The 72,089-nt window shown below is 40.0% G+C and overlaps 4 protein-coding genes across 13 annotated transcripts in view; 3 read left to right on the forward strand and 1 right to left on the reverse strand.

Moving 5' to 3' along the window:
• Positions 1-277: 277 nt before the first annotated feature.
• Hsf (Heat shock factor) lies at positions 278-22,380 on the reverse strand. Of its 9 annotated transcripts, none has more exons than XM_045769749.2 (12): positions 22,148-22,380; positions 20,072-20,180; positions 19,588-19,712; positions 13,598-13,795; positions 12,464-12,622; positions 11,734-11,888; positions 9,620-9,762; positions 8,655-8,832; positions 7,138-7,305; positions 4,915-5,023; positions 4,341-4,398; positions 278-2,937 (listed from the first exon to the last, which is right to left on the reverse strand). In XM_045769749.2, exons 1-12 carry the CDS (start codon positions 22,247-22,249, stop codon positions 2,660-2,662), a joined length of 1,782 nt encoding a protein of 593 aa, XP_045625705.1. In that variant the 5' UTR covers positions 22,250-22,380; the 3' UTR covers positions 278-2,659. The 9 variants fall into 9 exon arrangements, with proteins under 9 accessions (XP_045625705.1, XP_045625703.1, XP_069175063.1 ...); XM_045769747.2 differs by having other exon boundaries at positions 4,341-4,410; XM_069318962.1 differs by having other exon boundaries at positions 4,915-5,020; positions 7,138-7,302; positions 13,598-13,837.
• A 4,112-nt stretch (positions 22,381-26,492) lies between these two features.
• Positions 26,493-31,922, forward strand: LOC123775013 (heat shock cognate 71 kDa protein-like). 2 transcript variants are annotated; one of them, XM_069318964.1, is made up of 2 exons: positions 26,493-26,510; positions 29,311-31,922. In XM_069318964.1, exon 2 carries the CDS (start codon positions 29,320-29,322, stop codon positions 31,138-31,140), a length of 1,821 nt encoding a protein of 606 aa, XP_069175065.1. In that variant the 5' UTR covers positions 26,493-26,510; positions 29,311-29,319; the 3' UTR covers positions 31,141-31,922. The 2 variants fall into 2 exon arrangements, with proteins under 2 accessions (XP_069175065.1, XP_069175064.1); XM_069318963.1 differs by lacking the exon at positions 26,493-26,510 and adding an exon at positions 27,133-27,379.
• Positions 31,923-37,110: 5,188 nt separating this feature from the next.
• On the forward strand, positions 37,111-39,997 carry LOC123775012 (heat shock cognate 71 kDa protein-like). The gene has a single exon (XM_045769740.2). It carries the CDS (start codon positions 37,872-37,874, stop codon positions 39,960-39,962), a length of 2,091 nt encoding a protein of 696 aa, XP_045625696.2. The 5' UTR covers positions 37,111-37,871; the 3' UTR covers positions 39,963-39,997.
• Positions 39,998-65,110: 25,113 nt separating this feature from the next.
• The window catches only part of LOC123775010 (heat shock cognate 70 kDa protein), an 8,087-nt gene continuing 1,108 nt past the window's right edge, over positions 65,111-72,089 (forward strand). The window contains exons 1-2 of the mRNA XM_045769739.2: positions 65,111-65,407; positions 71,067-72,089. The exon at positions 71,067-72,089 is cut by the window's right edge and continues 1,108 nt beyond it. Coding sequence (XP_045625695.1) covers positions 71,077-72,089 — 1,013 coding nt within the window. The 5' untranslated portion in view covers positions 65,111-65,407; positions 71,067-71,076. The remainder of the gene's footprint in view (positions 65,408-71,066) is intronic.

Below are 72,089 nucleotides of genomic sequence, written 5' to 3' on the forward strand. Positions count from 1 at the left end.
ACTTAACTGTCAGATTACTGAATGACCTGAGGTAGCCAATGTTTACATATACAGTACAGCACATAAATGCATTAAAACAATGATATATAAATATTAAATATTGCCACAAATATTTATAGACTGTCAGAAACACTAAACTTATATTTACCTGCTATAATAACTGGATCCATCCCAACCCTGTGAGTTAGCCAAGTGTTTCTGCTCTCTCAAGTGATACAGCAAGGGGACTCACCTCTTTGAAAGATTTTCTTTATAGTAGACTTTATTACAAATTTAGTTTTTTTTTTAGAATAAATTATATAGGAACAGCAGCAATTAACCTTTAGGTGCTAATGACCCAGCTTATGGTATGCCATCTGATGATGTGATTTGTCCGGTACTCACCTAGTTGTGGTCCTTGTCAGTGGTCCAGTGTGTTAATGGCAATTAAGGGAAAGGCGAGAATGGCGAGGAGGAAGAGGAAGCTACACCACAAATTGCAAAATAAAATTCCCTTATGGCAAGTGTCGATCATTTGACTTTGTTTCCAACTGTGAAAATCTAGATTTCGATGTTTATGTCCGGTCACTCATTTTATGCTGGCCTGGTTACCCCATCCTATGCTGCTTGCTTGGCCACCCATCCTATGCTGCTTGCCTGGTCAACCATACTATGCTGCTTGCCTGGTCAACCATACTATGCTGCTTGCCTGGTCAACCATACTATGTTGCTTGCCTGGTCAACCATACTATGCTGCTTGCCTGGCCACCCATCCTATGCTGCTTGCCTGGTCAACCATACTATGTTGCTTGCCTGGTCAACCATACTATGCTGCTTGCCTGGTCAACCATACTATGCTGCTTGCCTGGTCAACCATACTATGTTGCTTGCCTGGTTACCTGTCCTATGCTGGTTTACATGGTTACTCACCCTTTCCTGGTTGCTTGGTTACCCACAATTTCCTGGTTGCTTGGTTACTTACACTTTCCTGGTTGCTTGGTCATCCACCCTATGCTACTTATCTGGTCACTCATCCATCCCTGCTTATATAGTCATCCGTCCTACCCTGCTCATATGGCCATCCGTCCTACCCTGCTCGTCTGGCTATCCGTCCTACCTTGCTCATCTGGCCATCCGTCCTACCCTGCTCATCTGGCTATCCGTTCTACCCTGCTCATCTGGCCATCCGTCCTGACCTGCTCATCTGGCCATCCGTCCTACCCTGCTCATCTGGCCAGCTGTCCTGACCTGCTCATCTGGCCATCCGTCCTGACCTGCTCATCCGTCCTACCCTGCTCGTCTGGCTATCCGTCCTACATTGCTCATCTGGCCATCCGTCCTACCCTGCTCATCTGACCATCCGTCCTACCCTGCCCATCTGGCCATCCATCCTACCCTGCTCATCTGGCCATCCGTCCTACCCTGCTCATCTGGCTATCCATCCTACCCTGCTCATCTGGCAATCCGTCTTACACGACTTATCTCGTCATCTGTGCTATGTTACTTATCCAGCCCGACTTGATCACTAATTCTATATTGCTCTGATCACCTATTCCCTCTATCAAAGACCCTGACACCTTAATCCTTCACATGAGTTTGCAGAAGTTTCTCCCATAATATGTTAATTGAAGTAAGCATATAACACCATATTTGCTAACAATTCAATTGCATAATTTTTACTTATATAGTACACAATTTAAGCTCAACTAAATACATAATTGCTTTGTAGCCTAAGCTGCTATTTGCATCACTTGCAATGCATAGCTACTGTATTCCAACTCCTGAATGCTTTGCAAGAATCATTATTAGCCCAATCACGCAATATGTATAGGCAACAAGTCAACTTACTTCAAACATTATCATGCAGTGCAATAGCTTCCATAACATTTATCACTCCTTGTAAATATCTGAGAAACAGACTTAAGGTAACAAAACTGGTATGCTGGTAAGAACTCTTTACAACATTACTGCAGCAACAGGCTTCACCCTCTTCAGTACAAAAAAAACAGAGGAAAGAAAATCACTACCATAACTACTGCATACTTTTCTGAATGCTACAGTCTAAATGTGCAGCAAGTTACCCTAAAATGCAATCTTCCTGCTGTAACATTGATTTCCAGAGTACAGGTTGAACAAGTGTTTCCTAGTAGTGTTTGAAGCACAACCCTGTGTCTGCACACTTGCTTTTGTGCAAAATTACAACCAATAGAAATTCAGCAGTTACTACCAGTGTTAATTAAGAAACACAATTAAGTTCTTGCTAAATACTTTCATCTTCAATCATATACCATTTTGTTTTTAATTTACAGTCATATAATGTATGTACAAATGACTTGACAAATGCTTATCTGTTTCTCTCTTATAGTTAGTAATACACTAACCAAACCTTTCTACAACTTTTCATGAAAAATTCTTCATAAAAAATACTAGTGGGACTAACAAATTGTCTTTTTGTGCACTTGCAACTTCATTCATGCATAAGTTTTTCAATTAATATGCAGTAACTTAACTTACATAAATAAGGAAACTATGTCAAGGCTTCTAGCATATAGAAAGATGCAGTTTAATATCACCGTCACAAGAAAGGCTTATCACCACCTCGTATCCACATTGCCCTTGGTTGCTTATGTTTCCAAGTGATGAACATAAATATGCTTCACATACCAAGTATGTCAATTCCCTAATTAGTACGCCTCTTACCCCGATACACGGGGGAATTAACAGGCGATAAAATCTTAGGCGTTTCCAATGGATCATCATTAATACACTCTCTTTTTATGTTCAGTCTAAGCTGTTTGGGTGGAGTGGGCCCCGCAGAGCTGTTTGAAGGGGACGATGTAGATGTAGGGGCTGCGGTGGATGTAGGAGAAGCACTGTTGAGGAAGGCCATTGGATCGTCTTCTTCAATGTCTCCAGCTAGGTCCAGCAGGCTCGGATTATACACTGATAATTCATTCCCTATAAAAAATAAATGAATATGGTATAAATAAAACTGGATTACATTTGTTCTTTATTTTAGGAAATATGTTCCTCTACTCAGATACTACAAAGCAAAAAATATACCTGTACAAACAAATCCATTCTTCTTCTAAACATCTAAAAACTCAAAATACTCTAAGTAAAAGCAAATAAAAAAATGGAAACTAGAAGAATTCTGATAATCTGAAAAAAATAATTTATAAAATGTTTCTAGAACATTCTCATAGTAAAAGGATCTACTGTACCTTTATATGAAAATGTGATGTGAATATATTTGCTGCAAAAAATATGATATAATAAAAAAATAAGGTAAAGTATTCAAATCCTCCTCCCATGGGGGACTGTGGCTGAGTGGACAGCGCTTGAGGCTTTCAATCCTAGGGTCCGGGTTCGATCCCGGAGCCAGCGGAAACAGGTGGGCAGAGTTTCTTTCACCCTGATGTTCCTGTTACCTAGCAGTAAATAGGTACCTGGTAGTTAGACAGCTGTTACAGGCTGCTTCCTGGGGGACGGGGGTAGTAGTAGTTAGTAACAGTTGATTAACAGTTGAGACGCAGGCCAAAAGAGCAGACCTTAACCCCCACAAGCACAACTAGGTGAATACAAGCTTAAATGCAGAACCTGAATATGATTTCAGGAGGGAGACAGGCACCAAGCTGCCCCACCTCACAGAGGTGGGGCAGCCTCAGGGAGCCGGTCGGCCGAGCAGACAGCACGCTGGACTTGTGATCCTGTGGTCCTGGGTTTGATCCCAGGCGCCGGCGAGAAACAATGGGCAGAGTTTCTTTCACCCTATGCCCCTGTCACCTAGCAGTAAAATAGGTACCTGGGTGTTAGTCAGCTGTCAGGGGCTGTTTCCTGGGGGTGGAGGCCTGGTCGAGGACCGGGCCGCGGGGAAACTAAAAAAAGCCCCGAAATCATCTCAAGATAACCTCATCATCATCTCAAGAGGCAGAGGAAGCAGAAAATTCTAGATCACTCTCACTGGAGAAACACTACAAAAGCGAGGCGAAGTAGAAAAGACAACGTCAAGGTTCATAGAAAGTAAACAAGGCAGCAAACGGCTATACAAACGATTCACCCAGTAGTTGCCTCCCCCGCCCCACCCCCTCCACCTACTGCTGGCCGATGCCAAGTGGCATCTTCACAAAATAGGAATAGTGAAAGAAGGATAGAGATATTGAAAAAACAAAAATATAACGTGCTCATTTATTACATCATTCATACTAAGTTTCAGAGCATCACAGAAAACACAAGCCAAATCATACTTCAGCAGTTATCCAATGTAGCACCCCACAACATTCAACTAAAATACTGTAACTTATAAACAATGGATACAAGTACTGTACGTACACACATACAAAAACAATGATTTAACTTACCACTGGTAACAGAGCTCATAGAGTCCAGTTCTGGCATGTAGTCCTCAGAGCCAAACATCTGCAGAGGTAACTAAACAAGTGTAACAAAATACAGTTCCAATACGGCACCTACCAAATATATTTTATTATTATTTAAGAACTGAAGGAAAATAAACATACCCTCAACTGAGCTGTAAGACCTTTAGCCAAACCCATTGGAAAAAAATTAATAATTAATAAATAATATACAGATATATATTATTTATCAATTGAATAATAAATATTAATTATTTATAATATAAAATAATAAAAATCAATAATAATATATATTAATTATTAGTTTTTTCCAATGGGTTTGGCTAAAGGTCTAATAACCCAGTCAAGGGTATGTCTGGTTTCCTTTTATCTAAAAATATCTAATAATATAATTTATCTAATAAGACAAAGTTTTCATAGCAAAACAAAAAGGTTTAATTACAGTATATTCAAAATAGAATTCCTTAGCAAATAAAGATGACGTTTGGTTATCTAGAAACAACAAAGGTTAAGCCCAAATTACTGTTGAGCTTAAAAGTTATATTACTGTAAGTCTTACTGTGAGAAACATGGAAGGATCGACACTGAAGTTTCCTGTGCTGAGAAGATCTTGCAGGGAATCAATAGTGGTCTGCATATCATCCATGTGGGCCTGGAGTTCCTGTCTGCTTTGAAATAAAATGGGTAAAAAAAAGCCTCGTAAGTAATTGGGAGGAACTCATGTATACAAAAATGTGTGTGAGGAAGGAGGAAGTGATTACAGCAAGTCACCTAACACACTTTAATAAAGGCCTTGAACCAGGACAGCCAATTATTACCTTGTGAACTACTGCTACCAAGTTAAATGACACATGACCGCCATCGGGTGGCAGCACTACCTATACACTCTTCCAAATTTAAGTAACCAATTGGCCTAGAAGAAAAACAGCATTTCAAATTACTCCTACGTCTGTGATAATAGCAATTGTCATTCAGTTGCTTTGTGAACCAACTCCTGACTGAGCAAGTTACAGCACATGCAAAAAACAAACCCAAGCAAAGCTCCATGAATAGAAAAACCCCAGGCCATGCGATCCAAGGACTACCTCAAAACAAGAAAACAAAATTCTAATCCCTCTGAGGCTGAAAAAAAAATTATAACCCCTCTGAGGCTTAGATAGATGAGGAAGACAGTGGTTCCCCAAAGTCCAGTTCAATCTCCAGAACCTGCGGCCTGTCTCCGACCAGGAGTTACTGGACCTGAGAAGAATTTGGCAAATGCAGTGAACTTCCTTAGTTCATGAGCTCAAAAAGGCTGACTCACTGCAGCAAACAATCAAACAAGCCCAATGCAACAGTCCATATGTGAGAGGAGTGCCTGGTGTGTACTCACTCGACCCCCCACACATTATGACAAGCAAGAGCAAAGATAGTCACAGTCTAAACAAAGTCAAAGCAAGGGGACAGGGAACTATCAGGAGAAAGTGTGAAGTCATTACAACTATATAGCACTTGGAAGGAATCATATTAAAGATTTGGGATGTAAAAGTCAAGGCAAACAACACACTTGAGAAGCATCCAGGGGAAATGGGCTGTCACGGAATCCATCATGAACAGGAAAGCAGTGTGTGTGTGTACCTTGTGTGTTAAGAGCAATGTTCCAAAGCTTAGATCAGTCGCCCAAAAATGGTGTCAGCACGGCAGAGGCATTCTCAAGAGCAGTCAGGCCACATTAAAACACATCAGTGACCACAGAGAAGAAAACTGTAGGGGAGCCTTTAGTCTTTATATAGTCAGCACCTAGGAAGACAACCCTCAAACTAAGCTGACTCAGGAGAAGAATAGCCAGCAAAAGGCTGATAATTATGTGACATAAATAAAGCAATAGTCACATTATGCAGAAAGTAAGTCTCAAAGAAATGTTAGACATCTTATTTGAATTAGTCTCTACAAAGCCGAGTCCTACAAAGATGGACTGCCAGGCAGAAAGTGAGGCCAGCTGACTCCTCCAGTATAATTGTGTAGCTAGTACTGGTAGTGACCTCTGGTAGATGCCATCTGGTAGTCCGCAAAGTGATAACTGGCTGTCCTGGTACCCCCTCTTCATCATTCTGAGAGGTTTGGTTCTGATTTTCTCTTTTGTAATATAGCAGGCAGTTGATCTCATGGAAGATTAAGAGTGCACTCTTATGTTTCCCTTTCTCAATGATGTGGCAGGATGGTTTGAAAAGGTATTTTAACAGTGAAGTGGAGGTTAGAGGGTGTAACATCTATACAGCATGTTAGATGGGCTTTGGCTGTTGGCTCACGAAGCAACTGAGGGGCTAATTCCAAAAGCATTGCCTTCAGTATATCATGGGTAGAGCCATGAGCATGCCTCTTTCATACCTCTGGTCAACATGCCTCTTTCACCAATGATCAGTGTGATTTTGCCAAAACAGAATACACTACTATGAAGTAGTATATTCTACTATTCTAGTGTATTCTACTGTATCTGAAGTTCAACAGTTATGAAACTTCCAGAATGTCCTTTCAATGACTCCAATTCTTGTTTTAATTTTGTATTTTTACCTTTTCCTAGTTCCTGACTATACAATCCAACTTGAGTATATCTCCTGATGCAATATCAACTTCACACACTTTAGTTGACTTATCTACTTAGCTTGTAAATAAACTTTCTGTACTCTCCTAAAGTGGAGAGACTCGAGTGTTTTGGAAACTTTCACATGTCAACACTTCCTCAGGCTGGGTACCAAAATAAATGCATTATAAATCAAGAAGAGTATAATGGAAAATGCCTTACTTGTGTAAACCCTTATCAGGGACTGCAACACTCAAGGTAGAGCTTGAAGTAGTGCCCTTCTCAGCCTTGATGGCCTTCATCTTGCCCTTCTGGCTAACTGTTTGGACTTTGGCCGAGCTCACAGATGTTGAAGGACTAGGGTCTTTGCAAGCTCTCACACTGCTACTGCTTAAATATAACATTTAAAGCACATTAATGTTACAATGCATACTTATGTACTCCGTAAAATATTCTGCACTGGAAACTCTATTTCAACAAAAATATGAGTGGCATTATAAATAAGTATTTTGTCTCATTTGCTAGAAAATATTTTTATATCTTATTTACAGCTTAGCAATTCTAGTTATGCCCTCACTAAGCTAACATTTTTATTTTCTGAAGTTCAGCTTTGGGCACCATGCTATTGAATATTATGTATGCATAGGAATGTGTATAGAAAAATATGACGAAGTTAATCATAGGAATTAGAAACCTCCAAAATTAGATTAAGAAAGCTTAATTCTAGCAAGACAGAGAAAGTGTGGAAATAATTGATGTATAGAAATGAAAGGGTATATTGTAAGGGAATATTAATAGGGTGCTTAATGTATCAACAAACAATAGACCATGAAACAATGGATACAAAAATTGAATATGTTTAGATTCAAGGAAGACCTGGGTAAATACTGGTTTGTGAATATGGTTGTAGATTTATAGAATAAATTATTGAGCAACTGTATAGAACCAGCAATGAACTGTATTCTTTTACCACAGGAAATGGTGTCGAGTCTGCTCTGGGTATATAAATGATGGCTATCTGCATTACCTACACAAGGTGATTCAGATAACCTTTGCCATGTATGTACACCAAACAATGAAGAGTGCTTATTTCATTCGTTGTTGTTGTTGTTGTTATAGATTCAGCTACTCGGAACAAGTTCCAAGTAGCACGGGCTATGGTGAGCCCATAACTTACCTGGCACAGGAGCGGGGCAAGTAGCACGGGCTATGGTGAGCCCGTCGTGGACTTACCTGGCACAGGAGCGGTGCCTCTCTCCGTTATTTCATTCACTTTTGCTCAAACATCTGGAACATAATAATAATATAATTGTCTGTGGATATTATTTAATATTTTGATAAAATATGGGTACAGGAGCAATGACTTCTGATTCTTGTTAGCTGGCTTAGCATTCTTCTTCCTATTGCTCATCTACATCTTATCCTATTAGTCTTCCCCTGGAACAAAATCTGCCACATTGTTTACAATTATATCCCCAATTACAGCTGAATGAACAAAGGTGAACAGTTAAAGATGGGAACCCAAACATTCTTCCCTGCCCAGAGGCCGAGCTTGGAGCAATATAACCTGTGAGGTGTGCAGAGGGAGTATGCCACTATTGTACAACAGGGACTACAGTATTGCTAACTGGTCTATCACAATTTGCATGTTGAAAATGTAAAATCAACTCCAATATCATACATAATAATAGATTATGAATCATGAAATATCTACAGTATGGTTTATCTAATATTCTCACCTGGAGCTCACAACAGGCGTGTCACTAACGGCATACTTAAACGACTGTGTTACGGCACTTGGATCGACAGTGTCTAAAAGCTCTGGACTAAGAGGTGCTTCGTCCAGTAACGAATTAGAGGTTTTTTCATTAAAATTCTGAGTCATGTCGGTGCCTTCAGGACTTACAACAGTCATCGCTGAAAATAAAAAACAAATCATAGGTTCAGCAATATATAAACTTGAAAAAAATATATTTAGAACATATGCTAACTTAGGTATGTTTAGCTTTCATGTCTTGTTTGTTTTGGAAATGCTCCCTCTCCCCCCCACCTTTGCAGCAGTGGCCACAAGTATAATTTTCTCCTGATTTTTATACTTTTTTCAAATCTTTAAGCATGTGTTAACACTTTACAAGCTGGTTTACTATAAACAGAAAAGTGAACCAGTTGCAGTTTACATTGGGAAGCAAGAATGATTGAAGGGAAATGAAACATAAAGTAAAACAAAACATCAAAAAGGTATAATTAAAGAAAAAAAAATTATTTTTTAAAATGTGACTATTGTGACTGAACAAGATACATGGAGGTAAAGATAATGAAGTAGAATGGCAATGTGAGTATAGTAAAAGAACTAAGTACATCCATGGGAGAACAAGTTAACTGGTTTACTGTATACTATTACACAAATGTGATCTTAATACCAACAAATGGAAACAGCATCACATATTTTATGGGCTAAAATTAGAGAAAATGAAAACAAAAAGCTACTTTACTTTTTGAAGGGGGGGGGGGGGAATAAAGACGGAGCCAGAATGGGTATCAAACATTCCCCAGTCACTCTACCTACAGTACTACACTAATCTGAAGAGGCTACTGAAACACAGCTCTCTCTCTCATGCCACATGTTCCGTACAAGAACAATGACCAACATTATTCATTTTCTGACAAGAAAATATAGGCATCAATTACATACAGTAGTACTTACTAGAAACAGGGTCTGTAATTGTTGTTGTGGTAAGAGGCTGATCATGGTTTATGTCGATAAAATGAAAAGGCTCGCCATTAACTGTGAGCACTGTTTCCGTTTCCAACTTATCTTTAATGAATTCCGACACTCGCATGCCAGAACTGGGGAGAGAGATTCTGCGTGTTATTAACAGAAGTATTTAACAAAAAATAAACATGTTTAATAATTAGCCTATAGAGAAAATGAGCAGCAGGGTGCAAGAACACAGTTTAAAACAACCCACTAAGCCAAATTTAGGATGTGCACTGTAATCATAAATAATTACATTTAATGGAATCCAAACCCAAAGATCCTATTAATATGGGTCAACCAACTTTCCTGTTGTACATAGTACTGTACTTTTCCACAAAGTAGTTTAAAATACAAAATGGAGAAATAGAACAGCAGATAGAAAGATCTTTCTACCTCAGGGTAGAAAGGAATAGAAACGAATACATTACAGGTTACACACACACATGCTGAAGCAGTTTCAGCTCCCAATTTACTAAATATGACATCATAATTCAAGTTATGGAAAGTTAAACTTGTAAGATAGCTACTATAAAGTGAACTGCCTCCTGAAAGTTGAAAAGAATTTTCAAAACACTCGACCTCTCTCTGAGCAATGTTTGCCTTAAACAATTTAACTAGATCCTTATTCACAACCCTGATTCACCATTATATGGAAGCCTGAGCAACTCAAGGTGCCAGTGAGACAAGTACCACAATCTGGGTCCTAAGCCCACCTACTGACATGGCAAGGTGGGAAGTGAAGCTACTTAGCTGCCACCCAGAAAGGGGCATCTCATTACACTTGATGCTCTATTTCTGGACAGTTCTCAGCTTATTCACCACAGCAGCTTGAAGAGAAAATACAACTTTTTAAACTAAAGCATAGCAGGACACAAATCAAAGAAATATATGAACTATAAACCAAGGGACATTTGAGCCATAAAAGACAGGGAAAAGGAGGGGTGTTGAATTGTTGGGGCAAGAATGGCAGCCAAGAGCAATGCAATAAAGACAAGGCCTTGAGCTGTCTAGGAGTTACTGAGGTACCTACACACTACCTGAATCAGGAACTCTCAAGTTCTGATAAGAGGTTGTAGACAAAGAAATGTTGCTAAAGCAGAATTCTAACAGATATCATAATCAAAAGGAGATACAGTACATGACAGTGGCTGAGATGATCATGTCAGAAAATAATAACGACAGCACACAAATGCAGCACAGCAGCAACAGGTTACCATCAAAATGACTATAAAGTAATATTTTTAATGTTTCAATGATGTTAAAACAAGTCATCTATACTTTGGCAGTAAAAGTTCCAATGACATTTAAATGCATTATCCATCTCAAAATTCTAGAAAATAACTTTTTGATAATTTTTTGCTTTTGTTTTTCTTATTTGATGTACAGTGTGGGCATAACTTATCAAGGAATCAACCAAAGTATCAAGAGACCATCAAGAGATCACCTCGGCCAACTACTTATCACTTAAGACAATTACTCTGAGTATTCTCACAATGCTTTGTATATCGTCTCCCGGAAAAATATGATTCTAATGTTCGTTTACCTTTTTGCAACCATATAAACTGATCAGGTGTGCACATTTCCATATTTGTTATAATTACGTTAAAAAATAAATGAGGAATGTTGAAATATATAGAAGGAATATTTAATGTTCATAAACATTCACATTCAGCACAATCATGCATAATCTATTAAAAAAAAATTATTTTACACCTGTGTTGTAGCAAATTCATTTGCAAACATTTTGACACCAAATTTATGGTAATAATCCAAAATATAAACAAGAAAAAATTAACATAAAATAAAACATTTCTATCACCTTGAAATGGCCAGAATATTTATGGTCTGGGTGTAACGGGGCACACCCCTACGGGGTAGGAACATTAAAAGTGTTAAAATGTTTTATGATTTACAATACAGTAACTAACAAAGAGTCAAGAAATATCTAGAGTGCCGATATATTACTAGTATAATATCACAAATACGATAAGCTAAAACTAATTCAAAGCTCTAGAGCATCTGCCAAATTTAAACCAGGTCATATTTCCTGGAATACTCACTCACTCTCTACTTCGGGTAACAGTGTGTTATCTTCCGAGCTATCATCGTCGGACAAGAACACATTTGTGATGCTCTCTGGATCATTAGGATCGACCAGGTCAGTTACTTCTTGAATCTGAGCACCTCCCACCGTCCCACCTTCACATTCTCCAATCTAAACATTTTGAAGAATTTGTAAAGAATTTAGTATAATAAACAAATATATCAACAACTAATCATTCTTAACCTGTGCACTGCAGCCAGAGCTCATACAACTAATCATCATACAACTAATCATTCTTATCTGTGCACTATAGTCATATCGCATGCAAAGAATAAAATCTTCAACTTCATAATGTAATAAAATCATCATCAAAGTGCACCTCACTATGTAACAATCAAACAGAATTGTGTTTGCTATATCTAACAAAATACAGCTGCTGTATTTTCTTACATTGCAGACAGGAAACTATTTCACTGCATACCTACAGAATCTTAAACAGCCAGACGGCAAAGCCAGATAAACCAGTTGTATAAAGGGATCAGAGGAGAATATAAAAATGACTACAGTGTAATACATTGTGATTGCAAAATATAGATAACTGCACAGGGCAAATTATGTACCTTAGTATATAATTGTACATTACGCATAATTAGTAAAAACTAACACTTCAATTTATCTCGGTTTTCCATATGATACTTTATGGTAAAATTTAACTATCACCGACAAATTTGCCAGAGAAAACTCACATCAATGGGATTTCCTTGAGAAAATTGAGGGAGAGTGTTAATCTTGGCAGACGGAGAAGAGGATTCCTCACTGCCTTCCAAAGCCAGATGGCTAAATTTTCTTTTTTGAATCAGAGGTTTGGAAGGGCTCTTGACCATGGCAAGGAGGAAGTGGATTAACTGAAAGAAAATTTCATAAATAGCCTTTTATCTTGATAATCCTTTTTTGTGTTTGTTGCAACACAATATCACAATATCAACTACAGTAAATACGCTTTAATCACATATGTACATTTAATAAATTTATCCCCAGGTTGGCACTACTGTATCTCAAATTATTAAGTGCAATGAGCAAAAAGGAGCAGATTACAGGAGGCTGTAATGGGTATAATGTTAGAGTATAGTATATAAAATTATTCCAGGGAGATTAATAAGTACAGGTTGGTGCAATGCAGATATAGTGGAGATAATGATGGTGGTAATACAGTAGTGGTTATGGAACTGGTGGAGGTGAATGTGGTCATGGTAACTGTGGTAATGAAAATGATGGTAACGATGATAATGGTGGTATTGATAATGATGCAGGTGATGAAAGGGGGGGGGTTGAAGTGTCGGGTATGGTAGGAAGATCTCGGGACGCAAAGTTTTGTTGTTAGATTAGAATTAATGGTACATGTAAGGCTACATGTACCTGTGTACCTCACATGTCACCTGTGTGTACATCTCACAGGATGTACCTCAATTCCATGCTTTGAGTGCACACAAACAGCAAAAATCTCCCTAGTTGAAAAAGCTAAAAAAAAGTTGCATGTGGGAGTTAAAAAAAAGCTCCCAAATGCAACTAGCTTGTGCATTTGTGATATACTGTTTATCTGTAAATTTACAAAAGCCTTTACATTTTCTTTCAGATGTTCAATTCCTAGCTATCCACAGGTAAAGTAACACCAGTCCCATGAGGACACTGACTCTCAGAACCAACACAAGGCAAGTTATTGACAGCTCTGGAAGTCATACTGGTACTTAGCAGAACTACTGCTGCTGCTGATTTTGACTGTCTGGCATGGGGAGTAAGTGGGGACATATTGGGTAATCCATTGGGGGGTCTGTAATTGTAAAATGGTTAAGAAATGCTGCTTTAGTTTAATGAACCATTACCTTTTCAATTATCTGTTGCTGTTTGGAGAACTTCTGCCTCATGTTGGCATATTCCCTCCAAAGTGCCTCATTCTCACGCTTCAGAGTTAGTAACTTGGTGCTCATGGAGTCCTGGTCACGCTTCATATCCCGTACATCGTTTAACAGCTTGCTGACGCTCTTGTTTTCCTCTATGATCACAGTACGGCTTGTAGGTATCTGGGAAAAATCGACCCCATCGCTTGCAAGTCTACGTTGTTGCTGCAAGAGATGCAATTGGGAAACCTACACACAAGGACAGGCCCGATACCAATATTTGTCAAGTACTATGGTGGAAAATAACTTTTTGAAATAAATTTTGTAAAATAAAAATAGCTATTTAAAAATATATGTTATTAATGCTTGCATATGTTACAAACATTTAAAAAATAAGAACAGCTGCCTGCCGTTATATCTGTAAGCAGATCAAAGGAATATATAATTCCAAGTGACACTAGTACTTCCAGAAATCAAACAACTATAGATCTGCAGATACATTTATCACTAATAAAACATTCATTATTTATCATTATCCCAGTTACCACTTCAATATAATGGGGAGAATTTAATCCAAATAAAAATGATGAATAATGGTGAAAGAAGGTTATAGATATTATAAAGACAAACATTCCTCATTCATTCATTAAATCATTCACATGATATATCATCATAACTAACCAATGACCACCACACTCCAGCAGTAGCTCACAGCAGTATTTTATGAAATGGTATATAGTGCCCCTACAAACTCTCATATATGGTACAAATACTTTCACTCTCTCATTACAAATAGTGTCTTCGCAGCCTTGTCCCTTACCATATCCCAGGCATTATTCACCATTAAACCTCTCTTCCTCTCACACTTACTCTTCATGTCTGGTGTGCTCATCTTATTTCCAAGTTTCTCTCCTACCGAGCCTCAATTTCACTTGAATACATTCTCATCAACAGTTTACCATACAGACTCATTCAACTTGCTCAAGCCACTTGAGTATGATTTTTTCAATCTTACAATTTCAAAACAAACCCATCATGTACCAAATGTTATTTTGACTTACAGTAGTTTCTGCAAACTTTAAACATATTTGTGAAATTTAGGGTTGGGTTCCGGAGACCTTCCAAAGTTCACTTTTTCCAACTATTTATTATATTAAACACCAATCTGAGCATTAATATTTAATGCTTCCTTCACTTTCCAGTCACAAAAACAGAATAAAATCCAGGATGCGTGGAACGTGCAGTTATGCAAGAATGCTTATGGTTCATAATCAGTGGATTAATGTAGATTATCCATGTCAGTCAAATTTAACTGAATGACCAGCTGACTGCAATCCCATCTCACAATGAAAGGATTAAAGCCAGGGTGCTCACCAAGAAATTAAAGCCACGAGGATGACTGACATGTGTACATACTGCCAAACCATATTAATACTTAAAAGTGAAGACAATTAGATATATATTAATGGAAATTAATTATTTAGTTAATTATTAAATTTAATATGCATTAATATGTATTAATATTAAATTAATTATTAGTTGAAATTAGCTAATGCATAGACTAGTGGATGTCCAGGTTTCCGAATAACAAAATTCAGGAAGATTGCGTGAGAAATAGCTTTAATGATGCACTAATATGTTATCATTAGGAGTGGGACAAGAGCAAGATGAATGTAAACACAGTGCTGCTTATGCAAATGGCTTCACACAGGCTAGGAAACTACAATGCTGGTGCTTTATAAATTAAGGTTTAAAATAATTAAATGCCACTATATAACACTATATGAATTAATCAACACCTATATTAACTTAAACCTATACTGTAAACCTAACAAAGATTTCTTAGACTCTTTCAATCTTTGGACCGGCAACAGATCAAACAACCATATTGCTCAAATGTAACAACAGCTGTATATGCTTAACCACTACACTGCACACACATTTAATATGACAACTTTGAGGTGCGCATAAAAAAATAAAAAATAAAAAATCTAATATTGTTAAAGTGCATTCACTGATCATGGGATAATAAAAAAATAAATGTAGCTTCCTGTGGCTGCGGTGGAGAGGAAAATCAAAATGTCATCACTGATTCACAAGTGCAGATGGACGTGACGTCTTGTTAAGGTTACTCGGGCCAGGCGGGAGGGATGGGTCTTGTCTTGAATATATTTATACTGATTTATTTCAATGTCAGACTTGTTTTTTTACTGCTTTTTTTGTAGTTATATTATATAACTGTGTATCAGCATTGTTTCCTGATATCTGAACCTTGTGCACAGTCTTTATCAGTCAGAATCATCTATGATACTATCATCGCCAAATAATCATGCTTATTTTATTCATCATCATTAAGTGGTGGTGTGACCTCAAGCTGCACTGTGATTCTGTTCCTGCTGCATGCGTTACCCTAAGTTCCTCACTCAGTACTGAGGCCCGCACATCCAGGAGGGATGCAGACAATCTCCTTTCAGGATGGCATCTGTTTACTGGAGGCCCAAGGAAGCAGAGATAAGCCCCGTGTACCTACAGAAGTTTTGAATCGTTCGCTATATCTACAAATTGGTTTTCTTGGCGAGCGCACCACCTATCAAACAAGATTTCTCGGTGAGTGCAGTACAGGGTTAACCTTTGAGAGAGAAAAGTCAAATATTGTCAATAGAAAACAACACCCTTTCAGATAATCTTTACATAAACTGCTTAGGAAATTGGATACAAATATTAACATAATGCAAGCATTAATAACCAACAAGATCAACTTCAATCCACCATATCGTTAAAACACTGAATTCCCATATGCATCTCTAAACAGCCCTCATGTTAATAATGAAGAACAGGAAGCATTTTTCTCTATTCAAGACTTCGCTCAACAAAAATTAGAATTCAAAGGAAAACAAGAATCAAAATATTGCACAACACATTTATAGCACAAGATTATGTTGCCACATGAAGTGATGGACTGCAAGGAAATGATGGCAGTGATAGTCATATTCTCCTTGTCTTAGAAATACTTCTATGATTAGTACCACATCCATTACTTAGGATTACCATTAAAGTCTTTAATACTCAATATTAATCATCACGATTAAAATAACTAAAAATGTTAACATATACAGTACTGTATACTCTCACTTGAATAGACATTATGAATTCATTCCAGCCGTTTGTTACTGGCTTGTACACGACCATTTAAAAAATATTAATGCAGCATTACAGCGGAACCTCAATTCAGCAAATCTCCAGTGGGAACCCACACTTTCCATGCCGGGTTTACTCACCGGATTCAACAAACAGGAATTTAAATCATTCAACTCTGGTCCAAATTACAAAATATTTCATGTGTAAATGAAACCTCTCATTTACTGTACTAGAATTGGAAATTCTAACTTTTTGTAATAAATAGTAAGACCATAAAAGACAGTAATAATAAGATAATAAAGACAATAAAAGATAATACAATAAATAAATAAATAAAATAAAGACAAGATAATAAAGATAAAGACAAAAGATAATAAAAGACAATAAAAGTCTTTTATTATATAGACAATAATAATGATGATAATAGTAAGAACAAAAACAATTAAAAAAAAAATGTGGATTTGCTTAAGATGTTGAGACCAAGTTCAGAGTTGAAAGCAACATTACAAGAAATAGTTGGGGGCCTTGGAGAAGCCATTGAGCTTATTAAAAACCAAATTCTAGTGCAGGAGATGAGTCACAATAACGTGGCTGAAATATGTTGACCAGATCACACACTAGAAAGTGAAGGGACAACGACGTTTCGGTTCGTCCTGGACCATTCTCAAGTCGATTGTGTGGACCGAAACGTCGATTGACGGACCAAAACATTGTCATCCCTTCACTTTCTAGTGTGTGGTCTGGTCAACCAAATTCTAGGTTACATTTTAATTTTGAAATTCCCCAGTTTTTGTTCACAAGTATGGGTTCGTTTTCCTCATTAAAATAAACTTTCAAGGCTAGGGCATGGGAAATATGCTAGATGTAGTTAAATCTCTTTAAAGAGAAGTTCTCTGTGTACTGTAGTTGTCCTTCATATGACAGGTTGAAATTAAAATTTTGCCCAGTGAAATCAGCCCATAGAGAAATATTAGGGAATGAATGATAACTCTTGATATGGCTCCAATCACATTGCTGATGATTTTTGTAGATGGACTCAATATTACAAGAAACAGTTAGAGCCTTGGGAAAGTTATTGAAATTATTTAAAACCAATTTCTATGGTTTGTTTTTAATTTGAGTTGGGAAGGTTTTCATCATTCACTCAGGTATGGTTCTGCTACCTTTTGAAAATTACTTTTAAGGCTGAGGACATGAGAAATAGCTAGATGTAGTTAAATTTGTTTGCAAACATGATTATTTTGTGGTTGTCCATTGTATTATAGGTTGAAACAAAAATTTTGTCAAGTGAAATTTGTCAACAGAGCATAGAAATATATCTTTGAGGCATCTCCTATTGCAACAAATCTCACTGCAATGAATTCATTAAGTTCAAATATGTTTTATATAGTTCCCATATAGTTCACTGAGTTGAGGTTGTACTATATTAACAAGTAGCATACACCCAAACCCACTCAGGGAAGAGAACACTGATTGAAGGCAGGAACAATGCCAGCAGCAGCCAAGGTGAACAAGTGATCAAGGCACATGCAACAGAATGCCATAAAAAAATATGCCTGTGAAGCTGCAAGGAAACAAATGCAGGCACAGGCCCCTGCACTGGACACAGTCCAAAGAATGGCCAACACTTAACCGAGTTTTCAGTACAAGCAGAGCAGCAAGGAACCTAGAGGGAACTGCAGTGGGTGCATAAATGACTGGATGGCTGCCAGAGACCCATGGGTTGCCAGGACTGCCATCTTGTTGCAAGGGAGTGGAGCTAATTAGCAAATGGACTTAAAGAGCAAGTGTGTACATAGTTTGACTCAGGATTACAAATATTATCCAAGTAGGTTTGGGGGAATCCAAGTGGATAGCTATGGGAGATACTGAGAAAGCACTCCCAGAAAAAAAAAAGGCTGAATAGCTTGAAAGGTAAACAAGCATGAGGAATGCTAAGTGGGAGAGAATTATTGGAAGTGCTTCAAAGTAAAAAATGCTCAAGAAATCTAAGCATAAGAAATTAAATGAGACTACTTATAAATGATTTATGTAGCAGCATAGCGTGCCAACTTTGTACTGTTATGTTTATCCAAATTCCTGCTTAAGAGATTAACATGGTACTTAATCTCTTTCCTTTCTCTCTTTCCTTAATCCCTAACCTTTCTCAAAGTTAAACAAATATTTTATTGCTTTTCGTAAAATTTTTATAGTTTCTTCTTCTATCTTTACCTTCATATATATTTAAAAAGCATTGTGCACATATGTATATATATTCTATCGTTTATGGACAAAAAAATTTCTACAGTAGTGAAAAATGGTAACACACTCGGTGGATTCAAGTTCAAGTATGTTTATTGAGATAAGAAAGAAATACATCTCAAAGGGATAGAGTAGCTTAGGCTATTTCTACCCCGCTGGTGGCTGTTACCACCGAGTGTATTACCCTTGGAAGAACAAGAGAGGTCCAAAAGATATCTGGAGTTTTCACCACAAAATTTCCAGTGCATCCAATGTAGCCCACATTTTCCAATGGTAGAAAAAGCTTCCTGTCCAACTATAACGTGAAGGAATAAGTTCTGTTCGAGTGGGAGTACACAGTACAGTACAGAATACTCAAAATGGGATTCGTTCATCATGTATCCCATGCTAGTTAACAATCTGAATTGATCATACAACCATTCACATTATACCTACTTATATGTCTACCATGAGATACTGGATAAATAAGGATTTTTTGGTGTCATATGAATTGGCAAAAATTCTATCAATAAAAAAAATTTACATTTAAATTTATATCACCAAAAGTAAAGTATGCAAATGAGTTGGGATTCACATCTTTTAAAGTCTGTCAATACCTTCCTCTTTATGTTCTCTATAAGGGATTCCTGGCCACGAAGGAAATGTTGGTGGGCAAATTCCATCTCATCTCTTTCTACCCGTAATCCTCCGGAATCTGCCGACACCACCTTGTGGAAGCCATCTAAAAGGGGGGACAATTATTTTAGGAGCAGTACTAGTATTGAAATACTGTACATATAATGGAACCTGTACAATATTTAATCAGCCTGTTAATGTACAATATTTATATGAAGATAAATCTAAATAATTTTTTTTCATTTTGTTTAACGCAAGGAATCTAATGTGAATACTGTACGTCTCATTGAAGGATAATATAGCTCCTCGATATAAGCCTCAACACAGTGAACTAATTATACATGCCTGTATACAATACACTCCTCTGTACTCACACTGTCCCCAGCTACATACTGCCTCACTCTCTCCTCTTACCTAACAAGATTATAATAAATATATAATAAACAAAACTAAGTTAATACTTACACATATTAAGTTGCCTAACAAAACTTGCCATGTTGTTATGTTTATAATATTGTGGCAACAGCTCTCGTGCAAATTTAGCTTGGTTCTGGATGATGAAGCTCCGGCCATTCTGAAAACATTTAACAGTACAGTACCTGTATATATATACAGTATATATATATATATATATATATATATATATATATATATATATATATATATATATATATATATATATATATATATATATATATATATATATATATATATATATATATTTATTTATACAGTAGAGTGCAATGCAGAATTTTGTTATGTACACTACAAGGTTCATGAAAAAAAGCAATAAAACAGTGTATAGACACCACAAAAGAATTGCTCAAAGTTAAATTATTCATTCAAACTTGAAACATCCCCTAGTGAGCATACACAGTCACCAGCCAGTGACTAGCTATTCCTAACCTAGCTATCCCTAACCTAGCTATCCCTAACCTAGCTATCCCTAACCTAGCTATCCCAAACCTAGCTATCCCAAACCTAACTATTCCTAACCTAGCTATCCCTAACCTAGCTATCCCTAACCTAGCTATCCCTAACCTAGCTATCCCTAACCTAGCTATCCCTAACCTAGCTATCCCTAACCTAACTATTCCTAACCTAACTATTCCTAACCTAACTATTCCTAACCTAACTATTCCTAACCTAGTTATCCCTAGCCTAACTATTCCAGCCTAGCTATCCCTAACCTAGCTATCCCTAACCTAGCTATCCCTAACCTAGCTATCCCTAACCTAGCTATTCCTAACCTAACTATTCCTAACCTAGCTATTCCTAGCCTAGCTATTCCTAGCCTAGCTATCCCTAACCTAACTACTCCTAGCCTAGCTATCCCTAACCTAACTATTCCTAGCCTAGCTATGCCTAGCCTAACTATCCCTAACCTAACTATCCCTAACCTAACTATCCCTAACCTAACTATTCCTAGCCTAGCTATCCCTAACCTAACTGTTCCTAGCCTAGCTATCCCTAACCTAACTATCCCTAACCTAGCTATCCCTAGCCTAGCTATCTCTAACCTAGCTATCCCTAACCTAACTATTCCTAACCTAGCTATTCCTAACCTAGCTATTCCTAACCTAGCTATTCCTAACCTAACCAAGCTAGTCCAAACCTAAGCAAACTAGTCCAAACCCGAACTTACAATGTGCATTTAATCAAACCAAGGCATCAATTATTATTGTCTACTAAGTGCACATATATATAAAATGCAGCCCCTTTCAAAGTTCATACAGTATATGATATTCTCATATATGATAACATTGCCAGCCAAATGAATCGTGGCCACTATAATAGCCTACTTACCACAGAAATTATTTAAAATGATTTTTGCTTCGCTTCACTTCACTTGAGATTTTTGTACTTGCTCCTAAAACTGAATCGAAACCAAAAATTGTGAAATTTTGCTTGATGATGAAATTAAACCTAAGCTAATATACATTAACTTTGCCTAATATAACTAGTATTAACCTAATAATATAAACAGAAAAATTAAACAAATACTGTATAGGAGGTGCCGAGCTGCCGCAAGTACCGAGTCACTCTCATCATGTTTCGTCTTTTTTTTTCTTTTTTTTCATTTTTTTTTTAGTAAACGTCGTTTCTAGGAAAGTTATCTAATGTTAACTTAGTTTATGTTAGGCTAGGCAAGAGTAAGTCAAGTTAGCTTACATGAGATCAAAGCAATGAGAGGAACCAAGTCTAGGTGACCAAATAATGTTGTTCTTCCCAAACTACCAATAAGTGATTCCTAAATTGACTCAAATTAAAATTTACATTAAAGTTTGTTAATATAAATTTTGTAACAAAGACAAAATACAATACAGAAAAAACACCTAGTTTATTTCATCAGTTTGCGATACAAACTTGACATTTAATAAGTTATCACAGCTGTCCATACAACGCCTCATTGACCTCAACAAAAGTATGTATCAAGAGCCTCAGACACTAATTTGTTTATTAAACAAATGAGAATAAGTTGTCAAAAGTTAGGAAGTATATGTGGAGTGAGCGAGACAGGTGTGGGAGGTGAGCACTCACCTGCGTCCAACTGATCAGGTCATTGGTCTTCACGTCGTCCACAAGCCTCCACAGCTTGGTCAGGAACGCTGGCACGTTCCCGGAGCCCTCAATGGCATGCATGGCAGTCAGTCGGGGCGGCGAGGGGCGCACACAGCAGACAAAATAGCAGTTGTGAGTGACACTTGTCCCTCCTGTGGTGGCTTTTGTTTACACACGTTGTGGCTGGTGGCGCGGCGCACGCGCACACTCACTCCCCACACTGTTACATCACTGGGGAGCGCCCCTCGCTCCTCGCCTTATAGGTCTATCTTCCCCTCTTATGTCCTCCCCTCTGTCTTCCTCTCTATGTCCTCCCCTCTCCTTGTTTGTCGCCTCTAAATGGTCACTAACCCACTCCTTGTTTGTCGTCCCTCACCCCTGTCCTTGCTTGTCGCCCTAAATGTCGTTCTCTTCCCCTCCTTATTTGACGCCCCTAACTATTGCCCCTCCTCACCCCATTCTCCTTATTTGTCCTCCTAAACGTCTTCCCTTGACCCTCTTCTTATTTGTTGTCCTAAATGTCGTCCTCTCCTTTTCCTTATTTTTTGCCCTAAATATTACCCCCCCCCCACTCTGTTGACCTAAATATCGTCCCCCTCTTCATATTTCTTGCCCTAAATGTCGTCTTTCCCTGTTTGTCGCCCTAAATGTCGTCCTTATTTGTCACCATAACTGTCGTCCCCGACTTCTTATTTGTCGCCCTAAATGTCGTCCACCTCTCCTTATTTGTCGCCATAATTGTCGATGCTTTTTCAGCTTCACATTTTTTTTTTTAATAAACCCATGGAACCGCCTACCCGCTGAAGCCATACATGCCAAAACGTTTGAACTTTAAAATCTAGGTGCAGCTGGAAGTGCATGCAGTTGTCCTGACAATGGGCGATGGATTATATTATACTAGAATGGTTACCTCGAGGTTACCTCGAGGTAACCATTCTAGTATAATATAATCCATCGCCCATTGTCAGGACAACTGCATGCACTTCCAGCTGCACCTAGATTTTATAGTTCAAACGTTTTGGCATGTATGGCTTCAGCGGGTAGGCGGTTCCATGGGTTTATTAAAAAAAAAAATTGTTTCTGGTTGAAACAGAAAATAAAGTCATGCTAAATGGGAACGTCTAATCTGAATGGAGAAATATGGTATGTGGGGTACCTCAGGGGTCCATTTTAGGGCCAACCCTTTTTGTCATATACAATAATAACAGATGAAAATATTACAAATTACATCATCAAATTTCCAGATGACACAAAGATTTATGGTAAGGTGGGAAATGATAATGATATTGTAGACTTAAAAAAAATCTACATGAATTCCACAAATGGTCAAAAGACTGGCAAATGCTTTTTAATATCGACAAATGTGGGGGCATAGCAACCCACGCCACAACTACCAAATTAATAGCATCACATTACAGCACATTGAAGAAAAGAACCTTGCAGTCAAAATCCACCACTTTATTTTATTTTTTACTTATTTATTTATGCATATACAAGAATGTACATAAGGAATGTGAGGATACAAATATGGTAATTACAGTCTTGTAAAGCCACTAGCACGCGCAGCGTTTCGGGCAGGTCCTTAATCTAAGAAAATTTTAAGGAGGTAAATACTTGCAAAATTATAGACAAAAAATGATAACAGATTACATGAAATGAAAAAAAGATGAGAGAAAATTGTAGGTACAGTATATTAAAGCACATAGGTAGCTAAGATTGATTGCAATGACAGCTTGAATGGTAGTTGACAAAAAAATTGGTAGGCACAAAACAGCAGAAACAATATAAGATTGGTTGCAATGACAGCTTGAATGGTAGTTGACAAAAATTGGTAGTCACAATACAGCATATGGCTAGCACATAAAAGAAGACAGCAATGAACACAATGATAAGGTTGTTTGATATTACATAAAAATTAGGAGATTGGGTAACACTAGGTACAGAGCAAATTTAAAGCTCAGTGTAGGAAACTAAGAAGATGAAGTTAGGTACTTTTTGGTTTTGCTTTTAAATAAGGCAAAAGTTTTACAGTTTTTCAATTCACTAGGGAGTGAGTTCCATAGACTAGGTCCTTTAATTTGCATAGAATGTTTACACAGATTAAGTTTGACCCTGGGGATATCAAAGAGATATTTATTTCTGGTGTGGTGATAATGGGTCCTATTACATCTGGCCAGGGAGAGTTTCAGAGCATGGTTTGCATTTAAGAACAGGGTTTTATAAATGTAGTTGACACAAGAGAATGTGTGGAGGGAGTTAATATTTAGCAAATTTAGGGATTAAATGTTAAAAAAACCACTCACTAACAGCTGCACAACCCTTGGAATAATCAAGCGTACCTTTGACTTTTTAATGAAAAGAAGGTAGTGATTCAACTGTATAAATCTCTGGTGCGCCCCCATTTGGATTTCTGTATCCAAGCATGGAGACCCCCTTCTCAGAAGGACAGCTGCTCTGGAGAAAGTGCAGCAGAAGTCATTCCGGGATCTCTCGTATCAGGAACAGTTGAGGGCCACAGGCCTAACAACACTGCAAACCCTGGCATGACAGGCCGGATCTCATTGAAACTTAAAATATTGAACAAGTTGGAGGATGCTGATCCCAACAATATCTTCAAAAGATCAAATGCAACACAAACAAGGAGCAATGGGTTCAAGCTCAACAAGCCACAATGTAGGATATAGAGCAAGAGATGCAAGATGATGCAAAGTCCATCACTGGCTAACTGCCAACAAACTCACCCTCAATATTGACAAAACTTTCTATATTTTGTTTGGCAATAAATCCTCAAATCAAATAAATCTCAGGATTAACAATACCCAAATTTGTAACAAAGTAGATGGCAAATTCCTTGGCGTTCTCATTGACCTCAAGCTGAATTTCCAGGGACACATTCTAAATGTATAAAAAAAAGTTTCAAAAACTGTTGGCATTCTTTCTAAGATCAGATATTATGTACCTCGCCCTGCCCTGGTGACACTCTATTATTCTCTCATCTATCCTTATCTCAACTATGGTATTTGTGCTTGGGGTTCTACTACCCAAAATCATTTACGTCCTCTAATTACTCAATACAAAGCTGCTATTAGGACAATATCTAATTCTGGCCCCAGATATTACTCGGTACCCTTACTCAAATCTCTGAATATGTTAGATATTAAGTCACTGCACATCCTCTCATGTGTATTTTATATATATAAAACGCTGAACTGTAATGTCAGTCCTGACCTTAAAAGCTTCCTAGAAGGTTGTAACAGATCCCATGAGCACCACACCAGAAACAAATACCTATTTGATATTCCAAGAGTACGACTTAGTCAAACTAGAAATGCTTTACAAATCAAGGGACCTCGAATGTGGAATGACCTTCCCAATTATGTTAAAGACTGTACCTCTCCCAACCAGTTTAAGATAAAAACTAAGTACCACCTAATTAACTCAATGTAACCTACCTTACCCCTAAATGTCAACCCATGTCTACGATTTTAAACAATGCTGTTTGTTGACCAAATTATATTTTGCTTTTTTTCTGCCATGTTCCCCCCCCCCTTTTTTTCATTTTTTCTTATTTTTTCTCAACACAATTTATACTTTAATCTCAATTAGTATTAAGTTTTAGTCTTAGTGTTTTTCCTGCCCGAAACACTTTGTGGCTTAATAGTGGCTTTAGGCATTGTATGTACTAGCTCTGTCTATAAATCCATCAACTTTTGTATTTCACCTTGTATGTATGTACTTTGCCTGTATAAATATTTGTATTTGTATTTGTTGTTTTTGTATTTTCACCCACAGGGTTATAAGCCCATGGAACCGCCTACCCGCCAAAACCGTAAATGCCAAAACTGTGTTAATGGTGGGGGACCTATGATAAGCCGATGGTTTCCTATCCTCGTCGAGGTCACTATGAATAGTGGCCCTCTTCTAAATCATGTAAATCAGGTATGGCCGCGGAGGAAGAGGCCTCAGGTATACGGGCAGGAATATTTATGCCCTTGGAGGCCTAGGTAGGCCCAGCCCAGCACAAAAGAGGACAGGCAAAATGCGCAGCCAATGTATTTCCAACGCTCCCCATAAATTGACCGCTGCCACACCTTCATTTAGTCTATTACTTCATTAAAACTCAGTGTTATTATTAATATTTTCACAAATTGAGCTGTAAGATTAGTAATATATACTTTTAGATTTTTTAGATGTATATATGGGAAAATTATAGATTTTTTAAAAGCTTTTCTTGGATGTAAAACTGAATACTGAGTTGGCAACAGTTACCACAACAATACAGGCCATGTGCTTCCTCAGTACGTACGAGTGGCTCCTCCAGTGAATACGAGTGGCTCCTCCAGTGAGTACGTGTGGCTCCTCTAGTGAGTACGTGTGGCTCCTCTAATGAGTACGTGTGGTTCCTCCAGTGAGTACGAGTGGCTCCTCTAATGAGTACGTGTGGCTCCTCTAATGAGTACATGTGGCTCCTCTAATGAGTACATGTGGCTCCTCTAATGAGTACATGTGGCTCCTCTAATGAGTACATGTGGCTCCTCTAATGAGTACATGTGGCTCCTCTAATGAGTACATGTGGCTCCTCTAATGAGTACATGTGGCTCCTCTAATGAGTACATGTGGCTCCTCTAATGAGTACATGTGGCTCCTCTAATGAGTACATGTGGCTCCTCTAATGAGTACATGTGGCTCCTCTAATGAGTACATGTGGCTCCTCTAGTGAATACTGTTACGACCCAGGTAATGCTTATGATTACACTCTCAGTGAACATACTTCATACACCCATCTCAGATGGTAGCATTTGTATGAGAGAATTGCATAGACATTGATAATATAAATGATGTATTTGGTAATGTAGTAGAATGTATGATAGTATTGTATGCTGGTGTATGTATACTGTATGGTGTAGACTGTATGGTGTATGAGGGTCGGGGCTTGTCATCAGTGGACAGGATATGTTCCTATCATACGTGTGAGTCTGTGCCAGTGAGGCAGCAAGAGACGTGTCCACTGGGTCAGCTTTTGGAACCATTATTACATAAATGTTTATTTAAGCTTTTAAGAATTTTTATACTTTTAGCTATATTATTAGAATGTACATTAGAATGTACGTGTGGCTCCTCCAGTGAATACAAGTGGCTCCTCCAGTGAGTACGTGTGGCTCCTCCAGTGAATACAAGTGGCTCCTCCAGTGAGTACGTGTGGCTCCTCCAGTGAGTACAAGTGGCTGCAGTGATAGCCAGGCCACCCACCTGGCTATCAGTGGTGATAACCAGGTGGGTGGTGTTATATATGGTGAAATAATGAAAGTAAAGTGTCATACATAAAGTGGAAGAAAGAAGTACATTATAGCTTATTCGTACCACATCACAGAGGGTCTGCCTTCCACTATTTTGGCTCTGGCTACTTTTGATAGTTGGGAGTATTTTCTTCTTGATTTGCTCTTTAATCTGTGAGACACTGATTGGTCCTCCTTCAGTGTCCTCCGCATTGTACTCACCTAATTGTGCTTCCGGGGGTTGAGCTTTATCTCTTTGGTCCCCGCCTCTCAACTGTCAATCAACTGGTGTACAGATTCCTGAGCCTACTGGGCTCTATCATATCTACATTTGAAACTGTGTATGGAGTCAGCGTCCACCACATCACTGCCTAATGCATTCCATCTGTTAACTACTCTGACACTGAAAAAATTCTTTCTAATGTCTCTGTGGCTCATCTGGGTACTAAGTTTCCACCTGTGTTCCCTTGTTCGTGTTCCACCCGTGCTGAAGAGTTTGTCTTTGTCCACCCTGTCAAGTCCCCTGAGAATTTTGTAGGTGGTTATCATGTCTCCCCTTACTCTTCTGTTTTCCAAAGACGTGAGGTTCAGCTCCTTTAGCCTTTCCTCGTAGCTCATACCTCTCAGTTCCGGGACGAGCCTAGTGGCATACCGCTGAATCTTCTCTAACTTTGTCTTGTGTTTAACTAGGTATGGACTCCAGGCTAGAGCTGCATATTCCAGGATTGGTCTGACATAAGTGGTATACAGGGTCCTGAACGATTCCTTACACAAGTTTCTAAAGGCAGTTCTTATGTTGGCCAGTCTAGCATATGCCGCTGATGATATCCTTTTGATGTGGGCCTCTGGGGACAGGTTCGGTGTGATATCAACCCCCAGATTTTTCTCTCTATTTGACTCTTGCAGGATTTCACCTCTCAGATGGTACCTTGTGTTCAGCCTCCTGCTCCCTTCGCCTAACTTCATTACCTTACATTTTCCTGAGTTGAACTTTAGCAGCCATTGGAGGAATCCAATGGCTGCTAAATTCAATTCCTCCAAACTGGAGGAATTGTCCAGGTCATCCTGTTGTTTCTGTCTATCTTCATCCGTCTTGATTCTTCTCATAATTTTTGCATCATCAGCAAACATTGAGAGGAACGAGTCTATACCCTCCGGAAGATCGTTTACATATATTAGAAACAGGATGGGTCCAAGAATGGGTTTAGGAGGCCTGGTCGACGACCAGGCCGCGGGGACGCTAAGCCCCGGAAGCACCTCAAGGTAAGTACTGAGCCCTGTGGGACTCCACTGGTGACATCTCGCCACTCTGATGTCTCCCCCCTCACCGTTACTCGCTGTTTCCTGTTGCTTAAGTACTTCCTTATCCACTGGAGTACCTTCCCTTTTACTCCTACCTGTTGTTCCAACTTTTTTAACAGCCTTTTATGGGGTACTGTGTCAAAGGCTTTCTGGCAGTCCAGGAAAATGCAGTCGGCCCACCCTTCTCTTTCCTGCCTAATTTTTGTTGCCTGGTCATAGAATTCTATTCAACCCGGCCTTCCAGGCCGCGGGTTTATCCAGACGTCTTGTCCGCCCGGTGAAGCCTAGGTGAAACTGCGGCCCCCCAGGCTACTGGTTTATCTGGATGTCTTGTCTGCCCGGTGTTGCCCGGAAGACACTGCGGCCTCACAGACCGCAGTCTGTTATGACACTGGTGATGGTTCCCCAGCCCCGTCCTTCCCCACCCTTAAGATGTGATCGAATATATTTCAGATCAAGACCTCTGATTTCCCTATGTGCTGCACCACATAAAAGTATTGGACGGCTACACAATAAATGTAAATGAAATACTTCAAAATGTTCATGCTGTATTTTTTGTTTCAGAATACGAAAATGGCCAAGAGAACTGCAGTTGGTATTGATCTGGGAACTACGTACTCATGCGTGAGTGTGTTCCAGCATGGAAAGATTGAAATCATCGCCAACGACCAGGGCAACAGAACCACGCCTTCCTATGTGGCATTCACCGACAAAGAACGCCTCATTGGTGATGCGGCAAAGATTCAAGTGGCTATGAATCCAGACAACACAGTTTTTGATGCAAAGAGACTAATTGGTAGGAAATTTGATGACCACAATGTCCAGGCTGACATGAAACATTGGCCTTTCAATGTTATCAATAAGAACTCAAAGCCAAAGATTCAAGTTAAGTACAAAGGAGGCGTCAAGACTTTCTACCCAGAAGAAATTTCCTCAATGGTGCTAATGAAAATGAAGGAAACTGCTGAAGCATACTTGGGAACTACAGTGAAGGATGCAGTTGTAACCGTGCCAGCGTACTTCAATGATTCTCAGCGCCAGGCTACCAAGGACGCTGGAACCATCTCTGGTCTCAACGTGCTGCGTATCATTAATGAACCCACCGCCGCTGCCATCGCTTATGGTCTCGACAAGAAAGTTGGTGGTGAGCGCAATGTACTCATTTTCGATCTTGGCGGTGGTACTTTTGATGTGTCCATCTTGACCATCGAGGATGGCATCTTCGAAGTAAAGTCGACTGCTGGTGACACTCATTTGGGTGGTGAAGACTTTGACAACCGTATGGTAAACCACTTCATTCAAGAGTTCAAGCGCAAGTACAAGAAAGATCCAACTGAAAACAAGCGTGCCCTTGTCCGTCTCAGATTTGCCTGTGACCGTGCAAAGCATGCTTTATCCTCTTCAGTTCAGGCCAGTATAGCAATAGACTCTTTCTTTGATGGAATGGACTTCTATTCATCAATTACTCGTGCTCGTTTCGAAGAGTTGTGTGCGGACTTGTTTCTTCTTACTTTAGAGATAGTTGAAAAAGCTCTTCATGATGCAAAAATGGACAAAGCCCAAATTGATGATATAGTTCTTGTGGGAGGTTCTACTCGCATCCCAAAGATCCAAAAGCTTTTGCAAGACTTCTTCAATGGAAAGGAACTGAACAAGTCTATCCATCCTGATGAAGCTGTAGCGTATGGTGCAGCTGTTCTGGCTGATAATCTGTGTGGTGACATGTCTGAAGCTGTGAACAGTTTGATCCTACATGACGTAACTCCCCTCTCTCTGGGTATAGAGACACTTGGAGGAGTATTTTCAGTTATAATTAATCGCAACACAACCATCCCAACAAAGCAGACACAGACTTTCATCACTAGTGTAGATAATCAGACAGAAATCCTCATAAAAGTTTACCAGGGGGAGCGAGCAATGACAAACGATAACCAACTTCTAGGGGAGACTACAATAACTGGCGTCCCTCCAGCACCTCGAGGAGAACAAAATGTTGATGTTACCTTTGATATTGATGCCAACAGCATCCTGAACGTGTGTATTGTGCAGACGACCACTGGCAAGTTGGACACGCTCACTATTACCAATGATAAGGGTTGCCTAACCAAGGAGGAAATTGAACACATGGTTCAAGAAGCAGAAAAGTTCAAGGTTGAAGATCAGAAGCAAAGGGATCGTATTTCTGCCAAGAACTCCCTCGAGAACTACTGTTATAATATCAAGTCAACTGTGAAACAACCGGACTACAAGAACAAAGTTTCTGAGGAGGTCCTTAACAAAGTCGTGGACGCTTGCAATAAAACAATAAAGTGGCTGGACGAAAATCAACTTGCCGAGAAGGAAGAATTCGATCACAAAAAACAAGAAATAGAACAGATTTGGAACTCAATATAGAGTAGGGAGCGAGGTAGACGATGGATACTGAGAACTACAATATATTTTTTCTGAATTGAGGGCCACCATGATTGTGATGGAGACATAAAGAGAGCAGCTTGTCAAAGGTCCCCCATTGTCCCCTGGGAATTTTGTTTCAATTGAATTTTGAATTGAAGTCATTTGAATGTCAGTTATCGAAATTATGTAATGGTCACATTTGTGATAACAAAACAGTAAACCCGAATGTTCTGGATGGCCCGTTCATGTAGTGTCATGGATGAAGAAATTTAACCCTCAAACTTGTCAGGGGTTGTCTCGCCTTCTGCCTAATGTTTGCCACACTCAACCCATGTACACTGTGTTATTTAAAGTGTTACTGAAGGTGGGGCCACAATGAAAATACTTTATTGACTACATTAAGTATCCAGGAGAACAAGTTCACTAGATAAATCGGTATTTAAACCATATACAGTTTAAGGCAGAGTGCATAGGCCTCCAACACAGCCCTGAGTGTCACATTAAGGCAGAGGGAGGACCGTTGGTCTATGTATGTTTTGTTAGTTTGATTGTTACAATTACTTATTAATCTTCAAGTGAATGTTTCCATAAGAATACATTTATGTTTGACACTTGCTGTTAATAAATGTTCCGTGGTTATTTCTATTAGGATTTTTGTATTAAAAGATGCTGCAATTTCCCGAATTATATCTTTTAGTAGGGTTTATATCTGTAATTTAAGTTTATAAGTTTTTAAGTTTATACATGTGTGTTGCATCACTAATAAAGTCATTTTTTACCAAGCCTATTGCTCAGTAACCTGTCTAAACTGTGTTCATTGAACATAAGAATATAAGAATCATAATATATAAAGATTTGTTCATAAGAATCAAGTTAACTGAAGAAATGATGTATCATGCTATTGTGATTTGTGTGTGTAATCTTATTATGTTTTCACGTGCATTATTCATTTCTTTCCGCCTTTTGAAGTGAGAGGATTAATTCATCAGCTCCCTCGCCTCTTATTAGTCTGATAGCCGAAGCTTCATTTATCTCTGAAATTCTATCCCCAATACTCTGTAAGTTCAATATAATCATTATCTCAGTAATAGTATTTCTTGGGTCATGAGAATAATCTTGGGATTATTCTCATAGCTTCATTTTGTACCTTCTCCAACTTGTTAAGTCAGCCTTTACCAAAACAAGACATGAGATGGGCAGCATAATCAATAAGAGATCTCACAGTATGCCATGTGTTTACCATTGGAATGTTAAATATAGAATATGATTAATAATTGTGTACTGTATGGGTTTGTGAGCCCCTTAAGGGATCTTATATAGACGAGGGTAGACATAGCCTAAGTTACTCTATCCTTTTGTGAAGTACTTTATTTTCTCAATAAACTTACTTGAACTTCAGAGGTTGTAATCTCTTCCGAAATTGACCCAACAGTCAGTTCATCTCAGCTTCTAAACTCTTATGGGTATATCCATTTCTTTCCAAATGTGGCACCATCTGCAAGCATTATTGTTTGCTTTACCCCTTAATCCCTAAATCAAGTTCAAGTACGTTTATTGAGACAATAAAATACATCTCAAAGGGATGGAGTAGCTTAGGCAATTTCTACCGTCCTTTACTTCAAGAGAGCTTCAAGACAAAAGCTGGATGTCTGGCATTAAAATCCCCTACCACAAGCGTATCTTCAGAAAAGAAGGAAGTATCTTAAATCAAAGAAGTTATCAGAGATGTATAGATTAATGAAATTTAAGAGTTTGACGCAACGCCTTATCCAATGTTTGATTGGCCCTTTCCCTTTATTCCTACCTTAGTTCCGCAATTCTTTACCCCTGTGATTGATTGCCCCATATTCCCTCGACCCTTCACTTCACTCCTTCCACATGTGTATTTAGAGCAAAACTTTCTTATTATGTATTTTTTAGGCTATTCATGTCCGTGCCACCTCTTGGGTGACTTAATCTTTATCAATCTTATTATGTATATCACAGTAACAAGGTTATCGCGAATAACCGAATTCAATTACGGGCTCACCATAGCCCGTGCTACATGGATATTTCGTTCTGAGTAGCTAAATCTAAAACAACAACATTGTTTATATTCTCTAAAGACCCAGACACTACAAATGTTACAAAATGAAGTCATGAGAATAATCTTAGGATGCCCAAGAAATACTATGATTAAGATAATGAGGGTGGAATTGAAGTTTCCAAGTACTGGGGATAAAGTTTATAAAGGGATAAAGCAACTAGACTAATGAAAGGCGGCGGAGTTAATGAATTAATCCACTCAGTTCAAAAGGCGGGAAGAAGTGAATGATGAATTTTAAGGTATAATAAGAGAGGATACACGAGATATTTATTTACGGGCTATTCATGCCCGTGCCACCTTTTGGATGGCTTAATCTTTATCAATAAGTCAATCTTATATATATAATATAAGATATATTTATGTTTTAATGTTACAAAATACGGTCCTGTATGCAATGTAATTCTTGTTATGTGATTTGTGGATTAGTACTCACTGGATTTGTGCGCCCCTTGAGGGATTTGAAGCAGAAGAGGATAGAAATAGCCTAAGCCTCTCTATCCCTTTGAGATGTATTTTATTGTCTCAATAAACGTACTTTAACTTGATATGGTCTTTCAAGAATGCAAGACATTATATCTTAAGAAACTATTACCTAAGAAGCAGTTTACACAACCGGGAAAGGAATATAAAGCAAAAGATTTTTCCCATACTAAAGAAAAAGAGTATGTTCGAGACAGGATAGATGAAGACAACATATAATGAGAAAATACCTGAATTAAAAATTCTACATGTTTATTGTGATGTCTCAGTAGCTAAGACCAAATCCTTATCCTGATCCCTTCCAAGTACTATATATTCGTAATGGCTTGGCGTTTTCTCCTGACAATTCCCTTTAGTAGTTAGGGACCTAAAGGCAGGATGTAGAGTCCTGATTAGAGAGTCCAGTGACATTGGCACCGTAGATACTGTTATTGGACATCATTAGGGAGTACACTAACATTGGCACCGTAGATACTGTTATTGGACATCATTAGGAAGTATACTAACATTGGCACCGTAGATACTGTTATTGGACATCATTAGGGAGTACACTAACATTGGCACCGTAGATACTGTTATTGGACATCATTAGGAAGTACACTAACATTGGCACCGTAGATACTGTTATTGGACATCATTAGGAAGTATACTAACATTGGCACCGTAGATACTGTTATTGGACATCATTAGGGAGTACACTAACATTGGCACCATAGATACTGTTATTGGATATCATTAGGGAGTACAGTGACAAGTAAGGTCGGAGGTCATTTACTGTATAACTGAGTAAGGTCATGCAGTACATGCGGTCATGCACAATCGACTTGAGAATGGTCCAGGACGGACCGAAACGTCGTCGTCCCTTCAATTTCTAGTGTATGGTCTGGTCAACATACTTCAGCCACGTTATTGTGACTCATCGCCTGCGTCATGCAGTAATCTACTGAAGGGCCAAGCAAGGTCAAATGTTGACCCCTGTAGTAAATATCATGTACTGGCCACATATAACCAAATTAAGGTCATATGCTAGCAACAAATAAGCAATATAAGGTCATGTACTTGCGACATATAGCCTATATAAGGTCGTGACCTTATATAGACTATGTAGACTTTATAATCCCTATGAGTATGGAAGCAACAGTATATAGAAACTGGGCAGCCTGCGGCCTATATAAGGCCCTAGGCTGATAGGTAGGCTCAGTCAGTCTTCAGCTCTCAGAGCCTAGTGAGTGTGTCCTCCCGAGGAATTACGTTTGTCGCAGGTGTCAGCTACCAACTATGGCGTTAACTGTAAGTTTATAACACTTTAGTCATTTTAAGGCTAACATTATAACTTGTATAACAATTCTACTATCATCACTGATCTTATTACGAACATTTTGTGCATTGTATTTTAACCAGTTTCAGATCCATGTTAATTATCAACCTAAATTTACCTTTCAGGTAGATAATTAGTTCTCGTCGAGAACTAATTATCTACAAGGACAGGAAACTGGCGGCTGTGATTTTAATGATTTTGCGGCCTAGTGATTTTATCAAGTTGGATTTTGAAATTCAGCTAAATTTTGGCTTTACAACAGCTCCTTGTTTGTGATTGATGAAGATTAAGCCACCCAAAAGGTGGCACGGGCATGAATAGCCCGTAAGTGGTGGCCCTTTTGAGCCATTACCAGTATCAAGAGCTGATACTGGAGATCTGTGGAGGTGCGACTGCACCCTATGTGATGGGGATCTCCCGTGTCCTTGTTTGTGTTACACCTCGCTTTTTGAAGAAATTATCTGGGGGAACATCCTCCAAATTGTTCAGTATTTTAAAAAGTTTCGATGAGTTCAATCAGGTTTGCAGTGTTGTTAGCCCTGTGGCCCTCAACCGTTGCTGGTATAAGAGTCAACTTAGTTCTGGAATAATTATAGTTGATAAACCCTTTGCAAATTTTAATGCTAATATTTGGATCATCTGAATTAGTCCTCAAAGTTTAAAACCCACTCACTTACCCCCTTAAAGCTGTTTATGCTGACTTTCAAGACCTTTTCAAATTCGTTTTAATGAATTTTATTTTTTATTTTATTTTAATTTTATTTATTTATTTTAATTTTAGCTCCCCATCCCCCATATTTAGTATTGTTACAACAAGGATGCTGTTCACGCCTTTAGTTTAGTTTTAGTTTATTTATTGTGCACCCCATACCCACCCTGTTCTGGATGGTGATAAGGGTTAGATGCACATAATGGGCTCAGGGACTGAACACCAAAATTTATTTAGCTAAGCAGGTTAGTCTTAATGAGATCGTTACAACAGATGTTTATTCAGGTAAGGTATATACATACAAGTGATGTTACATTAATGGATTGATATATAGATAGAGCTAGTACATACAATGCCTAAAGCCACTATTACGCAATGCGTTTCGGGCAAGAAAAACATTAATATCTAGAACTTAATACTAATTGAGCATAAAGAATAAAAAGTGTTGAGAACAAATACAAATAAAGATAAAAAAAAGGGGGAACATGACTGAAAAAGCAGCACAAATACAATAGGTTGACAAACAGTGTTGATTAAAAAAAAGAAAATAACAGACATGGGTTGACAATAGAGGAGTGAGGTAGATTACAGGGAATTTATTAGGTAGTGTTTAGTTTTTATCTTAAACTGGTTGAGAGAGGTACAGTCTTTAACATGGTTGGGAAGGTCATTCCACATTCTGGGCCCCTTGATTTGCAGAGCATTTAATCATTGTTTAATCATTATTAAACAAAATTTAATATTGTTACATCAACAATGGGTTCGAGACCGACCACAAGTGATAATTTGATAATTTAGTACCTAGTGCTGTGAGTAGTGCATTTATACCATCAAAATATTTACCAAGTGACCTAACATTTTGGTTGTAAACTGATAAGCAGGTGCTATTTGGGAGTTTGTTTTTTGCAAGATTTGCCGTGTAATACCTGCAATAATGATCAATGTGCTGATTTGTGTGGGTATGGGACAGAAGATTTCGATCAGGATCAATGTCAGTAAGCATATAGATACAATAATGTCACGATACAATAAGATAAGCAATTACAGGAACAGTTAAATACTAAAACTGCTGTGAATAGAAAGTAATTGTAGCAAAACACAACAATAAACGTAGGTACACAAAAATAGAAACAGTTAGAAGTAGAGCAAAGATTCCCGTAGATAGCCAGGAAGGATACAGTAGTTAGGTTAAGAGAGAAGAAAAAATCAGTAGACTGACAAGAATAATATATAGCAAAAAATAGAGACTAATAATAATCGTAAAGTAAAGATAATCTTAAAAATCAATTATTTAATATAGCTTAGTTGTGAACCTATAATTAGTATGAACTTAAGAAAAAAAATAGAATGTTTATAGATTTAGGAAAGACGGGTAAATACTGGTTCAGTAACAGGGTTGTTGATTTGTGGAACCAATTGCCGCGTAACGGGGTGGAGATGGGGTCCCTCGATTGTTTCAAGCGCGGGTTGGACATGTATATGAGTGGGATTGGGTGGTTATAGATAGGAGCTGCCTCGTATGGTCCAGTTACCTTTGTTCTTATGTTCTTATGTTCTTATAATCTAATTGTTTCATCCTGCACACCGCCCCCATCCAGTGGGCAACGGTGGATAGGTTACAATCACTCACATTTACTACCTACAGTTAGCAAACTGTGGATATTTGGCTAAAATTTAAGGTAGTAGATAATTTTGAATTAAATATTTACACATTTCGTCAGCATTTGTTAGAGATTTCTCTGAATTCACGTATCTCCTCATATTTTCCCTTCCTAACACAATTCTCTCTGAAAATATAATAATGGGTTTGTCCCCATTAGCCGTGAAAATATTATCCATCCTACCAACTGTCTCCATATCTTGTCTCAAAAAGACACGTCCTCCTCCTATTTCTTACATTGAAAAAACATCCATGTATCTGACGACTTTACTTTTTACTTTATTTGCTAAATAATTTTGAAGCCTAATCTTCATCCTTATGGTTCTTAACATGCTGAAGATTTTTTCTTTTTTTTCAGAGCCAACAAAATTCCACAAAAATTGCAATTGGTATTGATCTGGGAACTACGTACTCATGTGTGAGTGTCTTCCAGAATGGCAAAGTTGAAATAATTGCCAACGACCAGGGCAACAGAACCATGCCTTCCTGTGTGGCCTTCACAGACACAGAACGCCTCATTGGTGATGCGGCAAAGAACCAGGTGGTGTCGAATCCAAACAACACAATCTTTGATGTAAAAAGATTAATTGGCTGGAGGTTTGATGACTACAACGTCCAGCCTGAGATGAAATATTGGCCTTGTAATGCCATCAATGAGTACGCGAAGCCCAAGATCCAAGTAGAGTACAAAGGAGTAAGTAAGAAATTTTGTCCGGAAGAAATTTCCTCAATGCTGCTTATGAAAATGAAGGAAACAGCGGAAGCATATTTGGGAACTACAGTGAAGGATGCAGTTATTACCGTGCCAGCGTACTTCAATAATTCTCAGCGCCAGGCTACCAAGGACGCTGGAACCATCTCTGGTCTCAATGTGCTGCATATCATTAATGAACCCACCGCCGCTGCCATCGCTTATGGTTTTGACAAGAATGTTATTGATGACCGCAATGTGCTCATCTTCGATCTCGGCGGTGGTTCTCTTGATGTATCAGTTTTGACCATCGGGGATGGCGAATTTCAAGTGAAGTCAACTGCTGGTGACACTGATTTGGGTGGTGAAGATTTTGATAATCGTTTGATGAATCATTTCCTTCGAGAGTTTAAGCTCAAGTACAAGAGAGACGTTGGTGAAAGCAAGCGTTCACTTGTTCGCCTCCGAATTGCTTGTGAACATGCGAAGCGTACACTGTCCTCCACTACAAGTGCCACTGTAGAAATAGACTCATTCGAAGGTGTTGACTTCCACTCATCGATCACTCGTGCTCAATTCGAAGAGTTGTGTGAAGACTTGTTTCTTGCCTCTATTGACTTAGTTGAAAAAGTTCTCAGTGATGCGAACATGGACAAAGGCCAAATTCACGACATAATCCTTGTGGGAGGTTCTACTCGCATCCCAAAGATCCAGAAGCGTTTGAAAGACTTTTTCGACGGAAAGGAACCGAATCAATCTATCAATCCTGATGAAACCGTGGCATGCGGTGCAGCTGTTCAGGCTGCTATTTTGTGTGGTGGAAAGTCCACACCTGTTCAACATTTCATTGTATTAGATGTTACTTCCCTCTCCCTGGGTATAGAGACACCCAAGGGCATGAAGAGTGGGTTTATCAAGCGCAACACACCCATTCCAATGCAGAAAAAGTATAATTTCTCCACCTTTGTAGATAACCAGTTGAATATAAATTTTGGTGTTTACGAGGGAGAGCGTTGGAAGGTTGTAGCCAACAAGCTTCTTGGGCGCTTTGTGTTAACTGGTATTCCATTGGCACCTCGACGTATACCTCAAATCGAAGTCACCTTTTCTATCGATGCCAATGGTATCCTGAATTTGTCTGCACTATGCATGAGTACTGCAAAAGCGTACAGTATCACCATCCTTGAAGATAAGGATCATCTGAGCAAAGGGGATATTGAGCGTATGGCGCAAGAGGCAAAGAAATACAAGGCTGAAGATGAAAAACAAAGGGAACGAATTTCTGCCAAAAGTGCACTAGAATTTTGTTGTTTTAATATTAAGTCTTTTATGGAAGAAGGAAAGTTTAAGAACAATGTTTCTGATGACGACAGAAACACTATGCTGGAAGCTTGCAACGATGCAATCAAATGGTTAGATGACAATGAACGTGGCGAGACGGTCCAATTCGAGCACAGAATGAACAAATTAAATCGAATATGCAGCCCAATCATCAAGAAAATTCGCGAATCATCTGAAGGTGCTTGTGGAGGATCCCCCGACACAGACAAGAAGATGATTGAGGCCCCCATCAGTGAAGAGGAAGGTCCAAATCAGAGACAAAATATCAAAACCAAGAACAGTGATGAACGACGAGAACGTAACATATCGAGGAACGTGTTGCGGTGTTATTGTGAGTACTTAAAGTGGTTCATGGAAGAGAACTACGGGAAGGTGGTGAGCGAGTGTAACAGAACTATTAAATGGCTTCACGACAACCCAGAAGCCAGCAAGGAAGAATGCCAAGACATGAGGCAACGGGTTGAGAAAGTCGTCCAGGCCACCTTGACCAACCTTAACCATGGCGCTGGTAGCAACGGTGGTTCTGGTGCTGTGTGAATGATCTTACAAGAGATTTAAGGAATTTACGCTGTTGGGCTGTTGTATGTTAAAGCGCTAGCTACTGTGTCTCAGTGTTAGGTTACTGTATGCCATAATACTAGGCTACTGTATGCCATAATACTAGGCTACTGTATGCCATAATACTAGGCTACTGTATGCCATAATACTAGGCTACTGTATGCCATAATACTAGTCTACTGTATGCCATAATACTAGTCTACTGTATGCCATAATGCTAGTCTACTGTATGAGATAATGCTAGTCTACTGTATGCCATAATGCTAGTCTACTGTATGCCATAATGCTAGTCTACTGTATGCCATAATACTAGTCTACTGTATGCCATAATACTAGTCTACTGTATGCCATAATGCTAGTCTACTGTATGCCATAATACTAGTCTACTGAATATTAGTGCTAGGCTACTGAATATTAGTGCTAGGCTACTGAATATTAGTGCTAGGCTACTGAATATTAGTGCTAGGCTACTGAATATCAGTGCTAGGCTACTATATACCATAATTGTATAACGACTAAATTTAGTCACTGCGGCAGACTTGCTGGCAGGTCTAAAAACGACCACACTATTTTTTATAAGATAAGAATTACATATTTTAAATGACAATAATATTAAGTTAGATAAGAGGCAAAACGACAAATTTTGTACAAGTTTGATGGTTATGTACTATGAATAAGTTTTGCCATGAAAATTATGTAGTATTTGGTAGTTACCGAATAATTGAAAAGTGAAAGAATAGCATCTAAAGAAATTATGTATCAGTTGCTATACTGTTCGCAGCTATAATTATTGGCATGTATTTTTAGTTTGTTAATATAATTGCCATATATGAAATTTTGTATGCAATATATGTATTGTTTCTCTACAGAACTACCAATGTATTTCTAAACATCATATTTTTTTACATCATTAATATAGTTATTTTTACCAAATATATTGTTTATAATTTATAACCTTCTTTACCTAAACTGTGTTCAACTACACATTAATCTGAATATATCAAACTGGCTTTACAAGATTGTGAGAACTCTTGTATATAAAAAAAATAATCGTCCTTGACGAAGAGACAACCGCGTTTGAAGTTGCAATAGTTGATATAATAATCTTTGAGTGATTTAAAAGGAGCTATGTTGATATAATAATCTTTGAGATTTACAAGGAGCTAAATATCAAAGCGGCTCGTAAAATTAACTTAATGTTCCGTTTTAATAATAATAATAATTTATTTGCAAGAAGGTACAATGGGTTTGTGAGATTATATAAGCTTGGTATTTTTACGTTCATGCAAAGCCGCTAACAGGCATAACGTTTCGGGCAGGTCCTTAATCTAACATATCAGGTAAGATGAAAAGGTACATTGTAGCAAGGATTTTATATCAACAGATAACTACAACATAAGTTGACAGAGGTGATTACACTGGTAAGGATATATATGTCTTAAGTACTAATATTGGGGAAGTGGGCAATAGAAGATACAGTGTGAGTTTGAAGCACAAGGTAGGAAACTATGAGGATGAAATTAGGTTGAGATGAAATGAGGATGAGATGAAATTAGTTAAATAGATAAAGATTAGGGAGTAGTATAGTATAAGAGCAGAGTGGGGACCATAATATATTTTTTTTAGCATACTAACAGTTTTAGATATGTTTTGGGCTGTGTGCTATATAAAAATTCATTGTGTCGGAGTACAGACAGCCAATGCTTATATCGAGGTCCCCTCAAGGTCAAATTACTGACCTTTCCCAGGATGTAACCCCACAACAAGCTGAGTAGTTCCTGGGTACCTATTTACTGCAAAGTGAACAGATACATTAGGTGACAGGAAACCCGCCCAACCATTTCTGTCCCGACCGAGAATAGAAGCCAGAATTTCCGATTGTGAGTCGGGAACGACTGTACTACTAAATCTCTTGTCTATGGAACATGGAACAAGTTCCTTGGCCAAGGAACATTCATTCATTTTTACTAGTGATGTTGATGTTGTCTATCTGAAGGTGTATGTGGTTCGACGATTTGTGTGAGGAGGACTGCTCGCAGGATGAGCACATAATATAGTGTGGCCGCCTCAGGCAGCAACAATCAATCAATCTCAGTGTATATACACCGAGAATTAGGGTACACCTCAAGAATAATGGGGGAACCTTTAGCAATCCACCGGCTTTTAATCCATTAATCATATCACTAGACGTGGTGGCCTTCGGGTAAATTCAGGTATATTAAATCCCTATTTACAAGCGTCCTGTGCAGTTCTTCAGACATAACTTTTTCTTCTTACTATTTTCCCTGAAATAAACATTATTTCTTTATGCTTACCTTATATAACATACCCAGACATACTTAAAAGTAATATATTTAATCGTCTCATACAACAAACTATACTGGACTATCAAAAAACATCTATATTTACCGGTACCTGGAGAAATATGCGTGACGGCAGGGCGCAACCTACAACTGCAGATAAAGATCCGTTTTCTTTCTTGAAATTTATATACAGCAATTATTACTGCAACAAAACATAAATATGATAGACATAACATAGAAACATAATTACGTATATTTCTCCACAATTGTCATTTTCTCCCCCTGGACAAATTTCCTTCCCTTAGACTTCAAATTCATCCCCTTGGTGGTCCAAGTAGACCCCCTTCTGAGAGACACTATTAAGCAGAAACAATATACAATCATCAGAGCGTAGGCTCTGTTGCCGTTTTCATGATTGTTCTCGACGTCGAATTGCGAATCCCGGATTCGAATCCCGAGCGGGACAGAAATGATTGGGCACGTTTCCTTTCACGTAATGCAAATGTTCACTTAGCAGTAAATAGGTACCTGAAAATTAGTCAGGTGTTGTGGAGTAGCATCCTGGGAGGGTCAGCAGGTCTACCTTGGGACGACCTCACTATACGTTTAATATATGAAGGACAGACAACAAGAGATGCTTTTTCACTCACAGGGTTACAAACCCATGGAACCTTCTCCCCACCGAAGCCGTAAATGCCGAAAGAATGCTGAATTTCAAAAGCCAGCTCGATAAAATCATCAGGGCAAATAAGGGGACCTGTGACAAGACGTCGGCTTCCTGTCCTCGTCGAGGTCACTAGAGATATAGCGGCCCTCGTGCAAATTCACATAAATGCACCAAGAATACCAAAGTTTACCCAAGTTATTGTTAACCAAAGAAAATGTAGACTGACAGAGTAGTGTAAGTGTCCAACACAACCACAACAACAACAGCCAGTCCTCCAAATTTGCAGGAACGCAGGTTTGTTGAAATTGAGATTGAAATTGAAATAAGTTTATTGAGGTAAAATACACACAAAGGGATGAGGTAGCTCAAGCTATTCTCACCCCGTTCAGTACATCGTGTTAATACATACATATACACACATCACAAACAATAAACATTACCAAACATTGAGAGATAAACATCTACATTTCCTAAGGTTCCTAAGGTTTGTTGAGGTCCTTTCTCCAGACCAATTCCTCAGAATATAACCCACAGCAGTTGCCTAACTGCCGAGACAAGAAACCTTGTCTAAACACTTATGTGGTGCCAAGGCCACTAACCCCGTGACCCGACCACTGACAACCGCACCACACGACCCCTTAACTTATAATGTAATATTTGTATTAAAAACATAAGAACATGATTGTCAAGGAAACTGCAGAAGTCCTATTGACCTGTACGTAGGCCAATTTGTGGCCAATACACGGGGAAATAAGACAGTATTTATGTAACAAACTTTTTATATATGGTTTAGTAACATTTGTAATTTGCAATTACGGTGTATATATACATATACTTATGTGTTCATCTGCGTTGAAATGCATTTTCCATTTTTTTAGTCATAATCTGTATTTCATATACTTTTTTTTTTTTTTTTTTTTTTGTTTTTTTTTTTTTTTTTGAGATATATACAAGAGTTGTTACATTCTTGTACAGCCACTAGTACGCGTAGCGTTTCGGGCAAGTCCTTAATCCTATGGTCCCTGGAATACGATCCCCTGCCGCGAAGAATCGTTTTTTCATCCAAGTACACATTTTACTGTTGCGTTAAACAGAGGCTACAGTTAAGGAATTGCGCCCAGTAAATCCTCCCCGGCCAGGATACGAACCCATGACATAGCGCTCGCGGAACGCCAGGCGAGTGTCTTACCACTACACCACGGAGACTGCAAATACTGTATGTTGAACAGGGATACATAGTACAGTATTCACCAAGACCTGTCATCCATTTATCGGTGTATATGTGTTCCGAACCATAATGGTAACTGACCCAACTATGGGATGGGTTAACCCATGTATCACATTTTCAAAATGGTCACCCATGTTGGAATAGACGAATGCCGAAAGAATATTGTTGAAAACATCTTGATAACTTATTAAACCAACATTATTTATTAATCAGCAGAAACACAGAAATGGAATCTATATGTAATACCTCTACCAGACAAATATTTTGAGTAAAACCGAATATATTTGCAGTTGTATAAAAGTGGCAGTTTTCGTCGCTCGTCGAGCTCGAAACCCGCAGTATTCATCTCAGAACAATGCTTATTTCACGCAAATTCGTTATTAAATGTAAGAGTTTTATGTCTCAAGAAAGAAATATAAGCTTCAAACTAAATACCTTACCATGGGGCATATATAAATTTAAAGATATACTTACGAGTCTGCTTTAGTCAAATTCAAGTTCAAATTTTTGTTCAAAACAATGTACAGTATATACAGGGTACTAAGAACATAGGAGTAACATACAATTATAGGAACAGGAGTTAAACAAACTAATGAAACCACTATTATGCAAAGCTTTTGCAGCAAAACTTAAAATTAATTTAGAAAAAATTCATTAAAAGTGTGAAGGGGTTGGTGTGCACTTTATACTAAAAAGAGAAGAAAGCAAACAAAACGAGGAAGTTCAAGAAAAATAACAAATGAGTACAATAAAAATGTGATACTTAATGATAACAATAATAGACTATTACAATATGGAGTGAGTAGTTCTAGCAACAGTTCAGTAGTTTATTTACATTATTAACAGAATAAAAATACTAAGGTATAATTTAGAAAAGCAACTATAACATAGCATAACATAGAGTATAATAGTAGCATAATTTAAGTTTATTGGGACCAACACTCAAATAGTCCTGGCTATATAATGTAACTATAACCAGGATTATAATATTTATAGTTGTGGAATATATATGTTCAGGGCTACAATATATTTGTTGATTGGCCATTAAGCTAATGTTATGACCAAGATAATCTGCATGCAATTGATACAGGCTAGTTTGACAAGATTTCCTGGTTCAACCTTGACACTAAGTGGATGTCTGGCTTCTGCTCTGCCTTGTGGTATCTGGAAAATATTTTGCTATTCCAGTGGATAAGATTATTACTCTGTCGTTTGACATTTTAAAATTACCTTTTTACTGTAATACAACACTTAGCCATGCAGTAGTAGGTATCCATCAGTCTCAGGAGACTATGGAGTTGCACTCTTGTTGTTAGTCTGGAGTGGCCTCTCCAGAGCGCAAAGCCACGGTAGGTTGATATGGAGGAGAAGCTGTTACCCAAGCAGCAGGTCCCTAGCTTCCCCCCTCTCCACGGCACCAGAAGTCTCCAATGGAAAGGCAAATGCCAATACAATTGGTTCCAGCGCCGTCGCAGGAACTGTGCGCTCCAGAGTTGACCTTGAAGTTGGTAAAAGAAGGCACAGGGATGCCAAACCCGGAGACTGCCATGGTCAGGGCCGGAGAAGAACTACCCCATCAAGAGCAAGAACGACTCCAGCCTCTTGAAGCAGAGCCTGGGCTGCACGAGCCCCAGGAGGTGGACGTCCCGGTCCCGCACCTACAGGTTCCAGACAGAGATCGTCACATCCCTCTTTCACCCAAGGCCAGCTTCCTTCAAGACTAAGCAGAAGGAAGTGATACAGTAATTATAAAATACAACAATTATTATTATAATAATTATTATAATGATATAATTAATTAATAATTATCACTCTTCCTTCTGCTTGGTCTTGAGTGTGTCCCTTCCCCACCATGCAAGTGTGTTAGTAATATGCCTGTATGTACATGTGTATGTCTACAACTGAATGTAATGTTCATTTAGCAAAAAGTACATACCTGTACATACAAAATAAGTTATAAGCAGAATGTTCGAATTCTAGATCAAGCAAGTATATATACAGTACTGTACTATGCCCAAACCCAGTAATCTGTACAGCATTTCGGGGATAATGTACACACGGGGACATGTGTGCAAGTATGTAAGTGTTATATATTATGGGTAGGGCTCAGATTTTATATAAATGCACATTTTACAGCATTTTTCTGGTCAGAGTAGATTAAAACATTTTAAATAATCTTTAGTTTTAATTTTAAGATTAAGTAATTTATTCACTGTAAGATATTGGTTTGGCAGTAAGTCTGTCTGTTGGTACTCAGTCAATTGCACTGCTTTTCTTCACCGTTTTACTTTAAACTAATAACTTTTCTGGGGGGAGCCCCGTCGGCTCCCCGGAGCTTTACCGGCTGATATGCTAATGTCAGACTTTGGCATCAGTCATGTGTATGGAGTTCTAGGGCCTACCGGGGACCACGAGCCAGAACCTGGCCCCCTCAGAGAGGCAAGGGGAGCAATGGCCTATAGAAACCCCCGTGTGGTTGGAAGCATTCTATGTCTGCCATCGACCGGGTCAAGCATCCAGAAAGGTAAGCATTCCAAAACAAACCCCTATTCTGGTGAAAATTGCTACCTAAGCCGAACTAGTGAATAGAACTCTTCAACAGAAAACAAGGAAACTAGTATGACGTCATACGTCACCGCGCCGCTGTCTGCGCAGCTCCCCCCTCCCCAGGAGGGGGAAGGGGGAGCCCCAGACCTCCCACGCCGGCTATCCACCCATCAGTTCTTCGGCTGATGCTATAGGCAATGGTTATGTGCTCCGGCTCCAGTGGTTGTTTCAGCACTGTACCTAGAGTGTGGTGTCTGTTTTCTAGGTGGTGCGTGAGCCGGGAGTGATTCTTCAGTACTCGGGCTGCATGCGCCTAGGGTTCCCTTCCCTAGGTGCCCTGTAAGTACTGCCCTTGGGGCTTGGGGCCACCTTCCACAAGTTCCTTGGGTCCTGCCCCTGCTTGGCCGTTTACTGCTTGGTTTTCGGCCGCTCTTTGTGTGCTCGGGGGTTCTGTCTCCCTTGTTCGCCTTAGAGTAAGGGGCAGTGTTTGCACTGGTGGGGCGCGGGGTACTGTGCAGCTTGTCTTTCCCAATCATAGCGGCCGGCTCTGTTCCGCTTGGGTACGCTGTCCTCTTGCGGGGTTTTCTTTTTCTTTTTGTTTATCTACCTGGTGGGGGGGGTCTGCCTTCGTTCTTGCCCCTTGTGTCCCTTGTGTTCTGAGTATTTTCTGGTGGTGCCCCCTGCTAGGTCCCCGTGAGTGTACACGTCCCGGGGGTTCAGCTCTTAGAAAGTTGTTTGGTAGCTTTGGGTGCCGGTTAGCAGTACCCTGCCTGGGACTACCTGAGCGCGAGTCCTCTTAAAGTAAACGCTCGGGACCCTGGGAAACCCCTGGGGGCGCGCGGGTCCGATGGATGTGACCCCAGAGCCCCCCCCCTCGCTTCCAGCGAGTTTGAGGGTTGCTCTCACCTTTTGTCTCTGGGTGACTCTCTGTTTTGCCTCCGTCTGCTGCCTGTGGGGTCGGTGACACCTTCGACCCGGAGTCCTGCGAGTTTGGTTGCTCGTTGTGGCTCGGTTACCCAGTTGTGCTAACACAGCGGGTGCGGGCAGCAGGGGCGTTGCACTTGAGCCTTGGTGGTGGCAACGTTCTCGTGGTTTCCTCCCCGGGAGCCCCGGGGCTGCCCCGTTGTAGTTCGTTTTGGGACTTGGGGGTGTTGGCTGCTTCGGTGCCATCCACGCCCCCTTGTCTTTTCCCCTGGTTCACCCTGCCTGCATCCGGTTCCTTACGGTCTGTAGGTTCGGGGCGGGGTTTTTGGTGGTGTTGAGACTCGGGCAGTCTCGGGGAATTCCCCTTCCGGGGTAGTGACGGGGGCATTTGGGCCTGTTCCTCCAGCCGTGTTGTATGAGTCTGCCAGTGGGCTCCCTTCCTTAGTGTTTTCGCGGCTGCCCCGGTTTTCTGGTACGGCCGGGGCTTTGGGGGAACGGCTCGGCCCCGGGGCCTGTCGTGTAGGTTCCCGGGGCTGGGGAGGGGCTGACTTGGGGGGGCCTTGGCCCCGTTAGACCCCGTGGGGGTTTTTATCCCCCTCTAGGCGGGGCTTGTGGTTACGCGGAGTGGGGTCTTTCCTCCCCACTCGCCGTACGTGCTGTTGGATGTCGGCCCCTCCCCGGGCTCGGTTCCTTGGCCTTTGAGTCGGTTGGTTCCGTCCTGTGGGTGGATGTTTCCCCCCCCCCCTTTTTGGGACGGTGTTTTTGTCATGTTTCCCCGTTCGGTGGGGTTCTGCGTGACTTCTGATCTCGGGTGCGCCTGCGCCTTCGTGTGCCTTCGGGACTAGTGTTGGCTTCTGTGTTCTCGAGGGTACGGGAAGGTTTTTCGCTACTTCCCGCATTATTGGAACGTCTGTCGGCTCCTCGTACTTGTCGCCCGGTTGGGCTGCTTGTCGCCCGGTTGGGCTGCTTGTCGCCCGGTTGGGCTGCTTGTCGCCCGGTTGGGCTGCTTGTCGCCCGGTTGGGCTGCTTGTCGCCCGGTTGGGCTGCTTGTCGCCCGGTTGGGCTGCTTGTCGCCCGGTTGGGCTGCTTGTCGCCCGGTTGGGCTGCTTGTCGCCCGGTTGGATTCCTTTTTGGGCTCTTTGCTTCTTTGGCCGGTTTTCTTTGTTCCTGCTTCCTCTTTTGGCTCCTTTTCTCGTGCAGTAGTCCTGGCTGGCGCCTTCCCGCAGGGAGGGTGTGCGGTTCGGCCGGCGTGTTCTGCGCATGCGCCGTGGAGTTTGTTTTGGTCTGGGCGGTGTTTCAGTGCTGGGGTTTTGCGCCCTTTTTTGCTTCAGTGCTTCGCCTCTCGTTCTTCTCCCTGGCTGCGGTATGTGCCCCTTCGCGCCGGGGGTGTCCTGGTTCCCTGTTGTGGGGAGGACACCGCGGTTTTCCCTGTCATGGGTGTGGACCGCCTCCTTCGCCTCTCCCTGTTCTCCTGCGGGTCCGGCAGGGTCCGGCTCTGGCGTCTTCACCTGGCGGTGCTCTCAAGTTCTTCTGGGCACGGTTGAGTCGTGTCCAGTTCGTGCCACCATTCGCCAGGTGAGTTTCTGCAGTCTGGCGTCTTTTGGCCGGGCGCTGGATGCGGCGGTGTTTCTATACCTGTCTTTATTTAGGTATATTTTGTACGACTGCCACCGTTCGCACACCAGTGACTGTCCCTTATCACCCCTTCCTGTCCCCCCTCATGTGCATGTCCAACCCATGCTGGTGTCATTCAGGGGACCCTCCCTTTTTGATGTTGTGAGGTGTGGGGGTTGTAGGGTTGGTTCTGTACTCACCTGGTGAGGCTCCTGGCTGTGCTTGCAGGATTTGAGCTCTGGCTCTTGGGTCCCGCCTATCTGGTAGAACTTGCGGGATAGTACCAGTGGAGTGCAGTGGTGCTATTGGCACTTTTGGGGGACACTGTATTACCATCAGTGGTCTGTGCTTGTTACACGACCTACTTGCGAGCATAAGCCTGCTGGTTCGTCCGTGGACTTCCAGGGCGCACTGGCCTGTTTTCGTATGGCAGTTCCGGCCCGTCCTGGTTGTGGGGGTATGTGGGCCGGTGGACTGCTCCTAGCAGCTGCCTGGTGGGCCATCCTCTGGCCGGTCTGGCCTAACCTTGGACCGGGCTTCAGGTGTAACAGAGCTCCCAGTACCTCATCCAGCAGGTATCGAGCGGGGTTTCTCCGCCGTCGGTCGCCTGGTGCAGGTTTCTGGGCCTGCAAGGTTTTTGTCGTGTCTCCGTTGGCCCTGTCTGGGGTCTGCCTGCTCCGTTCTCTGCCTTTGCAGAGGGGAGTTGCTATTTATAAGTTGCTGTTGCTGCTGCACGTGTGCATTGGTACCGTGTTTCACGGTGGCGTGTCCTTGTTCCTGTGTCTGGTTGTGGAGTGGCACTTTGCTGCTGCTTTGTGCCTGGGGATTGCGTGCGGTTTTTGTCCCTGCCTGATTGTCCACCCCTGGTTGTTCTCCTGGGTTTTTTTGTGCTTCTGCTCTTTCTTCCTGCCTCCTCTGCAGCAGGGATGTTCTGCGTGTATTCTTTGGTTTTCCTGCCCTGCCGGTTGTTTTTTTTTTTTTTTTTTTTGGGGGGGGGGGTTCTTGCGATGTCTCGCGTCGGACCCGTCGTTTCTGAACTCCTGGCGGGCTTGCATGCTTTGGGGAGTTTTTCTGTTCGGCAGACGTTCCATCTCCTTGTGCCGCCTGGGTTTCGGTGGTCGCGCCCGAGGTCTTCTCGCGGCTCCGCCTTTTTCCTGGGCTCGGGGGGGCCTTGTCAGGGCTGCTTATGTTCTGCCTTGTGGTCTTGCCTCCGGTTGGTGGTCGGGTGGCTTCGTGGTAGGTGTCCCACCTGCGTGCTTCTCTTGGCGGCAGTATGGGGTATTTTGGCGGTCCTTCCTTTTCCTGTCCCTTCTTAGGTGGTTACTCTTGTTGGCTTGGTTTACTCTCGGCTTGGTTTTTCTAGTGGGGGTTGGGGGCCGTCGTCTTGCCACATACTGTCGCCTCTTTTCGTGCGGCGCAGGCGGAGCCGCTTCAGCTTGCTTTCGGTCTTGGTGTTGCTTCTGCACCGTTAGTCAGCTGTCTTGTGCGTCGTTTCACCTCCGGCCTGTTCGTGCGCCGCTTGCACCATCCTGGTCTCTGGTCAGCGTGCTCTGTCTTCTCCTCGGTTGGTAGTGCCCCTTCGGTTCCGGTGTGTTTTTTCGTCGGCTCTTTCCTTTGGGCCTTTGCCTCTGGGGGTCGGTTCGCTGAGTTTTCTTGCTCCTTCGGTTTTAGCGTTTTGGTTGTTTGATGGCAGCAGTCTCCATCTTTTCTGGCGCGGGGTGGGGCTGCTGCATTCTGGAGGGGTCCAGGGTTTGTTGGTGCTTCGTTGGTCGGGCCGGGGGTGTCGTTTGTGTGTTCAGTGGCGGCCCTCCGCTGTTGTTTGCGTGCCACGGCGTTTGGGTCCGGAGCGCGTTTTGCGTTGATCCGGTTCTGTTCTTCCCGGTTCGCGGGTGACGGTGTCCCAGGTGGTCAGCCGTGTTCTTGCGGCTAAGCTGCCTGTGTTCTTCCCTCATGCCTGTGGCGTTCGTGGCTTCGCTGCTCTCGCTGCCGTCTGGGCGACGTGGCCTTGCAGTCTTTCGGGCATGGATTTTTGGTGTTCGTGCAGGGGCCTTGCTGCTCGTGGTTCTCGTGTTGTTCCCAGGATTTTCGGGGCTGTGGCGCCTTGGGTTGGCATTTGCTGCCAGTTGTCTCGCCTCCTTGGGGGGTGCGTGGTGTCCGCCTCCCGGTTTTGTCCCTTTGACCTTCCTCTGTGGGTAGTTAGCTCCGGGGAGCCGACGGGGCTCCCCCCAGAAAACCAGCGTTGAATGTAATGAAACGCCATTTTCTGGGTGAGACCCGGAGGCTCCCCGGCAACCCTCCCTCCGGTCGGCGTTTTTCGCGTGTTTTGACATCCAGCCTCAGAACTGGTGGGTGGATAGCCGGCGTGGGAGGTCTGGGGCTCCCCCTTCCCCCTCCTGGGGAGGGGGGAGCTGCGCAGACAGCGGCGCGGTGACGTATGACGTCATACTAGTTTCCTTGTTTTCTGTTGAAGAGTTCTATTCACTAGTTCGGCTTAGGTAGCAATTTTCACCAGAATAGGGGTTTGTTTTGGAATGCTTACCTTTCTGGATGCTTGACCCGGTCGATGGCAGACATAGAATGCTTCCAACCACACGGGGGTTTCTATAGGCCATTGCTCCCCTTGCCTCTCTGAGGGGGCCAGGTTCTGGCTCGTGGTCCCCGGTAGGCCCTAGAACTCCATACACATGACTGATGCCAAAGTCTGACATTAGCATATCAGCCGGTAAAGCTCCGGGGAGCCTCCGGGTCTCACCCAGAAAATGGCGTTTCATTACATTCAACGCTGGTTTTTTAATACCCTGTACTACAATTAAATTTACATTCCTAATTTCAGTGAAAATGGCAGTAGAGAAATCCAAGAAGAACTGTCAACAGTATGATGTGGAATATCCAAAATATGGATATATTCAAGCACCAAGCAATCATCTAGCAGTGTGCCTAATATATGAAAAGTTTTTTCTAAGAAACCAGTGAAGCCTTCTAGATTTATAGATCATTTGGAAACAGCACACTGACAAGGTAAAGAAGTGTTTCTTTTTTTCAATCCATTTGTGATAAATTAAAAAATCCTCAACAATGTCACCAACAAGCATGTTCACAAATTCTTTGCAATAAAAATCGATGGTTTGTGTGCATCATGCAGAATTTCATTGTTAATTACTAAGTTTGTAAAGCGGCACCGTGTGTGAAGAACTCAACATATCTGCAGTATGTCAGGAATGGTTTCTGTGAACTTACTGAAGTGTCAACCTAATAATACTAGCTGGTAGCATACGACAGCTAATGCATTTTTCATCTTTATCTTGGCCTTTTTGGTTAATATGTTTGAAATACGTTGTGGGTAATTGATGCTAGGGCTTCATCTATGAGTTGTAAGTGATATACAATGGGGCCTCGACTTACGATGCTAATCCGTTCCCAGAGACGGATCGCAAGTCGAAATATTGTAAGTCGAAGCGATTTTTCCTATAAGAAATAAAGGGAATTGAATTAATCCATTCAAAACCCTCCAAAATATTAACATACAAATACATTTTATACTGAATACAATGTTTTTTCTAACTACAATACAGTACCAAAGTGTCTCTTACCTTTATGAAGGGCTCTTGATGGTGTATGGAAGATGGTGATGAGGGGGGAGGAAGAGAGTTGTTCCTGTTTGGAAGGGGAGTCCCCTTCCATTATCACATCAGGCAGTGATGTTTTCTCTGGGGTACTCTCTCTCTCCTACGTTTTGCCTGAATACCACTAGGACCTGGTTGTGGTTCAGTGCTTGTTTGTCTCACTACAAATTTGTCAAGAGGCATTTGTTTTTCCCTTCATTTTAACATTTGTCTGTAATGATGCATCACAGTGTCATTGAATAGGTTAAGGCAACGACCTACTGCAGTTTGATTTGGGTGAGTCGTTTCAGCAAAGGTTTGCAATTCTTCCCATGCTGCACACATTTTCTTAATTATTGAGGAAGAGACATTCTGTACTCTTGTTTCTGCTCTATGGTCATCCTTACATGGGTTTTCATATGTTGAGCCTTACCACTGACTTTCCTGGGACTCATGGTGTGATATATAATAATTACTTTAATGTTCAAAATGCAAAAAATCACCACAAAAGCGGAATTTCTTATAGGCGCGATTGTCACTAAGCGGGCAGCTGTAGTAAACTGAGGCAGGTTGGCCGCGTGACTGGGAACCACGCGCTCGGTCGACCCGAACGTGTACCAACAAATATCGAAAGTCGACAACACCATCGGATGTCGAGTTGCATTTTTCGATGAAATTTACATCGTAACTCGAAATTATCGTAAGTAGGGGCAATCATATGTCGAGGTGCCACTGTACAGTATTTCCTTCCTTGATTCTGATAGGTTCAGTCAAAGCTCGGCTTTGACTTTATTTTATTTTAAATCACCATGAGTGCCCCCACCCACGGTGGTATAAAATAAAATTGTATATGTCATCAGTATCATAATACCAGTACCATACTGTAATGCATGCACTGTAATGTAATGCAGGCTTGCCATTGTCAGAAGCAAGAAGCCTGTGTGGCTTATCAATGTCTCCTTAAGCTAACAGTTTATCTTCCCCATGATGCAACCCACAACAGCAAATACTGTATATATAACAAATGTCTCAGTAGATACATTTACCTCAGTTTACCTGAAGGCCACACCATCTTTAGTGGCTTCATTGGGGACAGGAAGTACCAAAGTACTTTCCTGACAAGATTTATCAGTTTTGAGATGATTTTTGTCACTGTGTTGAACTTTTTCTAAAAGCAGGCATTTTTTTTTTTTTAAGATGAAGTCTCCATGCTTGGATACAGTTATCCAAAGGTGGATGTGCACCAGAGAATTTTGCAGCTGAATAACCACTTTGTTTGATTGTTCCTATTGTTGGTTTGCTTTTTATTTTTTTTTTGTGTTTAACTGCAGATCCTATTTATTAAACAACTTTTAATGAGTGATGGATCATAATTCCTATTTCCTTTTCTCTATTAGTTTGTTGTAAGATCATGTTATTGATATAGTAGCTATGCTATGTACTGTTATGCAGTATATGAATTAAAGGTCTTTCATTTTTCAATATTAAGAGCATTTGCTACTCTTTTGACCACTTACAGAGTTCATATAGATCATTTTGCAAGGCCTCGGTATCATTTTCACTTTCCACTCTACCATGGATCTTTGCATCATTTGCAAATTTAATTATGTGCCTTGTAATACTGTACAGTATTCCCATCCATGTCATTGCTGTGTAATGTATTACAAAAAGGGTTGATCCTAGGATGGAATATTGTGGCACTCTACTCAAAATGTTTCCTGTTAGATTCTTTTCTATTTAGGACAACCCTATGCTTTGTTTTAATCATTGTTTTGTCCATTCTAGTATTTTACACTTTATTCTGTGTGCTTCTGTGCCATCTTCTTGTGTGGTATTATATCAAAAGCTTTTTAAAAGTCCATGTACACTACATCTTCTAGAAGTCCTTTATCTGTATACAGTATATGGTTACAGTTTCCAGAAGTATGAGCAGGCTTGTTGGAATTTTTTTTTAAACAAAATGATATTGTAATGCTTTTGTAAAATTGTAAACTGTGTAACGGTGAATGATTTCCTTCCTTAGGATGCTCTCCAAAAGTTTGCAGATGTGTGAGGTTAGACTGGTTGGTCTGTAGTTTTCTGCTGAACTTTCTCTGCCTTTCTTGGAGATCTTGGTGACGTTTGCATAATTCCAATCTATGGGGACTTTCCTTAACCTAGAGATTTTTCTAAATATGAGTTTCATGTATAGACACAGTTCATCAACCAGTTACTTTTTACCAGTTACATTGACTAGTATGGATTTAATTCTATACACACTTTGAGCTTTTGATTCCCAAAATTTGTCAATGCTCTTCCTGAGTATTTCAAACATAATGGGGATATTCCTTAATTAATTGATTCTCTTCTGAGTATGTCTCATAATCTACATGATTCTTGGTGAACTGATAAACTTCCAATGGTTGAGCTTAGTTGTCAATTTTTTTTCTTTTGTCTTTGCCATCCATTTGGTTTATTTTTGTTTCCTCTCCTCTTTTCTCGGCACTTTTTTCATTCAATTATGACCTTTGTGAAATTGTTCCATGATGCTTCAGTGTCTTGATTTTCTATTAAATCCATCCAGAAGGTATTTTGTATCTCTCTCTCTCTCTCTCTCTCTGGTAGCCTCCTCAAAGGTAGTTAAGAATGTCATCATCCTGGACATTCATATATTTCAAGATTTGCATTCTGTCTCAGACTTTAATGGTCACCTGGAGGTCTGAGCTTCTCTCATTCAGAATTGATCAATCATATACTGTACACTTTTGTTGTTAGCACAAGATCAAGTATGTTGTTACCTCAGATGGGCTCAATCATATGCTGTATGAGAGAGGAGTTCTGTACAAAATCAAGAAATTACTCTCCTGTTTGAGATGTTAACTTCACCCAGTCTATTGTATCATTGTTAAAATCCCTCATTATATTTCATGCTTCAGCTGCTGCCTGTATCACATGAAGCAGTTCTGTAACTTTGACATTGCTGTATCTGCTCAGCAACATACTCCCTCTGTTAGTTTACTGATATTTTGAGCTATTACAGTATATTGCATTAAACAGATTTTGAGCATCCCATGTTGCTTAAGTCTGCATTGTTGCTTCTAGTCATCCTCTTTTTATGTATAGTTCAGTACAGTGTACGCCTTCTCTCATTGTTTTTTTTTTTTTTTTTTTTTTTTTTTTTTTTTTTTTTTTTTTTGAGATATATACAAGAGTTGTTACATTCTTGTACAGCCACTAGTACGCGTAGCGTTTCGGGCAAGTCCTTAATCCTACGGTCCCTGGAATACGATCCCCTGCCGCGAAGAATCGTTTTTTCATCCAAGTACACATTTTACTGTTGCGTTAAACAGAGGCTACAGTTAAGGAATTGCGCCCAGTAAATCCTCCCCGGCCAGGATACGAACCCATGACATAGCGCTCGCGGAACGCCAGGCGAGTGTCTTACCACTACACCACGGAGACTGTGAGATTGTTCTGTCCCTTTAGAAAGGTGGTTGGTACCATGGGAGATAAAAGTTCCCTTAAACTTTCTCTTCTCATTGCCATGTTTAGCTAATCCCATGTTGGGATTCCCAACTTCAGTATATGCACATAGTGTCTCAAATATATTGACTACACTCCTAGCATTTGTGTGAACTGTAGAGATATTGTAAACTCCTAACATTGTATCTATGTGGATGAGAGACTGGTCCTGCAATGTGGACATTATTGCTCTGTATGTATAAAGCCAGAGAGACAACATACAGAATGTCTCTTTGGTTTTGTGCCTACTGTTAGTGTTGATTCACTGAGTCAGGGACCTTGTCCTCTTTTTCCTTTTATCTTGATCACCTGACCTTGCCTTATCTTTTATCTTGAATTTGTGTTTTTGAAGTAAGTTTATCAACTCTAGTCTATCTCTAGTTTAAATGTAAATTTTATTATTTTTATTTTTATATATGCAAAAAGGTACGTTGGGATTATGAGAGTACTGTACATAGCATTGATGGTTTTACATTCTTGTAAAGCCACTAACACACAGTGTTTCGGGCAGGTCCTTTATGTAACAGATAATATTAAGTATGTAATTTGTAGCAAAATTGAAAATGTAAACATGTACATTGTGAAAAAAATTTAAAGAAAATTAGTAGCTACATTATAGTAAAATTTGAGGATTATCAACAGTTACATAAGATACAACAGTATCTTATAGTGAGGCTATATTTTGCTTTTCTTTCAAGAAAGCTTCTGCATTACTTTCATTCCTTTAAATCCAATGTTTACCCTGTTGGATTATCCTCTGGATTCTCCTCCTTTATTGCAGTTATAACGCCCCCAATTTATTATTTTGTATTGAATACTACAAATGCTGGAGTTGTTTCATCAGTTCCTTTAGTCCATCTTGTAGAATTCTGTCATTTTCTCTTAATAATCTGACCTCTTTATCCTCCTTGGTATTGCTGGGTTTATTGACTTGATCATGGCATTTATATCAGTAAACGTGAAGTGCACCGTTTCCTTCAGTTTCATCATTGTTGTCTGCATCACATAATACCGTGACTCATCGTCTGCATTATATAATATGTTTGAGATATTTTTACAATTGTTGTGGTACATAATCTGACTTGTCTCACATCATTATACTATGTAACCACCTTATCAATATTGTATCTTGCATAACTAAATGAATTTGGGGAGTTAGTTTCTGAGCCCAATATGTCCCTCTGTAACCTTTTCCACTACGGCCCTCAGGATGGGTATGGGGTGCATAATAAATGAACTAAACAAAAGTATCTTTCCCGCATCTTATAGTTTTAGTGCTGGATCCTATACCACAGCTATAGAATCGTCATATATTGTGATAAATGCAGTCAGGTCACTGCAGCAAAGTTCCGATTTGGCATCTGCGGCACGATAGAAGCGTTTGGTATATAGAATAAATGATAGAATAAACACTATAGAATAAATGTGATAAGAGGTGACCACGTGGTTGGGTCATGGCTTCTCCACCCAGCGGGCGAATCAGGCGGGCCTTTTATCTATCAGCCTTGCTAGCTAATTCAGTTTAATTATGAAGATATTTTGGCTATTTACTAATCATTGCAACTTTGATTTAGTAGGCACTTGGAATAAAACGTGTAGTTTAAATAACCGTTTGGGTAAACCAATCAGGAAACACCATAGCATATTATGAAACACCATGGCCTATCAGGGAACGCCATAGCATATCATGAAACACCATGGCCTATCAGGGAACGCCATAGCATATCATGAAACACCATAGCCTATCAGGGAACGCCATAGCATATCATGAAACACCATGGCCTATCAGGGAACGCCATAGCATATCATGAAACACCATGGCCTATCAGGGAACGCCATAGCATATCATGAAACACCATGGCCTATCAGGGAACGCCATAGCATATCATGAAACACCATGGCCTATCAGGGAACGCCATAGCATATCATGAAACGCCATGACCTATCAGGGAACGCCATAACATATCATGAAACACCATGGCCTATCAGGGAACGCCATAGCATATCATGAAACACCATGGCCTATCAGGGAACGCCATAGCGTATCATGAAACGCCATGACCTATCAGGGAACGCCATAACATATCATGAAACACCATGGCCTATCAGGGAACGCCATAGCATATCATGAAACACCATGGCCTATCAGGGAACGCCATAGCATATCATGAAACACCATGACCTATCAGGGAACACCATAGCATATCATGGAAACATCATGGCCTATCAGGGAACGCCATAGCATATCATGAAACACCATGGCCTATCAGGGAACACCATATCATGAAGCATCATGGTATTTTAAGACATAAATGTGACAAGGGGGGTGACCACGTGGTTGGGTCATGGCGTCTCCACCCGGCGGGCGAATCAGGCGGGCCTTGCCAGCTGATTAATTGAATTATGAAGATATTTTAACTATTTACTAATCATTGCAACTTTGATTTAGTAGGTACTTTGGATTAAATATATGTAGTTTAAATAATTACATATGTATATTGAAAGTAAATATTAATGTATCTGTCTAAATAAGAGTAACTGAAAGGTTGGTATTGCCAGTACTTTTCCGGCGTTTTTTTTCCTTAAATGACGAAAGGTTGAAGATACATGAATCACTTTCCACTAAATGTATTAATTGTCAAAATAAATGTACACACGCTGATACCAAAACAAAACACTTAGTTTTAGCCACAATTAATAAATAATAATGCATCGCCGAGACGGGTAGATGTGACTTGGTCATCATTGGATTTGAAATAAGTTTATTGAGGTAAAATACACACAAAGGGATGAGGTAGCTCAAGCTATTCTCACCCCGTTCAGTACATCGTGTTAATACATACATAGACACACATCACAAACAATAAACATATATTACCAAACATTCTGAGAGATAAACATATACATATACCTTTGGTCATCATGATCTGGTGTTAATGGCCTCTGGTCAAGGTCTTACCGGCGTCAATTAAGGCATTATTTATTTGTCTTGATAGTTTTGCTTTAATGTGGCATGTGCATAGACGTACTGAAAAAAATATTTGAGTTGCTTAGAGGAAGTGCAGAGAAATTTTGCCTAGAGGTGGGAAGGGAAGAAGAGATGTAGGGAACGAATTAGGGAGGAAGGGAAGGGAAGGGCGGATGAGGGATGGAAGGAAGGGGGGGCATGGATGGGGGAGAGGGAGAGAGAAGGCTAGAGGAACACCTCTCATGTCATGGAGGGATGGTAAAGGGGGGGGGAGAGAAGTGGAACCTGCCACACACCGCCATCCTCTAACATTACAAGCATTGTCCCTTCAAATATTGAATGCGTGGAAGAGAGTATGGCGTACGAGGGAGTTGCCGCCACCTTGCTGAAACTGCTCTAGTTCTCAGCGCCTCCCACAGTGATGTACACTCTTGGTAAATATTGCTTCTCGGAAATATCCTAGAAATATGAATGATATCCGAGAGGATTGTGGGTTAAGGCATACCAACCCTCCCCATGCGGTCGTACCACTACCTGCATCTCGGCTACCACCATCACCACTATTTCTTGTTTTTTTGGCCCCGAAGAACGAGTTTATTGGGTAGGGGTTTCAGTCTTTATGTGATGGAACATATCGCCAAAGCAGAATGTACAACACTCACCCCTCCTTCCTATACAGGAAGAAACTGTACCAGGCACCTATACCACCCCTACCACAACCTACACCTCGACTGCTACCACCACTTCCGATACTTCCGATACATTTATCACCTTCACTTCTGCCTTTAACTTCCACAACCTGCATGCATCTCAACTACCATTATTAGGCCCACCTCAACTATATCACCCCCACCACTACAACCTACACCTCGACATACATTCACGACCAAAGATGATGATGTTTTAGATTCAGCTACTAAGAACAAAAAGTTCAAAGTAGCACAGGCTATAGTGAGCCCGTAGTGGACTTACCTGGCACATGAGCGGGGCTGTAACTTGATGAGACTAAAGATCACATTCACTCAAAAAAAAACCCTACCACTTACGGGCTGGCCATTCATGCCTGTGCCACCTCTTGGGTGGCTTAATCTTCATCAATCAATCAACCTACACCATAGCTACTACCACCACTACCTACACATCTACTGAATGATAAGTTGACTCTTGGGACCATTGCTTTTAATTTATGTGAAATGACCTACCCAAGGGAGTGAGCATGTCAATGTTAAATTACTCTTCTGTTTCTCAAACTGCCATCCTTGTTGTTGTTCTATTTGAAATTTATTCTATTGTTGTTGTTCTATTTGAAATGTATCTATTTCTAGCTGAAACTTGTTCTATTTGTATTCATTGTGAACATCTCTCTTTCTCCACTCTGTCAATCCCACTAACAATTATATAGGTATCTATCATGTCTCCTTTCTCTCTTCTAATAACGGCAAGTTTTTAGTTCTTTCAGTCTCTCCGTACCCTATCCCTCACAATTCTGGGACGAGTATTGTTAAAAACCTCTGATCCTTTCCTAGTTTTTAAATTTTTTTATATGGGGCTCCGCGACGGGGCTCCATTAAAAAAATACTGCCTGTGACCTACTCTTAAATAGGTCTCATGCGGTGTGCTGTGATCTAAATACCTCCTTATTTAGGTTCCACTATGAGGTTCTGACTTTTGTAAGCAAAGAGGATTGCCTCCGGAGTTAGGCTTGGTGTTATATCCACCATATCCCGTCGTTACTGGGAGGCAGTTTCCCTGCATTGTATACAGTCCTGTTTCCATCATCTTACATTTGGTGGTGGTGTAATCCAGTAGCCATTTCTCAGACCATCTCTACAGCATATCTAAGTCTTATTGGAGCATCTTATACACTATTTGCATTTGAAGAATTGCTATTAGCTCTTTGACCCCTCCTTTCTAACAATTTATTTTTTCCTCTATAATTTCTACTACATATATTTCTTTAACACACGCAGGCGCGCGCACACATCCACAGGAAGCAGCGTTCTAACTCCCAGGTACCTATTTACTGCTAGGTGAACAGTGCACCAGAATGAAGGAAACTCTGCCCATTTTTTTCTGCCTTCATTTGGATCGAACCCGGGCCCTTAGGACTACGTCCCCAGAGCGCTGTCCACTCAGCCGCGAGGACCCCCCTAATTATGTATGTATTCACCTAGTAGTTCTTGCGGAGGTTGAGCTCTGCTCTTTCGGCCCGCCTCTCAACTGTCAATCAGTAACTAATATTTTTTTACACCCACCCACCCAGGAAGCAGCTCTGTAACAGCTGTCTAACTCCCAGGTACCTATTTACTGCTAGGTAACAGGGGCATTCAGGGTTAAAGAAACTTTGCCCATTTGTTTCTGCCTGGTCCGGGACTCGAACCCGGGCCACTGTCCGCTCAACTACCAGACCCCCCCCCCCGTGTGTGTGTGTGTGTGTGTGTGTGTGTGTGTGTGTGTGTGTGTGTGTGTGTGTGTGTGTGTGTTTAGGGGGTTGAATGTGTGGGTAGGTATATACGTGTAGGAATGATGAAGGTAGCGGGGCGAGCGTCTCCCATACACACCGCCCCATCTATAATTATAACCTGCCACTCTAAGAATCTGCCTTACGCCATCGCTGGCAATGGTGTCTTTCTTACCTTTATGTGACATATCTCTGTTGAGCTCCGCAGCCTTCTGCAGCGGGTGTTGTCACGGCGGGCGTGACGTCAGAGCCGTTGATAAGCTTGCCTTACGCGTGTGAGACAAACACCACCCCTTAATCCAACTTGGCGGCTCTGTTGTAAACCTCTACATTTCTGCTGCTCATTTTTATCCAATAAATTATTTTTCAATTATAAAAGCATTTCCAATTGGAACATAATTGAATCTGCTTTAATACCGATTACAAAATCATGTCATTTGAACATTAGTAGTGGTTTGTTAGATCCATTTTTGATTGATCAGTTAAAGGGCGATTTGGGTAGGATCATTCTTTGTTTTGTATTATTTATTTATACAAGAGTTCGTACATTCCATCACAGCACACCGCTCCTGTGGCAGGTAAGTCCACTATGGGCTCACCATAGCCCGTGCTACTTGCCCCGCTCCTGCGCCAGGTAAGTTACGGGCTCACCATAGCCCGTGCTACTTGGAACTTGTTCCGAGTAGCTGAATCTATAACAACAACAACATCGTACATTCTAGTACAGCCACAGTACGCATAGCGTTTTGGGCAAGTCCTAATTTTTCCCGGAATACGACCCGCCAAATCGTTTAACAAGTACCCATTCACTGCTGGGTGAACAGAGGCTACTGATAAGGATTAGCGCCCAGTAAATCCTCCCCGGCCAGGATACGAACCCAGACCAAAGCGCTGGGCGAGTATTGTTTTACCACTGCTCCCACTGCCAATTGATACACATTTATGTCACTAATACTTTATTAATATTCCATTAAAGACATTGTACCTCACCTCGGCTCTGTAGATATATAGGCAGCTCACCTGCCTATATATCTACACCCACTGAATTGTAAATATATCCTTCTGAAGATGTATTATTAAATACGAAATTATCTAAGGAAATTAGATACTTTCGTATATATATATATATATATATATATATATATATATATATATATATATATATATATGGCATTGTCAGACCACGGAGGAAGAATTGAAACAGGAATTTCATTAAGTACTTTTGTATTTAGTAATGCATCTTCAGAAGGAATCATTCCTTCATTCCTTTTGAAGATGTATTATTAAATACGAAAGTACCTAAGAAAAATCCTCTTTCAATTCTTCCTTCGTGGTCTGACAGGAATATATCCGCGACCGCTTTGTCATGGGTTCGTATCCTGGCCGGGGAGGATTTACTGGGCTCAAATCCTTAACTCTGTTTAACGCAACAGTAAAATGTGTACTTGGTTGTAACAAAGATTCTTCGTGGGGGTCGTATTCCAGGGACCTGCCCGAAACGCTACGCGTACTAGTGGCTGTACAAGAATGTAACAACTTGTATATATCTAAAAAAAAATTATTGTTTTTTGTATGTATATACATATTTTTGTTTATCATCCAGGATCGTTATGCCGTAGTCGATAGTATAACCGTTTCAAATACTGACCATGTAAAGTTTTCCTGAACAAGGCGAGGATAGCTTGAATTTCCAGCATAAAGCTCATTAAACATGAATACATTTCCTACACGTTGCGGGGGATGTCCTTGAATTTCATCGACTCATGAGAAAGATGGGGAAAGATGAGTGAGGTCAGACGAATCCTGACCTCACTTGGATGAGGTCAGGATTCGGGATGGAACAGAGGTGGGGGAATGGAGCCCAACCACTTGAACGCCTACCTGCAGGAAGCGGCAGAGAGAGAGAGAGAGAGAGAGATAGAGAGAGAGAGAGAGATAGAGAGAGAGAGAGAGATAGAGAGAGAGAGAGAGATAGAGAGAGAGAGAGAGATAGAGAGAGAGAGAGAGATAGAGATAGAGAGATATAGAGAGATAGAGAGATATAGAGAGAGAGAGAGATAGAGAGAGAGAGAGATAGAGAGAGATAGAGAGATAGAGAGATAGAGAGATAGAGAGAGAGAGAGATAGATAGAGAGAGAGAGAGATAGAGAGAGAGAGAGATAGAGAGATAGAGAGAGAGAGAGATATAGAGAGAGAGAGAGATAGAGAGATAGAGAGATAGAGAGAGAGAGAGATAGAGAGATAGAGAGAGAGAGAGAGAGAGAGAGAGAGAGAGAGAGAGAAATGAGTTACAATCAGAATGTTGGATGTCTTTATAGATATAGTACACACTATGCCTAAAACCACGCACGCGTTTCGGGCAACCCGAAATAGTTAATGAAGCGTTTCTGTATTCTGGTGTTTGAACTGTGGTGCTCGATAGGCAGTCCTGATTTCAGGCCTGTGTCGCACATTGCTTCGTGAAACAACAATTGTTTTGAGCGCGTATACGTGTTAGGGGTGACTATCACAAGAAGATTAACGTTTGTCAACTCCTAAGTTACGTTATCTTGTGGGTGCAAAATGGGGAACCTTTTAAGAACAGTACTGCGTCTATAATAAACAAGCCTTACTGTTTACAATTAATAACGTAAGAAAAAGTTCTCGTATAGTACAGATGGCTTCATTTTCTACTCGCAATCAGATATCCCGGGTTTGATTCCCGGTCGGGACAGAAATGGTTGGGCACGTTTCCTTTCCTCTAATCCTCCTATTCACCTTTAGTAGTAAATAGATATGTGGGTGATAGGCAACTGTTGTGGAGAGGGGTGAGGGAAGCTCGATACAGGCTTCCTTTCCCCGACAAAACTAATCTTTATTACAAGAATTACATGAAAATACAGGAGAATTATTGCCCAGGTTCATTCATCTATGCCCCCTCCTTCATACTGTAATTTGGAATAATGCCTTTCAACGCAGAAATGGAAAACATGTATTGAGAACTATGCCTCTGAAACGCAAGCAAAGCTAACTGCCATTGTTATGGCGTTAAGATTCCTTGAACGAAACACTAATGGTACAGTGTTGTGCACTGATTCAAAAGCAGCGCTACAGAGCCTAGTGATACCCTAGTGTGTTGCTTTCAGTGGAGCTAATGGCCAGTGTGCAGAATATCTAAATATAACAATAGTTAAACGTTATTGCTGTTATACTGTGTAATAGGGTGGGTGGAGGTGTATAGGGCGCCATGTGGTGGGTTCCCGAGGACTGGGATCCCACGTGGCCGGTGGTGTGGCCACACCGTCAGTGTTGGCAGCCCTGAGACGCCACACCCGGCCACAGTGCTCCAACTTCCCGCCAGATTGTAGCCAATGAGCGCACGAGGAGGGTTCGCGGGCGCGCCAATCGTAACAGGTGACTGGTCGTGTTTCCCAAGACCATTGGCCAACGCGGGACTACGTCACTAGAGGTTCTAGAACATTCCCGGGAGTAGGAGGGTGACGTAGCATCCGGGAGGGTGGCGGAGAGTGGCGCGCCGGCCAGGGCTCATACCAGCCGAGACCAGCAGGAAGTACGCACACGGTCACTCCCACCCACCGCACACCATATATTGCTGATATTTATCTTACAGTAAGTTTATTGGTCTTGGTTGTTAGTCGGGTAAACGTATTTGGATGGGAGGTTTGCAAGGGCAACGTTTTTGGTGTTTGGAAGACGTTTAGGAACGTTCATTGACTCTGGTGTTGGTGAGGTAGCGGGGCTGTAGCGTGTACCTAAACCTTCCCCGGGTGTATTGATCCACCGGGTATTCCACTGCACTCTTGTATGTAAAAGTTTAGTTTTCTCTTGCGCTGATAACACCCTAATTTATTTTTTTTTGTTTTTACATAAATGCGATATGGTGCAATCCCTAGTTCGTGTAACTTTCTGTAAGTTTTTATTGATCATAAGGGCTATTAAATATTTTAAAATATCACTATTTTCCGTATCTGTGGTTTCTAGACAGATTAATTTAGGTCATATGTTCTATTTGCTCTAGAAATAACGTTTCTTGATGTTTATCTTCATTGCCTCTTATTCAGATGAGGGCTTTGTTTTAGTTTCTTTGAAATGGTTTCTCCATTTAATTATTAGTGGTAAAATAATTCCTAAAATTTACTTGTATGTATTAAAGCGGGTCCCTGGCCCGTGGCCTCGGGTTCCGTCTATCCAGACAAAGGCCTTCCACTTCCTCACGTCCACTAATGTTAGTGCTTTTTAACGTCATTGGTATTTTGACTATAACCTCTAGAATGTTGCGTTGTATCAACCAACCCCAAATTTTCTGCAGAAACCGGATTATTCCGAATAGTGTTGCAATATTTTTACTTCGTACTCGTTTTTTTTATATAATGGCGCGTCCCCTCGCACCACATGGATAATTATCTTAGATTTTTGTGATGGTCTTTTAAGCCTATTACGGTTTCAACAGTAGGCTTCTTGTAAACTGGAAAGAACTTACCAAAACGGAGAACAGTATAAAGCTATTGCATTATAAATTAATGGTTTGGTGAAATCTTAAGGTCTGCTCAAGAATTTCTTTGGTGTCAAATTCTATTAGGATGCTATATCGAATTTCATATTTCACGTTTTGATAAGTCTTGACCTAGCCTAACCATACCATTGATAGGGAGTAGCTAGTTGCACTAATTGTTTTGGTTTTGATTACATTAACAGTATAAACTCTGACCTAACCTACAGAAGAAATTACTTTATTGAAAAGAACTTTCAAATGTATGCTTGAAAATTTCTGGGTGTTTGCAACTTCTAAAATTCAGTTCATCCCTTTAAATGTATTATACAAGTACAACTGCAGAAGGCCTATTGCCCCAAATGTTGCAGCTACAGTATTTTTTTATTTGCTATATACAAATTCTTGTCATGAAACTAACCAGTCCTCAGGGTTGGTACCCTTACAATCTCATCAAAACCACCACATGATTAATGGTACTATATACTCCCTATACATGGTTAGGTAAGGCTAAATTGGTGTATTATCAGAGTTTATCATATTTTAAACCATTAATTTATAATGCAAGGGTTATTATTTACCTCTTAAAAATACTTTGTTCAGGATAAAGGTTTATTTGTTAGTTTACCAATACTTATGGGAACTGTAACTTGCTTTCAGATTGCAAGTGTAACTATCCAGGTGGTGAGGGGGGGGGGGATTGGTGTCTAATTCACTTAATGCCAAGAATGGCCTGCTTAAAATGCAGTGATCCTGCCAGTTTCTTTGCCTGGTAATTTATTCAAAATCTGAAATTGTATTTCTCCAGTTTTTTTTAGCAAGTATATCATTGTTCTATTTTATTCCAATTTAAAGACCTTGGTTTGTATGCTTTTTATATATAGTATATACATTAAGTGCTATAAAAGTAAAATAATGTTTTTCTGCACATTATCCCAACCATTTTAAGACTGCTGTGCTTCTTAAGTTACATTCAATGTACTTTGTCTAAGGAGTTTGGCATCATTTCTTTCCTCCTTCCTATACCAAATCTATCCTAGTATGTCTTCTAAATGCTGTATAATCATAATGGGCTAAATGCTGTATAATCATAATGGGTTAGTGCCTTCTGATAATTGCATGTCAAGCTCTTCCACTATCATTCAATTGGAAACATTTTGGGAAATGTTAATTTGATTGTAAATTACAACTAACCCATGTAAAACTTAAAATTTATTAATTTTTAAAGATTTAAAACTTTGCTATTGTTATCCATTGCATTCAATTTTCCAATAAGGTTCTTTAGTCCTTTGGTTATCCATTTGGGTGCCTTTGTTATTTAACCTAATTTGTCATACTATATTCTTTGGCTTTACAAAGTGGGTTTTAAATACAGTATTTTGAATATACATTGTAATCCATTTTTATAGGGTAGCCAAATTTATTTTCATATATTATCTAACCTACCCCTTACTTAGCAATATGCTTTATAAGAATCTGGTAGCACAAGTTTTTCATTGTTAAATTGGATTTCCCAGTGATTATTCCATAGCTCTAGTTTCTGCTGTCGTTTATATTCACCCCCATTATATTGAGGACCTGGTGGCTGAGTGGACATCCCTTGAGGTTTGTAGTCCTAAGGGTCCAGGTTTCATCCCTGGTGGAGGTGGATACAAATGGGCAGTTTCTTTCACCCTGATGCTTCTATTCACTTAGCAGTAAATAGGTACCTGGGAGTTAGTTGCTACGGGCTGCTTCATGGGGATGTGATAAAATTAGTATTAAGGACTTTCCCCAAACTATGCGTGCTAGTGTGTAATATATATATATATATATAATTCAAATGGCTAATGCGTTATGCGTGGTTTCCTCCGAGGCTATGGGTCCCCCTTCTTCCAGCTAGAGGTGGTACTCCCTTCCCTAATTATATATATATATATATATATATATAATTATATTTATATTTATACTTATATTTTGGTAGCAGTCTTTCCTGTAAACCATATATTATTAAATATGACAAAAAGTAAGATTAATAATTCTAACACGAATTTTCACCATTTGTTTTTCACTGTCGATGGTAATTGGAAAAATCATTACTCCAAAATTTATTTTTATTTCTAGTCTGATGCAACACTTGAACGTGTTTCGTAATAACTTGTTACATTTTCAGACTATTTTACACACAACTATAACCTGCAAACACTAAACAGATTTCTTACTATGCTATAATTCAAATGGCTTTTCATTTTATATACCTGCATTTGGGTGAGGCGATATGTTACAACAGTTTTGGATGAGGTGAAGAAACTTTCAACACAAGACAGAACACGAAACAATGGGTATAATATTGGGTAAGTTAAAGGGAAGAATGGAAGTAACTGCAAAGGGCTTATTGGCCCGTATTTCTTGATGGTTCTATATTGGTGCGGAGTCTTGAGGTGGGTAGAATATAGTTGTGCATTAATTGGCTGTAATAATTAATCCGCACCAATATAGAAGCATCAAGAAATACGGGCCAATAGTAACTTTGCAGCTACTTCCATTCTTCCCTTTGACTTGCCCAATATTATACCCATTGTTTCGTGTTCTGTCTTGTGTTGAAAGTTTCTTTACCTCATCCAAAACTGTTGTAACATCACCTCACCCAAATGCAGGTATATAAAATAAAATTCTGTTTGAATTATAGCATAGTAAGAAATCTGTTTAGTGTTTGCAGGTTATAGTTGTGTGTGTGTAAAATACTTTGAAAATGTAATAAGTTATTTTGAAACGCGTTAAGTGTCGCGTCAGACTAGAAATAAAAAGGAATTTTGGAGAACTGATTTTTTAAATTACCATCGACAGTGAAAAGAAACATAATAAATATTTTATATATATATATATATATATATATATATATATATATATATATATATATATATTAGTATATATATATATTAGTATATTTTGGTAGCAGTCTTTCCTGTAGACATATATTATTAAATATGACCGAAAAAGTAAGATTAATAATTCTAACACGAATTTTCTCAATCTTTCGTACATTACGCTTCACTGTTGGAGGTAAATCAAAAATCACTTCTCCAAAATTCATTTTTATTTCTAGTCTGACGCGACACGGGCGCGTTTCGTAAAACTTATTACATTTTCAAAGACTTCACAAATACACAACTGATTAGAACGTATCTCTGATTTTATATCTACATTTGAGTGAGGTGGTAAGGGTGATGTGGCATTAACACAAGACAGAACAGGAGGGGATATTAATAGGGTATTAAAAGTATCAACACAAGACAGAACAGAAACAATGGGTATTGAATAGAAGTGTTTGTAGAAAGCCTATTGGTCCATATTTCTTGATGCTTCTATATTGGAGCGGAGTCTTGAGGTGGGTAGAATATAGTTGTGCAATAATTGGCTGTTGATTGCTGGTGTTGACTTCTTGATGTGTAGTGCCTCGTCAAGCCGCCTGCGAGGCACTACACATCAAGAAGTCAACACCAGCAATCAACAGCCAATTATTGCACAACTATATTCTACCCACCTCAAGACTCCGCTCCAATATAGAAGCATCAAGAAATATGGACCAATAGGCTTTCTACAAACACTTTTATTCAATACCCATTGTTTCTGTTCTGTCTTGTGTTGATACTTTTAATACCCTATTAATATCCCCTCCTGTTCTGTCTTGTGTTAATGCCACATCACCCTTACCACCTCACTCAAATGTAGATATAAAATCAGAGATACGTTCTAATCAGTTGTGTATTTGTGAAGTCTTTGAAAATGTAATAAGTTTTACGAAACGCGCCCGTGTCGCGTCAGACTAGAAATAAAAATGAATTTTGGAGAAGTGATTTTTGATTTACCTCCAACAGTGAAGCGTAATGTACGAAAGATTGAGAAAATTCGTGTTAGAATTATTAATCTTACTTTTTCGGTCATATTTAATAATATATATATATATATAATATACACCATTAAATACTTTGTATGCTGTATTGTAGTTGTTGCCCGATTCATAATTATGGCAGTACACCATTATTGAGGACTGATGCCAGAGAATAACCAAAATTGCCATAACCTCTTATACTCTTATTTTCCCTGCAGAGGTTTCAGTAGTTGCAAATTTGTTTTAGGAAAAAACACCTTGTACTGGTACTGGGTCAGTACAGTAATAAGTTTTATTACAATTACCTCTCGAGGATCAAATGAATTAGTGGATTACAGGGCCTGTGAAAACTTGATAAATTAAAACAAAATTAAATGTGTAAACCAGATTTTTTAGCATTAATAAACTAATGTAATAAAAATTTAAAGACGTACAATTTTTGTAAAATCGGAGCATGCGTACATAGGATTTTAATTAATAGAACTAAAATGTGTGCACATTGGTCCAGTGATGTAGATTTGAACATTCAACATTCATCATGCAAATAAGTACATGCTGTACTTATGTGCATGCACTGCACTTGATTTATATTTTGTAATATAAATCTGGAAACTCGCGACAAATTATCATGAATAATAGTGTGCACTCTGCCATTCATCTTCAAATTTCTCGACAATAAGGGACATCACAATATTACACGTTTTGAATGTTTTGTAGCTTGGGCTATAGGCATTAATGCATTTAAATTGGTGCCAGTTTAGTATGAATTTATTAGTATTTTATAGCGACTACCATTTTGTTCCCTTTTGATAACCAGTTTGTCTGCTTTAATATTTTGTGTATTTTAAGGTTTGTGTAATCAGGCATGGTTATACTATAGTATACTAAAAATTAATTTTCTTTTTCAGAAACGCAAAAATGGCTAAAACTACTGCAGTTGGTATCGATTTGGGAACTACCTACTCCTGTGTGGGCGTGTTCCAGCATGGCAAGGTTGAAATCATCGCCAACGACCAGGGCAACAGAACAACGCCCTCCTATGTGGCATTCACAGACACAGAACGCCTCATTGGTGATGCGGCAAAAAACCAGGTGGCCATGAATCCAAACAACACAGTATTTGATGCAAAGAGATTAATTGGTAGGAAGTTTGATGATCACAATGTCCAGGCTGATATGAAACATTGGCCATTCGACGTCATCAATGATAACACAAAGCCAAAGATTCAAGTAAATTACAAAGGGGACGTTAAGACTTTCTACCCAGAAGAAATTTCCTCAATGGTGCTAATCAAAATGAAGGAAACTGCTGAAGCATACTTGGGAACTACAGTGAAGGATGCAGTTGTAACCGTGCCAGCGTACTTCAATGATTCTCAGCGCCAGGCTACCAAGGACGCTGGAACCATCTCTGGTCTCAATGTGCTGCGTATCATTAATGAACCCACCGCCGCTGCCATCGCTTATGGTCTCGACAAGAAAGTTGGTGGTGAGCGCAATGTACTCATTTTCGATCTTGGCGGTGGTACTTTTGATGTGTCCATCTTGACCATCGAGGATGGCATCTTCGAAGTAAAGTCGACTGCTGGTGACACTCATTTGGGTGGTGAAGACTTTGACAACCGTATGGTAAACCACTTCATTCAAGAGTTCAAGCGCAAGTACAAGAAAGATCCAACTGAAAACAAACGTGCCCTTCGCCGACTTCGTACTGCTTGTGAACGTGCGAAGCGCACTTTATCGTCCTCGACTCAGGCTAGTGTAGAAATAGATTCGTTGTTCGAGGGTATAGACTTCTACACCTCTATTACACGTGCGCGTTTCGAAGAGTTGTGCGCTGACTTGTTCCGTGGTACTCTAGAGCCTGTTGAGAAATCTCTTAGAGACGCAAAAATGGACAAAGCCCAGATTCATGATATAGTTCTTGTGGG

This window comes from Procambarus clarkii, chromosome 92 (genome assembly GCF_040958095.1).
Source record: "Procambarus clarkii isolate CNS0578487 chromosome 92, FALCON_Pclarkii_2.0, whole genome shotgun sequence".
NCBI lineage: Eukaryota > Metazoa > Arthropoda > Malacostraca > Decapoda > Cambaridae > Procambarus > Procambarus clarkii.

Bases quoted from the DNA above. Each gene is read 5' to 3' on its own strand.
- Hsf (XM_045769742.2), bottom strand. From the start codon at position 22,249: ATGCATGCCATTGAGGGCTCCGGGAACGTGCCAGCGTTCCTGACCAAG. The intron at 9,763-11,733 runs GTGAGTATTCCA...CTCTCTCCCCAG, and splicing joins TTACCCGAAGTAGAGAGTGA to TTCTGGCATGCGAGTGTCGG. The intron at 2,938-4,340 runs GTAAGTTAAATC...TATTTTTTATAG, and splicing joins TATGAGCTCTGTTACCAGTG to GGAATGAATTATCAGTGTAT.
- LOC123775013 (XM_069318964.1), top strand. From the start codon at position 29,320: ATGGCCAAGAGAACTGCAGTTGGTATTGATCTGGGAACTACGTACTCA.
- LOC123775012 (XM_045769740.2), top strand. From the start codon at position 37,872: ATGCCTTCCTGTGTGGCCTTCACAGACACAGAACGCCTCATTGGTGAT.